Source organism: Ceratosolen solmsi, unplaced genomic scaffold (genome assembly GCF_000503995.2).
Source record: "Ceratosolen solmsi marchali unplaced genomic scaffold, CerSol_1.0 scaffold70, whole genome shotgun sequence".
NCBI classification, from domain to species: domain Eukaryota; kingdom Metazoa; phylum Arthropoda; class Insecta; order Hymenoptera; family Agaonidae; genus Ceratosolen; species Ceratosolen solmsi.
Window position 1 is genome coordinate 126,029 of NW_011948448.1, and position 72,089 is coordinate 198,117.

Below are 72,089 nucleotides of genomic sequence, written 5' to 3' on the forward strand. Positions count from 1 at the left end.
ATAATAAAATGTTCATATTTAAATTATGTTATTTAAATATTGTCAAAAACATATAGATTCTAGTATAGGAAAAGTTAACTTGTTGTATTTAATTGAAAAAAAAATATTAAGAATTTAAAAAATTGCAAATAATGAAAAATTTTTTTATCGATTTTATTTCTTGATATTATATCTAATATATTTTTAAAGTTTCAATTATAGAAATAATATCTAACATAGTTGAAATATATACAAATTAAACCGTAATTTTTGTTATTTATATGCATTTCTGTTAAGTAAATTATTTCAACATTAAATACCTTTATAATTTTAAGATATATTGTCTGGTTCATTTACATTAAAATGCATTAACTAATTTATTAAGAAATCAAAGAAAGTTAAACGATGGCGTAATAATTAATATAGTTAATTTTTTCTAAATTAATGATATAATTTATTTTTCATTAAAAATTTGAAACAATTTTTGTTATTGAAATGGTAATACAAATATATTTAAAAACAAAATATTGTAAATTCAAATAATTCGTTATAAATTAATTGATATAAATAAGGAATGGGAAATTAAAATAACAAATAATTTCAGATATGGAAACGAAAATAGATTTATTGATAGGCAGAGAAATAAAACTAATATTTTGAATGAAACTTACAATTTATTAACTACGAATTATATTAATATAATTAAAATGGTATGAATTGAAATATTGTATTATATAGAAGGAAAAATAATTATAAAGTATCATTTAAATATTATAAATTATAAAATGTTATAATGAAGAATAGAGTTACTTGTAATAAACGTGGATAGGGAAACAGATAAAAATAAACAAAAACTAATTTACACTGTATCCGTATTTTCCATTTATTGCACCTTTTGCAAATGAGTTTGACTCTAACATTGTGCAAAAGTTACTACATCTTTTTGTAAACATTTTTCACTTAAAATTAAATAATTGCTTCACAATTGAATAATGTATATACAAAATTTAAGAGCACTCAATAATCTCACTCTCACGCTCTTTGACATTTGCGAATTATTAAATGTACATATTTTTCTAATTCGTGTTTCCGATTTTCTCATTTAATGAGCTATGAATAATACAACATTATGATTAAAAATAAAAATAAAAACGAGTAAAACTTAGTTAAATAGAGGTAAATATTACTAAATCAAATTTCAAATGAATAAAAAGCTGATATTAATTACGAAAGATCAAGTGAAAAGGTAATAAACTAAATAAAATATATTGTGTTTCTTAATTTCTATTTTAAAAAAGATTTAAAGCAAATTGTAATGTTTTTTAAGCATTGATATGAAAAATGTCTTTTATCATATAAAAAAAAGAAGACAATATTTAGTGTATACCTGTATTTATAAATAGAAAGTAAAAATTTTTCGAGGCCGGCTCACTATATTATCTCTCCTCATTTAGTTTTATGTTCTTAATTAATTTAATTCAATCATGAATTGCGCATAAATTATATAAAACAAAAATAAAATACAAATGATTAATAAAATAATAATAATAATAATAATAATAATAATAATAATAATAATAATAATAATAATAATAATAATAAAATATAATAATAAAAATTAAAATATATATTTGGACGGATCATTTCATAAGGGCGGATGGTCGAATAGGCGACAACACGATTTTGTGAAAATAAATTCGTAAGACAACAACACCATTCCATGTCTTTCTGATATTTCATTCGCAAAAGATGACTTTTTAAAATAACGCTATTTATAATAATATTCATACATAATATAGTATAATATAATATAATATAATTTATTATAATATATTATAATATATATATATATATATAGTATACTGTAGTATAATAATATAGTTTTCTACATTTACATAAAATAGATCTCTGTATTCGACGTCGAATTTTATAGTTCAGATAAAAACTGCCTAAGTAGTATTGGACGGATGCGTTTCGTTCATATACAAGTTGTAAGTATTCATTTAAATTACATTATTTCTTAATAAAACACATTTAACTCTATCTCACTCGCATTTATTTAATGCTCTTAAATACGCAATTACGTTTATGAGTTACAGGCAGCGAGTTTTTTCACTGTGAAAGAAGATTTGTTTTTCCATTTCTTTATTTTATATGTAATTAATTATAAATACTTGTAGAACCTTTTATATTTTATAAATTACTTTTCAATTTATAATATTTTTCTACAATTAATATGAATATTAAAAATTGATTTAAAAAATGGCTTAACGAAACAATTATTTAAATACATTTTTACTGTAGAATTATGAGGCAAGTCAACGTTGAATTGTTGAATTTAAACTTATATTAAAATCCGAGTACTTTTATCGTAAATGAAAAATTATAAACTTTTTGTGCGATATTTGTCAATTGAAATTATAATTGAGTTATTTTGTTTTTAAATTATAAAATTAAATGATAAAATAAGAATAATTTAAGTAAGGGTCAAAATTTTGAGCTTTTCAATTTTTTAACACACAACATAAACTTCACAAATATTAACATATATTTAATAACCATTTTACAAAAAGTCTATTTTGTATATCAGTATGTGAATTTCTTACATTTCATTCTATTCAAAAAGAATGTTTGTAATATTATTAATAAGAGGAATAATGATAACTATAATTTTTATTATTATTGTAATATTACAATAAAATAATAATTTTTAAGATTTTCTATCATCGAAGAGAACTTTTTAATTGTATTAATTAACCTCAACATACATATGTATATATATATATATATATATATATATGTATATATTAAATATACATTTAATCGAAAATATAATAATAAATCGAGCAACATTTATTTATAATAATCTTTAATATAATAATTTCAAAAATATAAAAAAAATAATATAAAGTATTATCACATACATAATAATTATTTTATATTTATAGTTTGATACAAAACTGTTAGCTCGCTAAGATAGAATTTTAAACATTTTTATCTGTATAATCAAATAAACAAATTTGTATGCGTATTTTACTAATAATACACAGATATTTTTCATGGTATTAATTGATATTCTCATATTTTTTCAATTATAATAATTAATCTAAAAATACTTAATTCAACTCAAGCAAATAATTAACAGACCTTTGCTGTAAGCCGATCAACATTTAAGAATTTAAGAATTTACTAACAATGAATGATACAGTCCATATACTTGATTATATTTGAACTAAATTTTTATTTTTGTAAATTTAGTACAATTAGAAGGTATATAAAGTTACGTCATATAAAGATATCTGAAAAAAATTTTTTTTTTTTTTAATATATTAGGGTAGTCGGACAGTGTATGTATGAAAAAAATTATTCTCGCCTTTTTAGGTGAAGATCTTCTTATATTTTTCCCAATAGTTATTTAGTTAAAATGCAATTCCTGTATTATTATTAATAAGCGATAGTATCAGTGCATTTTTTTAGTTTAAAAATTTGAATAGGCGGTATTTAATTTTTAATATACGTAAAAATTATTTCGATATAGCTGAATAAATTTATAATTTATTAATAAATTATTAATTTATTATTTCTAAATTTATTATCAATGAATTGATATGTTTATTAATAATTTAATTATTAAATAATTTTTATAACAATGGTATTAAAAGAATGTAGATTAATATGGACACGTTATATTTATTACATTCGTAAAATTATTTTAATATTCGTTATCTTCTGAAAATTAATTTTTAAAATAACATAAAATATAGTAAATAAAGAAAATAAATTATTTGAAATTACTAAACATACTCATGTTGTATATATTAAATATAAAATAACTAGATATGCATTATTATTATCTATATATAATACTTTGTAATTTTGATTTTAATTTTTGTAATAATGAAATATAAGTGAAAAAAAAAGAGTTTTCCTTTTATTTGTTATAGTTTTTAATATATATTTTATAAAACTTTTATATTAGAAATTTATATGTAAAATAATTAAATTGTAAAGAATTGAATAATATATTTGTTATATTTAGTCGTGTGGGTAACATTTTTATTTGAGTGAACGGAATTTCGATTTAGTGGATTTGACATTGGTCCGATGCCTAACTACTACTATTCAATAATTAGTAATGTGAAGAATTTAAGTACTTTTAATAAAAAAAAAAAAAAAAAACTAAATTTAACGTAGATGTACGTAGAGGCTTGTCGATACAAAAATATAATTCTGTATCAAACTTTCATGTAATCAAGTTAAAGAATAATCATCAAGATAAATCAACAAGACAACGAAATGTTAAATTATAAAGTAAAAAAATATAATGAATCAACGTCAATGCATTAAATTGCAATTTAAAACAAAGCAAAAAACAAAAATGCCTGAATATTTTTTTCACCAAATTAGATAATTCTCTTTGCTGAAAATTATACACAAGAATGAGAAATTCTGATTTGTTAAGCTATATCATGAAAATATAGACTAATATACTCCTTTCGATATATTGTTCCTATCAATTTTCAATTGCTATTTCAAACGTTAAAATTGTCAATTTCATAATCGTAATGTCGATTCAGTAACTAAGAAATTTTTTTTATCTAACTCTGTGAGTCATTTAATCCTTAGCAGCCTTCTTTTTTTCTAATTCTAAAAAATAATTGTCAAAATTAATATACATTATAGTTAAGAATTTGTAAAGGATAGTACCGACCGATTACAATTTTTATTGAAAAATACAATTAAATATTGCATCTTGTTTGATAGTTTTGATAAAAACTTTCAAATTCGAGATAAGCCGTTCTTCTTATTATTTAAAATCCGAAGGAAAATCCATGATCGAGTGAATTTGTTAATAAAATTCAAAGACCCAATATCTTTTCCTACGAGAATAGGTAAACGTTCGTTAATCAAGCGATTAATCAAAAATAATTCCCCTCGGCTTCGATAAAAAATACGTCACTCCGTAAGTTCCTCTACACTTCCGACTCCAAATGTCGAGATTAGTCTCTTGTGAATCTTATGGCTTATCAATGCTTTATTCATTTCGTTCGGCAACTCACACCTCCGTTGAGTGCGTTTGTATTCGAACTTTCTTCTGCGAGCCATTGCGCTGAAGCGTAGGGCTGTGCGTGGAAAAGCCGGGATTCTGAATACCCAGAGGTTTCGGCTTTTTCAGAGAGCTGCGCAGAGGCGAGGCCGTACTCACGGCGCTTCCGGAAGTCGCGACGCTGGCCATTGAGCCGTTGCCCGCAGTTCCTCTTGCATATGGTTTGCCACTAGCGTCAGTCATCGAAATGCTGCCACCTGCAAGTAACGTAGTTAATGAGTTTAAAAGCAATCGTCGATCTAGTAAAAATTAATAAACATTAGATAAAGCAGTTAAAATGAACTGTCTTTTTCTGAAATACAAAATTTCACAGTCCCGTGCCAGTTATAAAAGATTTAGTCGAGCATATGTGTAATATGCTTACAAAGAAAATCCTTTAATTCTTATACATACTATTATTGAGAAGTATAATATTATTATAAATAAATTATTTCAGGCAATAATCTGATTATTTTTAATATAAACAGATTATCAAATCAAAATGTACATTTTGAATAAAGTACGTGTAGATTCGAGTCGCAGCACTGTTTTCTTGGAAAATGGAATTGGCAATTTCGTAATATTTGTAAATAAATTTATAATAAATTTTTATTATTTATAATAAAAAGATAATATGGAAGGAAAATGAATTGAGAAAATCGGAAAAAATATAAGGATAATCCTAGACTAGTCATTTATACGTCAAACGCATTATGATTCCCGATCGTTGAATAATATGAAAGGAAAGTATTTGGATTAGAAGATTTTATCATATATTTTTGTAAAGACTATTGAGAAATGAGTAAACGAGTGTTTTTCGTTCGCTAAACAGGTGTTTATATATATATGACACTTAATTGAAATTGAAATATATGGAATGGAAATAGCGACAGTCAATAATTAACATCAACTACGAATTATCTGAGCTGACGTAACACTAAAAGTATAATAAAACAAAACTTTAATACGAGTATGTACGTAATTAGCGTTTATACTTTCCATCTCTGTACTGCATATTAAATAAACATGGTGCTTAGATCTAGTAGTGACTGAATCATTTCTCGATTATTATAAATTATTGAAATTTACTTCCAGTCTTCAAGTGATTATCGAGCTCAAGTTAATTTTTCATATTATAATTATGATCTATTTATTTATTTATTTAATTAAATTCGTATCATTAATTAGATAAATATTTTCGCATTTTGAAATTATAATAACCTTAACTATTCGTTAAATTTTTAGATTTTTAATGTTCAAACTACTTTAGAATTTTATTTTAAAATATCAATTGTATATTTGTCAAAATTTTTAAATTAAATAATATTAATATAATCAACGGTTTATGTTCACATCAACAATGTGTTATTAAAATTTCAGTAATACTATTCATTAGTACAAAGGTTATGTATTGTAATATTCCAGGACTATGAAGACGAATTAGATACAATTATGCAAAAAGCGAAAGATTAAAATTATAATAATATTAATCTTCGTTAGAGTGCTACAGAACATTATAAAGACATATTAGTAAATAATTATTAACAATTATATAATTTCACTACATAATAATAAAGAAATGAAAAATCATTTTATGCATTTCTTTAATTTACAATTTTACTATACTACTTTTAAGATTTATTAAATTATATTGTAAATTTATTTTTGTTAAAAAGATTATTATTTTTATAACGATACATCGAATTAATTGATATCTTTACGTAAATATCAAAAATTTAATTTTACATGTATGTATAGAATATATCTTCACTAAGATTCAAGGAATTATATTTCATCACAATGCAAACATACTTTGATTACAAATTTACAGTACAATATTTTCTTTTCTTTTTTTTTTTTTCTTTTTTTTTTTCATCAAGTACATCTCATTAAGGTGTATATTAGGATATTTGATTTCAAAGTTATATTAATTTTTAAAGCAATAATTTTTACTTTTACCTCTATTATTTTCATTATTAATAATAATAAACTTGTGGTATTAAATGAGAATTTTTTTTCTTTACTTTTATTCATCATATACATGTGAACGATATTTTACTGTTAAGGGAATTAATATAGAAAATTTGAAATTTAAACAAAAATTTTTTGATTTGCAGATTGTAGTTAACTTAAAGAAGTAATATCACTGCAGTGTCTATCATAAAAAAATTTTGAGCTCCCATATAGATCTTGGCTAACTTGCAAATGGAATTTTTTTGCTTTTTATATCATTGTTAAAGGGAAAATAAAACGCGCCCTACGTACGTATGCACACGCGCGCGCTCTTAGGCACTCATAAACATACAGAGTCAGTTAATAAACATATAATCTTGAGCTTGAATTTGCGCGTAAATTTACGACTCACAAGAAGGTCTCGCATATACGGGTGACGTTTAATAATATTCGCATTCGTAAGAAGCAAAGAGAAAATTGGAACAAGACATACACTACACATTTTTAACATCCCTGTAGACGAATGTAAGTTTATGAGATTTATGCAATAAACTTTACTGAGGTCAAAAAAGAATATATAAAATACTTGTGCATAATAATAGATTTAGTGTAAGTGAATTTCCTATATTTGAAAATATATTTTTAACAAAAATATTGACAATTAAAAATTAATCTCCAATTTATTTCAGGTATATCGTATTTATATTTCATAACAATAGGTCCAATGTATTAGAAAAAAAATTCAACTACAATATATAAACTTATACTGAAAGCCATGATTATTTTACTTTTATTAACATATATCGGATTATCTATAAATTTAATTAAAAATTCGTGCCATACACAATTTAAAATCCTGTATTTACATATTTCATCATTGTTTAACAAATAATAAGATATAAAGTTTTTTTTATGAAAAATCATTAAATTTTCTATGTGCTGTATAAGCAATTAAAAGGCAAAATAATTTTATCAGAAAAATTTATAAATTTAGAAAATAATATTTCCATAAAAGAAAAGGACAACTCTAATTTTATGTATAATATTGTATTACACCATTAAATTTAGTATCTAAAGCTCAAATATTTGTACTACAAATAAATCAATTAATTTTGTATTATAATTAGTTTTACATTGATATGATGACCTTCATCGCTTCAATGTACTGCTCAATTTATTTAAATTCACAATGTAGTTTTTCATTATTTACTCGTTTTATAAGGTTCTATTATTCTATGTAATAGTGATTATTTGCCATAAAATGAAATATTTTTTATCGTAACGTAAACCTTCATTTAATATTTAATTGTCAATGAACAGACTATAATTTGTATATACTGATTAATATTATCATTTGAAATTATTTACAAATGATCGATATATGTAAAATATTTATCTCAAAACGTTGTTTGCTGTACCCTAAAATTTTAGTAAAATTATAATTACTAAGCATGATTTGTTAATTATAAATGATAATCAAGTACTGCAGTTCTATATATCTTCTCATAATAAACAATTAATTCTGACATTATTCATTAGGGATAGTAAATTTCATTTGTTCGATGATGCATACAAAATTTTGGTTAAAATTATCTACATACGTGATGTATGTCGACATGTATGGTTTCGCATATACGACAAGTTGTTAAATGCTCGCTACGAGAAAATCAACTATGACATATAAGCAATTAAATATCGAAGGCATTGGCGCACGAAAACATATTTGCTGGGGTAAGCAAGGAGTACTTAATGATATTTTAGTGCAATGTATTGCATTAGATAAACATCTCTAAACAAAATTGAAGTTTCTATAGTAAATTCAATACTACCGATTGTACATGATTCGTAATAATGGAATAGCCAATTACGTACCCTACATTTCATCATCTTTTATATATGGTGTTATTAATAAAATCTCATAAGATTAAATAAGTTGAAGATAGTTGGTGTGTTAAAAAAGAAAGTTTTTAGTAGAAAATAATATTTTTTAGAAATTTTAGAAATTACAAATTTTATGTGATTTCATAAATATTTTAAAGTTTTCTAACATAATAAATTCAAATTATCTTTAATTAAAAATAGGTATGATTTTCATGATTATATCAATTAAATATTCACCATGAACTATCATAGTTCAATTATATGAAGCTAATATTGTGTCAAATATTATTTTAATCACTAATAGAATAAACAGACTATTTTAATAATTCAATAATTATTGTAAATAATAAAATTTCAATTTTATAAACAATAGTTATTTAATAAAGAAATTCATTTAGAATATGATGATAGCATAGGCTTAGATATGAAATTGTTCACGAGCGAAACTTTAAATGTGTTAATGTATTACAAAAGCATTTCTACCGAAATACTATGTAACTTATATTAAAAGTGTTAACACTATTTTTTTCTTTATATCAATTGAGACTTTGATATTGAATATTATCATTAAAATTATTACAATAAATTACAAAATTTTTTATTAAATAGTGAAAAAATTCTTTCATAAACTTTACTGAGCCAGTGCATTAAACGAAGAATACGTATTATTATATATTCGTGTTCATTTTTCGTGTTAATTTTTAAAGTTAGCGTCATTTCGCTTAAGTCTTTAAATTTTCTTTAGTTTGTTTTATTAGTTTGGAAACGTCCTCGGTTAACATAACTTTTGCTATTGCAATTTTTTTTATTTCTTCTTCATAAAAAAAAAAAAAATTAAATAACTTAATATATATATATATATATATATTATTAATAATAAATTAATAAAATACAATAAATAATAAGTGGCAAATGATCTATTATGCAGAAAGTAAGTTTTCTTTAAAAGAAGAATTATTTAATGTAACATATATATAATATATAATATATAAAAATTTAATTTTCTATACATTTATCTAGCAATACCGATATATACGTTAATACGTTTGAAGAATAAGAAAGAATGAATTGTAATACATTTATACAACTCACTTTTTAAAATAATGAAGATTCTAACAACTAATGAGATGAATAATTATAAAAATAAAATACCATTTATACCATTTATATCAATAGTTAAACAATTAAATTACACTTTTGGCAAAATAATATCGTCATTCATCTATTATTAAGTCCTAAAGAATTTAGATAGAAAGAGAGCATAAGAGCAAGATAGATAGATAGACATAGATAAATAGTGTGATGTGTGATGTGTGATCTATGTGCGTGCGTGCGTGCGTGCGTGTGCGTGTGCGTGTGCGTGTGTGTATGTGTGTGTGTATGGGGGGGGGGGTGAACGAAAGTAAAGTAGGCGTGTTTTTTCGCGCATGCTTAAGTCAATTACCATTGGTTGGGTGCCCAGATTCCCGATATCCAGGATTGTTGATTGTCGTACCACGAGCATCGGATGTCTCTCTCAGCTTTGTTGGATCGCCACCTCGCCTTGCATAAATGCCTTCATATACCGCCGAGACGAGAACTCCAAAATTTAGCACGATCGATGCTATCTAGAATTGAGAAAAGTGAATATTGTACTTTGCCTTTCGTCTTAACTGTGCTTATCATCCCTGTGACTTAAAATATGTTGATTAAAATTTTCCATAAATTCATTGTGCTCCTTATTGTCTTATTAAAACGCATCCGAGCCTTTAAAGTAGATAAAATATAATGTGAATAAGCTCAATAGGAATTCATAACTAATCGATGTTTAGTAATGAATAATTTTGTGATAGATTTTGAGATTAGGATCGTATTTGAGAAAGCCAAAGTCTCAGCACCGAAATAAAAAAAACCATAATGGTAAAAAAATTCCTATTCTATTCCAAATCAGCTAATACTTTTTAATACTCAAGCTAATATAATTTGTTAAGTAATATTATTAAATTAACGAATAATGTTATATAAAATAATATTATTAAAACTCGCAGCCCTTTAGTTCAAAATAAAACGGAGCAAAGGGAAAGATGATTCAAGAGGTATAAAAAAAAAAAAAGATTAAGTAACGTAAAATATTGTATTTTCTTTGTTGAGGGATTCTTATAACTTGCGATAAATCGTTATTGTTTATTGTACAGATCCATGAAGAATTATGTTCTATGTCTACGTCAAAAAAAAAAAAATAATAAAACTGAACTTTTTTCGTTGCGAAATACAGGAAATATATAAAAAAACTTTTGTACAGCAGCGTCTTATGTTATTGAGTTATTTATTTATTTATTTTTATTTATCATTTTATTTAGTCCACTGTTTTGAATGAAGTTTTTGTATTCAGTTTTTAGATATTGTCATATGTATTTTTGGAGACAATCAATGTATTTGGACACTATTTATCTCTAAAATAAAACTTAACCTTGTTCAATTCATTAAGCTCTGTTAAATTTATTTATCCGCAAATTAATTTTAATGAATACGTTTAATTTTACGCTGAATATTTTTTGTACCTAACGCATTGACAAGGATTGTAAATGACTAAAAAAATACGTATCTTATTACTAATTATTATGTAAGTTAATAATTTATGAAATAAAAAAAAAAACATATATATATATATATATATTATTTGAGGAAAAACTTCTTTGTAAAATCTATTAATTAGAAAAGCTTAATTCTGAATTATTGTTAAATTGTATATTTTTATTTATTTATTTTTAACTATTTTTTTGCTTATTACTAAATATTATGCATAGAATATGCTTGAATTATTAGAAATAATTACATTCAAATATCCAAAACATTCAAGTCTCTTATTAAAGATCTACTTGAACCGTGCAAAGTGACATATTATCAAGGTTACAGAGATGCGAATTATCTACTGGAAATTGCGAATAATTATTAATAGTGCTGTGACAAGATATCGGGATATTTTAATGAAACATCAAATAAATACTAATTGGTCATATGTTTGGGAGTATGCAATGCTAAGTAAGATATTAACATTTTTAAGAAATTTCTGTTTGTCGATCGACAAGACATTCACCAAAAATTAAAGAGTCCAGATTCATAAGTAATACACGCGTATTAAAATGTGTTAATAATTTTTAAATAAATATTATGTCTCCATTCTCTTATTCAATTTGTCAGCATATAAATTGACTCTGAGAATATAATATTTTTGAATGTGTCATAGGAAAAATGAATATGCAACAGCTGTTACACTTTTTATTACACTTGTAGTATTGAGTATGGGCAAATGATAAAATTGTATGATGAAAGAATTATTCATATTGATGCACTCACATGTCTGCAATATTGCATGGAAAAAAAATTGGACGAACGATAATAAATTCTTCATTTTTATTAAGAAAAATATTTTATTACAAGCGAAATTTTCTGAAAATAATTTTCTTGAAAGCTCGGTAGAGTTGAAAAAAAAAACTTTATTTAACTAATCGCTTCTTTTCTAATAGTTCCAGTTACTATTATTACTATTAGTATACAAGCCCTATAATATTTTTCTCCGCAACTAATATAACTAATACGACTTTTAAAATGTTTAAAAGGATTCCATTTCTTACAATTTACTTGCAAAATTTAATCTAATACTAATTTCATTTTTCAATCCTTCTTGAATTTTTTTATGAGCAGTCATAGAATGTTGCCTGATCTTCAATAAATCGAAAGAAACAACAAATTAACTTTTCTATCTTGAAATAATAATGTACATTTCATTAATTCTCATATGAACAAATGAATTCATATAATATTAAACTAAATTTATTTATAATACTTAATTCGAGTAATGGATAAGGACTTCTTCGTCTATTTTATATTTGAAACAATAAAATAAGATTAATATTATGTCATAAAAAGATAAATTGAAATATTTATAAAAATGATTTCTTTACAATCATCATCGTACAAATTATCGTATAAATACGATCGTTTAATAAATTTCTTAAACATATATATTAAATACATGATTAAATAACATATTATATTATTTATTGAAATTGTGTTAAATATAAAAAAGCTTTCATGTGCTTTCTCATAACTATAAAAAAATTTCATTGCATACGTGGTTTATGAATATTTTGATTTTGATGTTTATTATATATCCGAATATAGTCTTGTTACACGACGTGATATACCTTTTAATTTAGTTTTTAATTGGAATTGTCGTACCTTAGTAGGTTTGCGTTGTTTTCGGTTTCGAGCCAATTCTATCTCATCCTTGGCACTAAGTAACGCATTTTTTTTCCCTGTGCTCATAATTACTAATCGTCCGGTAATTAAAGTTATGCAATATTTAATACTGATAATATAATGTATATGAATCATAATAACAAATAATAAATTAATGTATTTTTATCAAACAATCATTAAATAATTATAAAGAGAAAAAAAAACGAAACAGCGTGCAAATAATAGAATTGCTTTAATAAATTGTAATGAAATACTTTAATTGGTAGGATTTTTGTGACAGGCAGTATTTTAAATAATTAAATATCAGTGACAAGTATCACATCGATCGAATTAGTTTTTTTATTAATTTAATAAAGGTTTTTTCGAAAATTAAACAAGGAAATATTCCCGATTCATTGAATTAATGTGTAGGAATTACACGTATCTATATTTTGACATTGAATACAAATAAAATTTTTATGTAATAATTAAGAATTTAAGAAAAACAATTAATATACTGAATAATATTGGAAAAGAAATATAAATAAAAAAATTTTTTTTTATTATTTTTTTTTTCTTCTGACCTTGTTATATACCGCAAAAAATTTATTTCTGATTTTATGTTAAAAATGGAATATACAGTAAATATTTATCGATTATGTAATATGTATACAGAATTTTATATGGAAAAGATACATTTAAGTTTACAATATTTCTTTACAAAAAGCAAATATATTCTTTAATAATTAAACTGTAATAAAACGACATATTATTTGTCTGATTTTTCAACTTACCAACCCTCTACATTCGTATATTTTGAAAAGAAATTTTGTTTTTTTTCATATACGGTTTATTATTAAAATTTTCTGCATCAAATATAATGCTCTTTAAGTTACAAATTTTAATATAAAATCCTTAAATTGATAATGTAAGCTAAAGCTTTGACTATAAATTTTACAAAAGTAAATATTTAATTCTTAAAAATAAGCTCTACTTGATCACCAAGTTTTCACCAAAAGCCGAAAATACAATAAACTATAATGCACAAAATAAATCAATACACTATAATATTGAAAAACACATTTATCTACTAAGAAATTATTGAGAAAATTAAGAACATTATAGATGAAATGTACGCAAATCCGTGATAATCGAAATATATGCTTAGAATGTCAGAGTTGCACTATCGAGTACTCGTAAAGACACTTGTTTTTTTAAACTTTGAACATTAAATCTCGTAACTGACGAACATTGAACCAAGTACAGATGTATAATGAGGCCCCACGCAAAAAATACTCGCCCGACCTCTATTCTAGATTGGTGCATGCGAGCTTTTCCTTTTCCACTGTATTATTTACTTCCGGTGTATTCGCAAACATGTGCAATCGATCGTATAATCGAAGCGGGAAATCCAATGAGTTGATTACCTTCTCTTAGTGCAGTATTTTTTTCAACAATATATTTTTCTGGACAATAACGCTGGGATTTTTAATCTATGCGAATGATAAATTAATCATGACTTATTATTAAATAAAATTAATATATTTAATTTGAGAAACAGCTTCTCGCAAATGCTTTTTTTGCATAGACTACCGAGTAAAATTATTCAAACAGTAAAGTTAATTTGTTGTTTGGACGAAACAATGTTTTTACTAAATATAAAGAATTTAATAGCTTTAAAATCGCCTACAGTATGTCGAGAATTTCTATTAAGAATTACAGAACTAATAATACAACTTAACTATTATTTATCATTATTTTATAGATAAACAAAATATTTGTTTTCATACTTTGTAGCTAAGATTGAAAATATTTTCTTATACAATTGATATTAATAGATTGTATATTAGATAATAAAATATTATTACATAATTTGACAATAACTTGAATTATACACATTTACTTAAATCAATAAGCGTATTATTTATATTAATTTTCTGTACTAGCATAATATAATTTATTATTACCTAAAACAATATATTAATATTTTTAATTAACTGTTAAATGTCTTATAATTACTTATGAGAATCTATAGGTATTGATGAAACTATCAATGAAGACAGTAAATTGACTTACGTAAGTTACTTAAGAGACGATTAAAATACAAAAGAATGTTTTACAATCAATGATAATCATTGAATTAACATAATAGTTTCTAAGACTTAAATTTTAACCTAATTTCTTACAGCATCCAATCTTCTACTGAATGAAAAATGTTAAAAGTATCAGAATACACTATTAATAATCGTTAAGCTAACAAAACTAATGATTTATAATTTTATTAATAATAATATGTTGAATTTATTACTAATATTAAACTAATATTAACTTTATTTAACTTTGAATATAATTGCAAGAAATATCGTTAAAATCACTATAATTATTACATCGGATTTAAATGTAAATTATCAATTAATAAATTAAAATTAAAATCTATTAATAAATTCAATGCTTATTAATTCTATATGATCGAATATAGTTGCCTAAAAATGTAATAAAAATAAAATATATTTAAAGTTTAGATATAAATTTCTCCCTCACAGATATTACCTTGAATAATTCCCATATAAAACTAATACTTCAATACATCAAACAATGTATAATAAGCATACAAAATAATAAATTTTTTCGAATGTATGATTTTGATTTTTGAAATCGAACAGTTCAAAAATATATAATAATAATTAATAATATTAATGAAATTTCCGAGAAAAGAACATTATACTTTTTTTTTATTTAGAATAACGTGTAATAATACATTATAGTTATATGTTCCCGATAATATAACATTTATAAGTACCATATCATCACACGTTTTTAAAAATAAATATTTATATAAAATATTCATAATTTGCGTATCAATTTTGAAAATGTTGAAATAGTATATATATATATATATGTATGTATGTACTTAAATGTTTACACACGCACGCACACTCGGATGTTACATAAAGTTAATTTTCTCCCTAAATCTAATTTAATTATTTGCAATATAATGTAATGTTATACAAATTTTTAGATGTTTAAAATTTCCTATTTATCGAAGGTAATATTCAGGTACTCGAGTATATAAGAATTTGAAAATTTTTAATGCTCTTATTGAAATATTTACATACATTTTTAATAAATATAAAATTAATAATATATTCATACTTACTTGCATGTAAAAGCCCTCGCCTCTTGTAACGATGAAACTATTATCTCGATCGTCTGTTTGCATCGCAAAGAGACTCGCTGCCACCACAGCCAAACAAGCTAAAAACAAAAAACATTTATTCATTATTTTAAAACCATGTATCTATATATATATATATATATATATATATATACGTCATTATATAAAATATAATATTTTTAATGTGTTTAAAGAAAAAATTATAGTGCATTGCTAATACTTTTATAATATTATGTTTAACAAACATATTTGTTATTTTCAAATACAAAACTTTATTTAATTTATTAACATTCGATATCTTTATTTCGTTAATTTATTTAATGGTATAAAAATATATTATATTGATTAATACAAAAAATGTTTAAATAAACAAATCAGATAAAGCTTTTATACAGATTTAATAGATATAAGTCAAAAATTTAATTGAATGACAAATAATATCAAAGATGCTATTTTCAATTTATTAATAAATTAAATAATAGCTCACTTTCTATAATGAATTATTAAAAAGTGTAATACTTTATTGTAGATTCTATATGATAAATATAAAATAAATATAAAATAAATTGAAATATTTATTATATAATTGTAGAATGTATTTTCTGCATTATAATCTTTTCCATAAAGTTTCAATATATCAAAGCAATATTGCTACGGATTATTGAAAAACTTAATATGAAAAGTAATTGAATAAATATTTAATTTTACATTATAAAGTTATTATGCAATTAAAAACTTTGATAGACATAAACTAAATATAAAATTTGTATAAAAGAGCTTGATAAGCTTCTATTTCTAGCTATCATCGATAATATTCTTACAAGTTGAGAATATTAAGTATATACATATGCTATTAATCCAATATAGAAGTCATAAAATTAAAAAATAAGACTTTATGAGAGCAGAAATTAAAAACAGGCTTTAAATTCTTTCTTGATGATCTAAAATAATGAATATGACCTAGTAGAGTCTGGAATTACATTTAACTTAGTAGGCCCCTCATACTCATAAGCACACGTGTACAACGCGGTATTGTTACGTAGATATGAATATATACATTATTTTCTCGCTTTTTTTCCTATCTCAGTTGTAACGTGACATATACAATTCATTGACTCCTTTACAGAGAATACGTAAAGTTAATGAAACTATGCGCGCATATTGTGTTTTTGTTTTGAATTATTCTTCACTCACAGCGTACTCTTGTTGTGCAAATGATGAAAAATAAGATTATAGAAAATGCAGGTGCAAAATAAAGACTTATAATGTTTCGAAGAAAGTTTCTTTCTAAAAAAATTTCAAAAGCAAATATTAACGAAACATTATCATAACTAATATATAAGAACAATTATTATTTCCATGCTTTTGTATCTGTTTTGTTCTATATTCCGTTTACCTTATTTCATAAATGAAACAAATTTCAAATCTATTTGACAGCCATTAAAAAAAATGTATTTATCCTTTTTTGGAAAGAAACAGTATTTTTTATAGTTTCGATATCTTAATTTATTTGATATAAAAAATCTAAATTAGGTATATACATATATATATATATATATATATATATATATATATAAATAATTAAAATAACATGAAAATTTGCACATTACAATTGGCTTTGCCCAATAATTTTTCTATTTTAAAAATTACACAGCCATAAATATGTATGTTATTACCATAATGAAAATTATTAAGTATGACTTGTTATTCCTAAATAAAGATATTAGACAATAGAACCGTAATGTGATTAACAAAAACTAGAATCAGTATAGTTAGATATACATCTTCGGGAAAAATCGAGCAATTCCTATAATTCCTGCCTACTAAATAACTTAATTCGCTACTGGGGAATTTAAATAATCATCCAACTCATCGACCAAACAAATTAAAATGACCCCTGTATAATCTTGTACTAGGACAACATTACAATTGAAAATAAGTCTAATAATTATTTATATATACACATAAATTTATAATTTTCTTTTCTCTAACATTATATCGAGGTTTGTATTTCTGAACAAAATAAAAAACAAAAAAAAAAACAAAACAAATTTATTTTGAAATATTAGAGAAATTTTTAAGTAAGAATAATACTTGTATTGGAATTGTAAAATACTCCACTAAATATAATTTTAAAAACAATTCATTTTTATTAATACGATTTTAATGTTAATTTGATAAAATATTTATTTTTGAACTTGTATAAGAAATTTATTAAATATTAGACAATGAATATATGTATCCATTTGGTAAATTTTATGTAATACGAATCATATATATATAGAAATCATATATAAATATTTACTAATCATATTGTTGCATTAAGAAGGGTTCACTTTATATTATAGTTTTTATGTAAATTCTATATCAAATTAAAAATATAAATTATTAAAATACGAAAATAAGATATTGAATTTTCTTTTTACAAGCAAAAGATAGTCTCTATTTTTTACATCAAATATCAATAAATTGAAATACCTTATTCGTGTTACTTCATATACATCAGTACTGTAATTTTATAAATTCATAAATCATAGAAGATATTTTTATAGCTATTTCGATATAAATTTAGGTCAAATATGACTGTGAATAGTAATATAAGAAATACTGATTCGAACATTTGATCAGGATTGTCATTGTTTACCTGATTTCAACTCAAAAATTTTTCTTTAATACGACTAATAATGAATTTACAGTCTTATTACTTAAATTACTTCAAACTATTCTATCAGAATATAATCATAATAATCTTAAAATATAAGTTTAATAAAAGATAAATTTTAAGGGATCAAATATCTTAAATAAAAAAAATCAAAATTAATGCTTTCCGATATAATAAATATATGTTGAAAAATTTCAGTATTTGTGTGTGTGTGTGTGTGTATATATATATATATACATTACACGATATATTCAATATATTATAGATAAAGCGAGTTTTATTTACTCTTATAATAAAAATAAGCGTATTAGTAAATGTTTTCTTTTATTAATAGCAATTTGTTAAAATTTAATCTTTACACATTCAATTTATATATATATATATATATTTTTTTTTTTACTAATTACTATAAATAAAAATAAAATTTACTATAATTACAAAAGCGTTACATTGCAGACCTTTAAAAAGACAGGATACGATCGCTTCATTGAACAATATCCACAATATGGTTTCGACTATCGATGAAAATACTACTATTGTTGCCAGAAGTTAGCGATGAACACACCTTCCTCATCAAGTTTAATAAAAAGTCGCAGTTCAATGGTCGTTCCAATTCTCAAATGTATTATAATATCAAGCAAAATCAACCACCCGCATTTTATACTTCGTTTCCACCATTATACAATTTGCCATTTTCATAATATACTATCAATAAATGATTTATATGCTATTATTCAACAATGGCAAACAACGTAAAATAATAAATAACGTATGAATACCACCAGATTGTAATTATAAATTACTACTTACTGAATATTAATTTATAATATTCATGAAAATGTTCCAGTACAATATGATCTTTTTATTTGTTTAATTAAATTTGAATGTCACAGGACTACTTGTAAATATACTGCCTCGAATATATATAGATATACGAATAAAAACTTAACGAACATTAATATTTTTCTAATGATTTTAATGAAACTATATTCTAGCTATTAAAAATACATATGTCAATCGAAGAATTAATTTTTTCATTTTCAAATAGCAGACAAATCCTTATTAGTGCGTAGAATTACTAATAGAAGTAAAAGTTAAAAGATTAAATAATAATAATAATAATCTAAAAACATCGATCGAGCTTGATATTAATGATATCAAGCATTTATTCACGAATGGATTAACCAATGAAAAAACCATAATATACGGGTATATACTTACTGGTTAAGGTAGCCAATGCAACTTTCCCGATGACTGCCGTACTGTAAGAAATGACGACGCGCTTTGCCGAAGAAGCCATCGCTAATTGGAGTATGGTTAAACCAACAATTACAGCCAATAGGACGGATGCACATGCAGCAGCAACTCCTGATACCCAAACGGTCCCTAAAATCAATAGACCAAAAACATTATTTGAAATTAATAAAATAATAGCGATAGAAGAAGCGTGTATACAAATCTTGAATGAAAAGTTAAATAATCTATATTATACATATCCATGTGCAAATTACTTTATTTCATTCGTTAATCAAATATCGAATTCATGAGTGCGTCTATTGTCATTTATTCTTTATTGATAAAGTATTATTTTAAACAAAAATATTTTTAAGCCTCGTGTATACTTTAAGATATTAAATTGTATTATGCAATGATTTTCAGTGTCGAATTCAAATAAATCAGAAGGATAAATTTAAAGTCTAATATAAAAATTTATACAAAAAATTCAATTCCAATATACAATTCAATGTAATATTGAATCATCATAAATACAATGTTATTTTTTGCATTTTTTTTTTGTTTTTTTTTTGTTTTTGTTTTTTTTTTTTTTTTAGAAAATGCATAAAGTGGTTCAAAGAGCATATTATTATCACTTGAGAATAAATTGTAGTTGGAAATTTTTAAAATACGATATTATATAGAAAGTAACATAAAACTAAATGTATATTAATAACTTTTTACTTATATCAGCTTATGATATATTCAATGACTAAACAATATTGATAAATGAATATATTAATGAAGTACATATATATATATATATATATATATATATAAGAATAATATTATTAATGTAAGCAATATTAAACCATTTGAATTTTAAAATACGTCAACAAGGCTATTGTATATCGAGTACAAATGCAACAAAAAACAGGAATTATTAATTATTAATTGAATTATTCATTCCAGAATATGGCAGATGATACTTACAAATTGGTTTGAGTCTCGTTACACCTTGACCACACCTTTCTCGTCCATAGAGCAGATATTTGCATTGCCTCCATGGTCCAAAATATCCTCTTTCTGTCGTTGTACCCGCTAAAATAAATAAATTGAAAAACATTGATAAATAACATTTAATCAATTGCCAACGATCAATACTTAAGGATAATATAAATAAAAAAAAAGTTGTCACAAATAGTATATACCGTATTTAACAAAATATATAATTTTATAATTATACCATATACGCTACTACTAACACAAATAAATTTATAAATAGGCTATCGTCATTGGTAAAATTTTCAATTTTCAGGCCTCTATTACAACACTACTTTAGACAAAAGGGAATATTCTTAATAATATTCTTAAAAATTTTATGTATACCAAAAAAATTTTTTTTTATTTATGTTTCAAGTTTAATTGGATAAGTAATTGTAAAATATTAATATTTATTACATATTGGAAAATAATATAGATGAAAAAAGTTTGGTTACTTTCATGATGAATTTTATTACAGCCAACTACCTACTGGTGATTGATAAAACGAAAATATTATAAGCAATAAAAATAACTATATAATATAATTCAGAGCAACAATTTATTTTTAATAAGTCATTAAATACAATATATTGCAAATATTTAGCTTTTCATCGTGTGAGATATTGCATTTGGAATAATTATTAATGAGCTGCTGCGCTTAAATCATACCACTTTACCGCACAACAAAACGCTACTCAATATTTGGAAATAATGGATGGATGTTGACGCGCTCTTTGTAACCGGACATATAAGGAGCATCACGGGGCACCGTAATCCATGGGAGCGCAGATGAGATAAAAATAGCACAGAGTGTTATCTGAAGGGTAGGTGTACTGGGAACGCAAGAGCTTCGAAAATAAGGGGACGTTTTATCAACTAAATCGAATATGCTGATATTTAAAAAATTCAGCTCTGCCCAATCTATTTTATCGCAAAAGTGGAATGACCTAAACAGCCGTAACATCTTTATACAACGTAATAGTATGAGTTACCGATTGCTCAAGGTTGAAAGAATTATAAAAGATTGATGAAACAACGTATCTTGGGCCAAATCGAAAGCACTCGGGGCTACTTATTTACTTCCACGCAAACCTCAAGCTGCTGCCAAACTATGGATGATAAGACACGTCACAGGGATAAAGATGTTTCTAATAATACTCGATATTAATGCACTGCAAAAGTATCTGTCCCTAATAATGTTAGAGCTTATTGTTTGAAATTGTTTTAGTTAGACATAAACCTTCTATATAGGAAGTATCGCGCTGGGCCAATTATTAGTAAATTCTGAGTTAAGTAAATTTAGCATTAAAATGTTATTCTAGCTCTGCATTTAATAAAATGGACCCTCTCCTCTCATTATGTACCTTATTATTTGACATTATTCGAGTAGCCCCTTCTTCGAAAATGCCCATATAGCATAATCACGTCGTCCTATACGAGCGCTGGGCGGTTAAATAACATCGTCGCCCTCTACTTTGATGCGTGAAAAAACGCAGCAAAGATTTACTTTGTAACTCCCACTCGAGGATGCGTATACCGTTAAATTAAATCAATTCTGAATTTAAAAGTTCGTTCAGAGTTCTCTATCCAATACCGACTTTATCGAATGATAACATCAATTCTTGTTTAATTTAAAATTTATGTGATAACTATATAATCCCACCTTACTGACATAAATCCCTTTACTTATAAAAGCTTTTACTTTCAAGCTATATAATCTATTTCATTCATTTAAATAAGAAGAGTCTCTTTATAAATATTTAATAATAAAATTTGCCGTAAAAGTACTTTGTTATTTCAGATAATTAACATCAAAAATATTGTTACGAAAACGAATACATATGTGCTCCTGCGCATTTAACTTGAAAATTATTGTTGCATTAATGTCGCTTAATGGACACAAATTATCGACCTAATTAAGGGCACTTGGTTAATTTTTATAAATAACTAATGGTATTTTAAAAAATATAATTATTTAGAATAAAGTAACTCGTACTCAAAACATAACTCTCGTGAAATTCAGAATAAATAGAATTAAGATTAATTATATAAAAATTTAGGATTTGAAAGCTAAGTTTTTAATAGACGAAAGTTATTATTCTCTGATAGTTTAAGCGCGGTAGAAAGCCATTTATTAAAGACAAGAATGAGTGTCGCTGAAAAAAAATTCGACCTATCCCATGACTGTCGTTGCTATTATATAATCCGAAGCTGAATTCGTGACTGTTTTTGCATTCGTTTGAGTATCATGATACATGCAAATGTATCGTGAAAGTGTAGTGGATTGATTTTAGATAATGAAGGGTCGGGGCGAAAAATGAAATGAAATATGCTGGATGGGAATATTTGCTTGTATTACATAGAAAATCAAAGCAAACAAGTATTAACTGTAAGAACAGTTCAAAAGAAATAAATTTAAAGTAAGAACGTGTACACGTCCTTAAATTTTTTGAAATATTTTAAATAAAATTCGAGAAAAAAAAAACTATGGCCACTTATGTGCTTCTTTTCATCACTTTACATAAAAAGAGTACATTCCTTTGATGAAAACACACAAATTAATTAACTTATTTTATATGTGAACATAATTTCATTTAACATTTACAAAGCCATTATCAGTAAAGTTTAATTACACTTAGACTTTAATTTTGTTATTTTTAAAACATAAATTTAACAAATAAGAATATTTATTCAGTAATAAGGTAACATAATAATATATTTTTAATTCATGCTGAAATTTCATAAAAAAATGTAAATCTTAAAGATGTATTAAAAAAAAAGCATATTTATTTATTTTATTTACATAAATCTTAATAGATAAGTCGTATTTAAATTTATTCAAAAATTATTTCTTATTTAAAACGAAAAAGGCTAATTAACGTTTACAATAAAAAAAAAAAATTATTCCGAAGCCAGTTTTTTATGTAAATTTTACCTTAAAAGTTTTATTACAAATAATTTTAATAAAAATCTTTAGTTACAATGTAAAATTAAATGTATCAAACTATAAGAATTAATAATAGAAATTCAAAAAAAAAAAAAAAAAAAAAAAAATTGACGCGAATTAATCTTTATAAATGTATATCTTGTAAATTGATATACTTAAATATTATTAAATATTGATAACTTTTATGATTATTATAAATATTGTAACGGTGTATTTTTATTTATCAATAGCATGTGTTTATAATACAAACAAAACTATTTATTTGATGTTAGATTTCGTAATGATAATGTAGTAGTAATATCAATTAGCGCATAATTTCATAAGAAAATTCAAACTAATGTTAATTTTAAAAATATTTTCACGAATGATTTTGACATATGATAATATATATATATATATATATATATATATATATACATATACAAATAAGTACAAAACATAAAGACAATAATAAAATTTTTAAAATACGCATTGAAAAGTAAGAAGAAAAATGGGAAATAATTTAGGAAAACTCTTTATATTCTATTTAAAAATAGACAAACAGTGATTATAATGGATATTATACTTATAACTGGACATTTATGTATTTATATTCATAATTAAATAGTTTAAATAACTGAAGAAATTTACATACGCGCGTTGTCAATGACATTAGAAACTAAAGGTATTAAATGTCATCCGAATGAAATGCTTTTTCATGAGTAATTACATAAGTTTCATTGACCTTTTTTCTAGTATTTTTTTTATAACGATCCTGTTGTATGTAATAATGAAAATAGAGATATGAAGAAAAAAAAAGAAGAAAAAAACGAAAAATGAAGAGAATTAGCGTTTCATTTAAAAATACGTTTGAATGTCTAATTTTTTTGAAAAAAAAATTTAATTCACACACTATACAGATTGTATAATACTTTTATCGGGCTTAATTAAAATAGAATATTTAAAAATATCATAATATTTTAATATGTGTTGATTAAAATTAATTATTGACAAACGATTTATAGAATATAAAATTACATAATATTGAAATTGTATTATTTTCATTCTACTTAAAATTTTTCATAGATAGAGTATGAAGTAAAATAATGTAATAAGCTAAATTCTATGAATCACATACATGTAATGAATATGAAAGAAATGATTTGATTATTTTAGAAAAAAAAAACGGTAAGAATGTATGGTTATGATAGAATTAAAATAATCTCAATTTCAAACAATTATTTTTAGTAGACGAACTTAGCCACTAACTAATAAAATTAAAAAGTTTATTTAATTCCATCGTATAGAATAATGTAATTTAACTAATATTAAAGCCAACTTGCATCTCTACTCTCTTGCCGCATGCGACTGCGCTAGCCTAACATTATACATATATACAAGTCTATCACGCAATTCTATCTTTTATCTGGCATATGTGAATGCAAGCAAGTACATGTGTATGTGCCGCCCACAGAAACTGAGACACCTGTATACATAGCCGTGAGAACATTCCTCTCTTCTATAATACAGATGAGAATTCAATCATTATATGATATTCAATGATTTTTCTACGAAGAATTCGATAAATGCATAATAATATGGAATGGAGCAAATTCAAATATGCAATTCAAATATTAATGCTTAATCATATGATTTTATCGATTATAAACTTATGGATCTTAATGTAAGTGTATTAACTAAATTTTACGTGTGATAATCAATTTTTTGTTTTGTTTTGTTTTGTATTTTATTTTTCGTTTGGTTTTTGCTTTTTGAGAACTACATGTTTAGCAATATATTCTTACAATCTACATAACAAATTTTTATATTTTAAATGATGGGCTTATTATATAATTAGGCATCAAATTTCGCTTTAAGAGCCGATTTGAGAAATAGTATTCCAGAAGAGATACAATTAAAATAAGTAAGTTTCAGTTCAGGAATATGGTCTGAAGTATTAAAGTTACCGTAGGTTTTATAGTTACGAGTGCGTTTTAGTCTACTTATTATGTTCCACATAAAGAGCTTTGCTAATCTCTCATATTAAATGTAAGCATCAAATGTTGGTATTATATCAATGATAAGTGTAAGGAATAACTGAAAATCTATGTCGATATAAAATTTTAATACTTTAATGTTGCATTTATTATCCGATAAAAGTTATTGACTATTTGAATAATAAATAAATTAACAGGAAATTTTATTAAAAATACCATCTATGGCTATGGCTTAAAGCTAATGCATTTAAAGAATGCGTCTATTGTTGGACAATGAACGGAAAAAAGAATATTTCGATGTCGTATTTTACACTTTTCATCATATCTGACATTATTTAGGTATTATTATATTTTTTATTATTACAATGAATATAGCAATATTTAAATGATACTATGTATTTTCCATTAAATAATACTCATGTTAATGATATTTATTATTTTTCCAAGTAGGCTCGTTTGTTTCAAATTTTATTATCTTCGCGATTAAAAGTTATCCAAAAGGAAAAATTTTACGCTTAAACGCTATTATTTAATGATCTTTCGAACATAACGTAAAATACCTCCTAAAAAATATTATAAAACATACTATTTTTGGATATCAATAATATATATATATATATATATATATATATATATATAACTTAAAAAAATATATTCAAATTAATAAGACTTATATATTTCATTGATTAGTAATATTTAAAATCTAAATAACCAATGCTTCAATCATCATCTGATTACATTATATGATTTTGGGACGATGGCGAACATCGGTGTTTTTTTACTAAAACAAATCGTTAAAAAAATATTTTTCTTCGATCCTAAGTCATTGAAGAATAATAGTAACGCATATGAGAATAGGATAAACGCGTGGTTGGACAGCGCTTAAAATTTTTTTTATATGTAATATACATTTAAAAAATTAACAACAGACTACAAATTGATTTAACCTATCACATTAATTATAATATTAATGTGCGATTATTTATTAAATTTTTCGTTAACTCTTAATTCCATTTACATATCTGATTCTTTTGAATTTGAAAATTGTAATTTCATTTGTCTGTATTTTAATTTTTAATAAAACTCTCTAAACTATTATCTCTAGTACCTGATGATAAAATCTACCATTCAAAGTTTAATTCGTAAAAAATTAAAACTAGATTGCGCGTGTTGTCATCTAATAATGCTATTGAAAATTTTATCGTGTAACAACTCACAACTCAAATTGAAAATTCAAGGATAAAAATTTCTCTGACTTCATAAAGCATTGTAAAACCTGTATTGATAAATATATGCTTATTATCTAATTATGGAAGCATTACTTGTTTTGAAAATCATACTCTCATAATAACTTTCTCCATGACGTTTCGTGCATTTGTATTAATAAAAAGAGATAAAAATAAAACTCAAATTAAATGATCATTTACATTTGAGAAAATTACATCAGCAATAGCAGCAGGGATATTAGCTTTTATTCACGGGGAGAAAAATTTTAAATAAAAAGGCACCCTGTCATAAAAATATTGTACACGCACGCACGCACGCACGCACGCACGCACGCACGCACGCACGCACGCACGCACGCACGCACGCACGCACGCACGCACGCACGCACGCACGCACGCACGCACGCACGCACGCACGCACGCACGCACGCACGCACGCACGCACGCACGCACGCACTAGTTGAAATCAAAATTTGTACGATTCAATGTTAATAATTCCAGTACGATCGCCTACGCTCTCCTACGAAAACATTCCGAAGGGAATAAGTTCGTTTGTACACGTACAATTGGTATCGTGTATGCGCGCGCGTGACCTAGATATGCATTCACCGTGACACGCCTATTTGCTCTCTCTTTCTCTCTCTCTCTCTCTCTCTCTCTCTCACTCTCTCTCACTCTGCTCACTTATTTATTCTTTTAATTTGTCGCTCTCTCTCTCTCTCTCTCTCGCTCTTCTTTCTCTGTCACTTACAACTTTGTGCTTTTATCGTATGAAGCTTCACAGCTTGTACATTATCGTGAATACTTCTGTTACATTCAATCTTGCAACCCCTTACTTCCTTTTATCCCTTACAAAATTACTTTGTTTTATCAATTGAATTTGTTGGCTATAAAGGTTTTTATCTGAAAGTATACTGATCTTTAGTAGATATAAATTATGGACATTTTTTTAACAAGTATATGGAATTATATTATTATCATGTATTGGAAAAAGTTTCGAAATTATATTTAGAATAATCTCTGAAACAATTATGATTGTGAGATACAAAAGTTTAATTAAATCGTATTATTTGTACATTAGTAGTGAGTATATATTAATGGGACATTAATAAGAATTTTTTAGCTCATTGTTTATTACAAGACAATAATACAAAAATTTTTTCATTTTTTTTTTTTTTTCGAAATCTTTAAACAATTTTTTCTATTACCCTTTAATTTCATACTAGTAGTATACTAATACAATTATTATTATATTCATAATTATTACAATGTAATTATAAAATATATTTGCAATAAAAAGACAAATTTTTACAAAATTTTAACAATTGATATAATCTTTGATATAATAAAAAACTGTAAAAGAATACATGCTGTCTTAAAGTGCTTATTACTTTTTATTTCATTATTGAATTATAACAAAAATTCTTAAAGGTCATAATTCAGTGTCAATTCACGTCATTACTTAATCATTTACACATTTTTGTTTACGATGTTTATTCTTAATTATTCTAAACTATCGACCCTCTTATCAACAAGTATATAAATTCAGTATCTAAATTTCATAAATAATATAATAATTTTATAATTAATAAGTAGTAGAAACTCATTTGATATTTAGTCTAACAACAAATTTTATCATCGCTCTTTAGATAAATAACAAACTGATATAATTGTCTAAAAAGTCTAAAATTTATCATACTTTAATTTTAAAAATTTGTATACTAATCAATAATATTAATTATCTTAATAAATATCTAGGATTATAATAAAAATATTATAGTCTAGATTTATTAATATTTCACCACAATTGATAATCCAGCATAAGCAAAATAATAAAAAAAAAAACAAAGAAAAAACAAAAGCAAAAAACAAAACAAAAAAAATTAAACGCATTTGTCTTACTTTACTGTCAATTTACTTCGTAAGGACTGCAACGATCAATACTCACCATTTTCCCTATACTTACAAATGCACTCAATAGGAAATATAAATTAATTTTTCTTCAGTTTCATACTATTTTAGCATGAAAAATTCAAAACGTATAAAGCATGGAGGACAAGTCATTTATAAAGTTCTACAACCTTAATGTACTTTTCAAGCTCCTTTCGATCGCTAACATTTGTGACATTGAACTAGTGCAACATTACTCTTTATGTTATTTGACGATGCTAACACACCTACGCACGCACACACACACATTACGAATACGAAGAAACGCGATGTCACTGCAGGTGCGCCTATATATGAGGCACAGGCAATGTTATGTTTGTAGAATCCAGAGGAAGATAATTTTCACTTTAATTATAATGTGGAGCACAAAATTTTAGGAAAATATTTTGCGATAATATAAAATCATAATAGTTTATGCGACTTAACGTTTTTGAATTTTTTGACGGACAATAATAACATCCCGATGAATAAACTGAAATTAGGTAAAATTATTAATTTTTTCAAATACAAAATTATCTTATAAGCTCCAGCGATGTGGAATTGTATTAACAATATATTTGCCGTTAATATAGAATAGATGACGCAGATTGTTGTAGAGATATCAATGGCAGCTAAAAATATTGTTCATAGCGGTAGAACATATAATAGGAATAAATTAAAAAGCATAAACCATACATGTAAATAATAGCCGTATAACGTTGAAAGCAAACTTTTTTATTTAACATAATTTCTCATTCATATTTCTGCAAAGAGATTACTTCATAATCATAATTGATGTTGAAACATATGAAAATATTAGAATACACGAGTGGAATTAACGTGATCTAAAGTAACATTATTGTTGGAGGGTATGCAAGAGGTGAAATACATGATTACAATGTTGTTAAGGATAATATTTATAATTTACATTTATAATCCCATGATTACGTTTATTGTTTTAATCTCGATATGAATATTCATAGTAAATTTATTGTTAATATATTACTATAGTTAATTGACGTGTATTACGGATATAAATACTGCAATCAATTATTCTTATTCGCAAATTATTGTATATTTTTTAATTAAAATTCTTACTATGACTATCTCATTAAATAGATAGCATAAATAACAATTGATGTGAGAATCATTTTGAAAATAATATCAATGTAATGGAAAAAAAATGATTTCCATCGCCTACGCTTTTGTATTATATAATTCTACTTTAATTATACGTGTATAAAATAAATTAATCAGAATTTTAACATTTTTTGTTTTAAACTTCAAACATTAAAGTTACACTTTAAATACTAAAACCAAGTCACTAAAATTCTTATGAATTCGATAATACATCCTCTTATATACTCTTACCAATAATAGTTTATATACATTTTATATTTTGTTAAATTATATATATATATATATATATATATATATATATTAATATCTTTTGTTAACTATCGTTGAAATTTAATTTAAATTTTCTTTATTCTTTTACTCTGATGGTGTACAAAAGTGAATACTTTCTTCAATCACAACGGTTTCAGCAATTAATACTTAACATCGAACATTACGGCCGTATTTCTTTTAATTAAAACTTAATATTGTGGTTAAAAACTTTCTGATTTATTGTAACTAAAATTAAATTTAATGGTAGTTTAAATTTATATATATTTTATGTGTATCGGAATTATAAATGCATATGTGAAATACAGGGCGTTATTGAAAAAAAAAAAAAAAAAAATTTGTTAACTTGCAGAAACATTCTTATTAACACTTTCGATCAATAAAAGTATTTATACTATTCGGTCATAAACTATAGTTTTAAATAAAAACTAAGAAAACTAAAATTTTTAATAAAATTATTGCACTTTTTCAAATTTCTCCTTAATTCATTTGACTTTTACAATAATGCATATTAACGAATTTAAAGCTTCGTATTATTATTTCACAACACCATCATTTTCTAAATCATAAAAAGTTTTAAATACTTAGTTATAAAATTTTCATTTTATAGTTTATTCTGAACAATAAACTTTTTTATTTCATCGTGAATACAGAAAATAATTAAAATATCTTGATAACATTTTCTCACTTAGGAATGAGGCATTTCTTGGCAGATGATATTTAAATTATGATTCTCATAATTTATATTTTAATATTATATATATATATATATATATATATATGTGCGTGTGTGTGTTTGCGTGTGTGTGTGTGTGTGTGCGCGCGCGCGCGCTTTGTAAATTTAATAAAGCAGCAATTATAAGTATTAGTAAATATCTTAAAAATTTATCTAAATTTATTAAAAAAAATTTATCTCCAAAAATAATTATTATATTAGGAGAAATTTAGAAAAAAATTACTATAAATCTAATTATAAAAAATTACTACAAATAATACATTCTATTAAAATTCATCAAAATACTTCTAATGCAAGACTGTAGTCTATTTTATAATTTCCTTCACAAGATAAATAAGAAATTTATTATTATTTCCATATTAAGATATTCTTTTAAAAACCGATAAAATTTAGCATACTTTCATTATAGAAATGCAAGCCTTTTTCATTTTTTCTTACTCATCTGTATGTATTCATATCCATAATAAATATGTATTGAATATCTTTCATACTAAACAAATACATTTACTATCCAGAATTGAATAATAAATAGCTCATTAGCTTAGACAATCGTGAATAGATGAAACGAGAATTGCAAGTATCGAGTATTTTAAGGTATGTATACGTGTATATATGTCCTGTATATACGTGCTTGGCGACTCCCTTATTTATGCAACACATGCATGCTCACACGTATGATTGTAAATTGTTTGTAATATCTCACGACATACAGTTCCAATTTTTATTTGAATACTTTTGCCAAAATGAGGTTTACAGTTAGATGTTGTTTTATAAATTTTTGAAATTCTACAGTTGAATATATTCCCAATTTTCATTGGATATTAGTGTCAGTGTCTTATTACAAGTAAATTATGCACTGTATGTAAAAATATTGAGAATGCATTTCTGTAAAATTAATAGTTTCTCTCTCTCTCTCTCTCTCTCTCTCTCTCTCTCCGTGTGTGTAAAGGTGGGTGGGGTGGGTGTAAAGATTTTCAATAACATTTTTATGAATATTCATGATTAATTATTTGTTATTGTATAATTGTATATAAATGATTTTTAATAATCTTAGATATTTTTAAAAGTAATTATTATGAATCTTAGAATCTAATCACTATAGAACCTTAAAGAGTAAGTAATTGCTTTAAATAGTAAAAGCATTGTCTTATTGTAATATAATTTTCATTAGTATTTTATCTATTGAAACGATTTATATTGTGTTGATTGTTAATTCAAACTTTATCTAAGCTACTACGAAAATAATTTAAAATATTTTTAAAATTTCGTATATATTTTATTAATATATCTACCATTATAAATTAAAGAGGATTAAGAGGAACAGTATTCGTAGATTCGTATTTCTTCATAATGAATAACAATTTATATTCTGTTCTTTGAAGATTATATTTTTATATGTATAATTATTATAAATCTCAATGTTATTTTTATAAGTACTATTTTTAAATGATCAATAAAATATCATATATACATATATAATTTGTATAAAACATTAAAAATAATCTTAAATAATATTTCACTGAATAATATGAAAACTATTATAAACATTTTGCATACTTTAATTTTTTCATGTCTACAAATGTCTTTTCTTTGCAGCAACTGATTATAACTAACAAATAATATATACAAAATCATACACCATAAATCACATATAATAAATATTATTTTTTTTTTTTTACATAATAATTGTCAATTCTTAATATACTTTTAGTTTTAAAAAATACTAAAAAAAAATCTTATATTTATATAGTGAGAAGAAACATTCACAACTTGACATTAAGTCCTTGAAATTAATTTGAATGGAAATATTCTCAACGAGGACCGGTGTAGGAGCATGCAATCCCAAGCGATGATAGTTCTTTCTATTACTTGTATACACTCTTCATAATAAACGAATTGCTTCGAGTTTCCCGCTTTCTCTTTGTGATTCATTCTATTTATCTTGTATATACAAAATCCATGTTAGAATTGAAAATTTCATTGAATTAAAAATTAGAAATATGATAATAATTATTATAATCAATGAATGCTCACATAATACATGTGCGTTCTACGTAAAATAAGACAATATAAATTAAAAATTTTATAATAAATAAAATGTATTAAACAATAGCTCAAAAAAATTAATATGAATATTTATTAAGCATCGAATTTTTATTTTTGACCGTGTAAATTATTAATAAATTTCTTCAATTATTTAATAAAGTGAATAGTCTGTTCGACTAAATATTATAAAACTTATACCTCATAATACATTGTTTTAAATATTTGAATTATCCGAATATTCAAAATAATCCATGGTTTTTCTAGAATGATTTGATTTTTTTACTTTAGTAGTTTCCTTGTATTAAAAATATTCAACTTCTAAAATTGATAAAAATCAAATTTATAAAATATAGAATTTTCTATTTTTCAAATTGCTTTTATAAGTTTGATTTTTGACACATAGAAATTCAATTTCATCAATGAAATAATTTCTGTTTCCTTTGGTGTGTCTACTTTGATATTTATGGTGCAAATAAAATATCGAATATAATTTATGCGATTATTGCAGCTTTATGCAACTCTATCTAAAATATTTTACTTCTAAAAAAACTAATTTTTTATACAAGTTTTCAAATGTAATTGAAAATAAGACTATTATGATTATCTTGATTAAGTAATGAGCTTCTATAGTCGGATTGTTTCAATAAAATAAAATACTTATAATAATATATGAATAATGCATTTAAGCATCGCTACTGAATTTCTATACATTTAATGTTTGTTATTTGTATTTCATATTCATGGAGAATTTTTAATATTTTAATTTTTAACATCGATGATTTTTGATTTTGCCATAAATATTGAACACATTAACAAAGAAATTGATAAAATAAGTAGACTATTCTAATTTATAGTTCTTTATTATTTCATTCTCCATACAGCATATTATACGTTGTTCACAGATTCTTATTGCCTTTCATTATATTTTCATATTTAATTTTAATCTCTAATGTGTATTCTATAGCTATCTATTTTTATAGAATCCTTCGAATTTTGCAAATAAGTAATAAGAAATTGATTGAACAACGATGCTTAAATAACAAAGTTATTCGAATCTACCACGCATAACATGGATACATAACGATTTCCTTATGCCTATAACCTCTTTCCTTTCGCTCTTATTCTCTTTCTTCGGCTTAGGTTTCTTTTTATGGCTTTCTTATCGTGCTATATACCTATGGACATTTTTCATGGGTAGTAACAAACTCATTCTAGACATACTTTTCCGTCTACCTCTTCTGTTCTTTTCAAATGTCTCGTGAATACAAATACAACGTGTTTCTTATCAATGAATTCCCACGTGCGATAAAAATTTATGAATTAATTTTACTAAGGCAGACTTATTTTATTGCATGAAATATCATAAAAATTTAATACTATTCTTAAATTAAAATAATACTATTGACAAAACTATCTGGATTTAATTTTTTTACACAAAGTGTATACGTGAGAAGTACTTTATTATATTGCCAGTAAAACTCAAATTTTATCACCTTTTTTTATATATTCAAATGAATTATATACACTTATCATACAAATGTTATAATTATTCATCATTCGCCTTCTAATTATTAACTATATTAAATTTCGATTTAATAAGCAATGTTTTTAAAATAATGATAATTGTTTCTGTTAACAGATAAAGCATAAATCATGTATAAAGTATTTAATATATTATTAGCTACATAATTTAATTTAACATTTAAATTTTCATCAATTCATAAGTAATTTTATATTTTATTATTATTTAAAATGCTCTTTTTTATCGTTCTGGATATTTATTCATGTAATCATAGAAACCGATCGGTGTTATTTAATATTTGATTAATACTACTTAATAACATATTATAAATAAAGTAATATTTGTAAATAGAAAGTCATTAATTATAAAAATTAACGTAAATTATTATTATCCTTCATCGTATTAGCTTCTGTAAAAGAAACATATAATTTTTTTGAAAGATATTATAGCACAAGCAATTTGTAACATAAAGCATACGTAGCATATATTATAACTTATTCACTCACGTTGCTCTTACTAAATTCCTTTAATTAAAATCTCTTTAATTACTCATAATACACATATATGAGTCATTACAATTTATTCAACAATATTCACTTGTTTGATAATTCGTATTATACGTGTGCATAGTTACTAAATCTTTAAGATTATAATTACGATGATCACAAATAATTTATGAAATAAGTATATATGTATCTAAGAATGCTTCATAATAAAAAAAAATTAATAAAAGAATAGGACATAGAAGACGAGTCACCTCCGTACATGACAAAAAAAATGAGGACAAATAAAAAATTCGGATAAGAAAGCGTATATGTTGGAGTATTAGCTGGATCATAGGTTGGTTAGTACATGAATTTATGATAAATGAAAGTGACGTGTGCACATTCCTAAGCCAAGATCATAATATAAAATAATAAAAATAATTACGTATTAGATTGATTGATTAGCTTCTTTACAAATGATAAAATTAATTTCGATATTAAATAATAATATACAATGTAAATATGCGTACAAACTAATAATTTGTAATTTTTTCAAACTGATTTATGTAGTATTGAAAACTGCATCATTTTAAAATAAATTTCTTTTTTCTACATTTTTATTTCTTAATATAAATCGAATTCTTAGAAAAATAATATATTAGCTCAAGGATTAGAATATTAAGATGTATTTTTAGTATTCATAATCATCACAATTCTTTCAAACATTTATTAAAAATCAATTCAAATTTGATATGAAATATGTCATATTTTATTACTATTTTTAACAAAATTAATAAAAATTAAAATGAAAGTATTAAATATTCAATTTATGTTTTGAGGATGAAAAATATAAATTTTCAAAATACATACAATTATAACAAATGAAATAATATATATGTGGATTTCGAATTCTTAAAATATAACTCGCAGATAAAATGAAATAGTTTTTACTATTACAGGATACATCTATTTCTATTTATTTGTGATATTTTATCCCGAGCACTAATTAATATACTCAATTTATAATGAAAATGTTTTTAATATAACTGACATTATTCAATAACATCGGACTTCTTAAATTTTAAGCAAGTATTAACTCATAATTTTTCAAATATTTAATATTTTTGTTGTTTCAATATAAACTTGAATCAGGACTTTTTAAGTATTTATTATCCTATAATATACATTTATAAAAAATAAGACAATAAGATCACTATAACAAAAATATTCTAAGCTTTTATACAAATTCAATAAAAAAAAAAAAAAAAAGAATAAATAATTCGTCTGATACAAAAAGTTCGTTAAGCTTAGATGTATTACAAATTAAAGGTACTCAAGAAACGTTTAATAGTACATTCGAGGTCATCAAGGGATGAAATAGAAAAATATAGTCTACGTCACATAGAACATAAGTCTATGTAATAATAGATATACAATTAAGCAAAAATAATATAATTGATAAATAGATTTGTCAATATAACAATGAACTTTGAAGCAGAATTATATCAAATATACTGTCTTGCGTATTTAAATAATAAAAAAAAGTTTTATGTTATTCTTAAAATATTTTATAAAATTTTATGCTAATGAAATTATAGATTTTATATGCACTATAATAAGATTAAATAAATAAATGCTATATGTAATGAAATTACACTTGCAAACAATAATATTATTGATTTCATGTATTTTCATGTTGGAATATACACTTCGATTAAATTATAAAAATATCAATATGTAAATTTGGATAAAAAATTTGAATTTTATATAATCAAAAGCCTTTTCAATTTCATTACTCGATAAGATGAAAATTATGCAATAATATGCAGATAAAATCATTCCATTCCGTTTCATACAAATTATAATTTTTAATAGTCTTTACTTTTTTTCTTAATAAAGAACAATAAATTTAAAACATTTTATGTTCCGAAATCCACATAGAATTGTAATATAAATAATTAAAATTAATGGCAGATCAAATTTTATGTTAATTTATAAGGCACAAGTTCATATATATATATATATATCTTGTAATATTTGAATTTTCAAGTCATTTATGGTAGATTATAAGCGAATAAATTAATTTTAATCTATTATAGAACGTAATTATTAACTGTTTTTTAAATGAAGACATATCAACTTTTCAAGTATTACATATAATACGTCTGCTAAAACAAAGTACTTTTAATGTATTCTTAAATTACGGTTATTACCGCAAGTGCTTTGTAATTGAGTATTCAAGTATTTTACTCACAGAAAATTTTCTTGTATTCCCTTTATTTATAAATGTTCGAATAAATGTTAAAATATATTAATCTATCTTAATTATTTATTCTTAAATTATATTGTTCATCTTTATTTTATGTATATTTTCATTTGACGTATAACGTTTAATTATCGATAATAATTATAATACAATATTTAAAAATTATTTGCATTCAAATTTTATTATATTAGTAATGAATATTAAATATAACAATATATTATTAAATATTAGGATATTAAACAAAATGAAAAATATGAAATATTAAAAATATATTTTTTCTTACTTATCTTATAGTTCACATTATGAATGAAAAAATAATTTTTTATAGAGCAAAATAATATGATTAACATTCCATTATACATCTTAATATAATTTTATTAATATACAGAGGCAGACTCTATTTTATAAAAGTAACTTGTATGAATAATAACGCATATATTATCTTTAATACAACAAACACTCGGGCTCTTTTCTATTCATATTTTCACCTCACTATAGTACTTTAAATAAACTTTTTAATGGAGAAAGTGTGGAACTGCAATAACAAGATAACCATCTTAAGCTATAAATTAATTAATAACCACGTAAATGTTCTTACGTATTAAAAAAATGTAGAATATATTATGCATCTTAATTATTAATGATTTTGATTATTGATATAACTTTTAATTTTCTATATATAAAGATATTTTATTTCTATTTTTTTCTATATTTGATTTTTTTTACATTACGTAAAAAATATTTAGTAATATTATTATTCCATTAACTCACCAACAATATAATAATATTTAAAATCGTTACAATTAAATGAAATATAATTAGAATACACTACATTATCACATAAATATTTGTACAATTATATGATCATAAGAATATAAATATTGGGGGGGGAGGGTTGAATATATTTAGGTAATTTTGATGAATTATGTTTTAGAATTGGCCATTAGTGCTGTTTTTATTGTGAATTTTAAATAGTTTAATTTAGAATAGGAGTGCTCGTTTCAATCTTATCAGATACAAAAATTAAGAATATAAAGATTTTTAATTTTAATAACTGCTTATCAAGAATTGCATTAAAGTTCTAAGCAGCTTTCTCTTATTCAATTTTTAGACATGAATTTAATTAAATAAATGCCTTTGTGACGGCAAATTTCTATGTTAGTAATATTTCTGTGTATGAATAATTGAATAATGTGAAGATTACTATGATTGATATTTATAGGAAACTCGGAATATAAATTACATTAATACGTGTTTAATTCCTCACTTAAATTGTAAAATTAATTATCGAACTTATTTTTAATAGTACAAAACGCTTAGATATAGTCATTATAGAACAGTAGCCTATAAATAATTTGGATAAAAGTTATTACATTTTTATCCTACAATTACCTCTAGATTTCATTATCAATTATCGTAGTTTTTAAACATTAAAATTTTGTCATTTTCATAAATTATTTACAAAATTTTGCGAAAAAGGTGGAAAAAGTAAAAATTAGACTTTAGGTATATGTCAATATATTCCGTATAATGCAGTTTACACATATATATTATGAGTATATATGTTTTCGGGATAAAGATATTTATAATTACTAAATGTTTACAATTAAACAAAACAATTCATCAATTAGAATTTAAAACAACATTATTAAAAATAACCGATACAGAGAAGTAGCCTTTCATTATTATAAAAAATGCTTTATTTACGTTATTCGTAGTATTAATTTTTATAATTTTCAAATAACAAAATCTCCAGTTTCTAAATAAAATTGTTCACCGTTCATCCAAATAAAATATAATCCGGCAAAATCCCATAAGAAGACAAAAGATCGTTCACACAAAATTGTAAGCGTGCGAGAATAAAGACGAAAACACAATAAACAGAAGAGGAAGCAACAAAGTTGGGCAGGTAAAAATACTAGACGAAGTAAATAATAGAAGGTACATAATAGAATAAAACGAAGTAGAATAAAACGAGAGAGATGTGCAATAGATGTGGAGAGACTCGTGGGACATTATACTTAAGGCAGAACCTTGCTTTGCTGCTGCCACTAACACACCAAATGTTAGGGTTTAGAGTCATTACCTCGTCTCCCTAGTACATTTGTAATTCCTGATCGCATGTAAGCCAAAGGAAAAGGTTAAAAACTTTAAAACTTATACTGTAATTGCACGACACGAATGCACTGGAAGCAGAGGGTCAAAGGTCGTTGTGTTTATATCAATATTCATGAACTCGTGAGATGAAAGTTCAAAGGCATAATCATGTAACTAGTACACGTCGAAAACTTAATAATTCACTTATATCGTATAACTAGATAGTCTGCAGTCAATCTTCTCACGAATCTCTAAATTATACTAGATCGTTTTCAAGATTATTAATGAGGATTTTTAAATTCCAATATTTATACATTCGCAATCCTTTTATAAGTAAAAGTTGAAATAAAAAAATATAAATAACTAAATAATAATATAGGAATAAAGAAAATATTTATGTATATATAGAAAAATTACTCATGTATTGCACTAAAATATTACATATCTGCAATCAATTTTTGGCTTCGGGTTCAATCGTTTACGTAATTTAATTTTCTTTTTTTAATTCTTGAATTTATCTACAAATATAAAATGTTAATTAAAAGTAATAAGAACTACATTTCCTAATATAATCTAGAATTCGAATGTTATCTATAATAATATTAACAATAATAATAATAATAATAATAATAATAATAATAATAATAATAATAATAATAATATTGGAAGTTTAAAAACTCCAAATAATATTATTCAATTATAAATTTAATTTATAATTTGCAAAAATTAATTTCAATTCAGCAGGTAAAAACATTATATTAGTATTATTATAATTGTTACGAAACTAATACAAGCATCACAATACATGATCAATAGCATTAATAAATCTTTTAATATTACTGTCAAAGAATACGTTCGCTGTATATTTAATATGAAAGTATCACGTATAGATTTATATCATTTATATATTTCTATATCATTTATAGCAAGTATCACACGGAGATTATATGTATAATTAAGTGCCTTATTTTACAGTTCATAATGTAAGAACTTTTCTTGAATACGAAGATTATTATATCTTATTGCAAGATTAATAAAACAATAATACAGAATTCAAATAGAAAATAAAATTTTCGCAATATGATAAAAAATTATTTTTTAATTAAAAGTCGGCTTACGAATCTTAAATTATGTATTGATGGCGTGTTCATTCTCTTAGGCATTTGATTAGAATGTGAATGATGATTTTAATTTAATTTAATGATTTTAGTGTTCCTTCGCATTATTATACATATCAAATGAATTATATAATATCACAATACGCTTTTCCAATAACAATTATTATGAAGTGTCGAGTTTCCGATCTATGTAAATAATAATCAAACATTAGTACAGTGAAATTTTATAAATGTTTAAAGATATATAAATTAACCAATAGAGAATATTAATTCCTTCCTAGATATTAAAACGTTTAATTTTTTAATTATATTTAGCTCAATAATTACTACAACACAATAACAAAATAATGATCTAATTAACGTTACTTAAAGAGTTACATTCTTATTTAGAAATAGTGAGAGCAACGGAATTTTATAACAGTACTTGCTCATGTAATACAAATTAATAGAACTTATAACAGTATTCGAGAAATTATTTTATAACATTTATGTATACTGTTTGTATATTATCATAATGTTCATATTCACTCATTATTCAATACTTTACTCTACTGAATTGATTATTTAATTAAAATTTAAGCAAATGAGTTAGCACTCATTGTAAAGTCATGTTTTTAATATTAAAAAAAAAAAATAATAAAAATAAAAAAAACTGTTACTGTATAAATATTGAAAAAAAAAAAAAAATATATATATATATATAATGATTTCTATGCTTTTACATATTTTAATCGTCGATTAAACTGATAATAAGTTCAATTAATCATTAAAATCGAGACTTACTCATAATAATATGTCTTGATAATATTTCTAAAAATTAGCCATTCTTACCAAATAGAAAGAAAAATAAATCATTTCTTATTGTCGAAGGATGTTGTTTTGTTAAAAAAAAATTTAGGGAATATAAAGCCAAGGATTCGATATTTCGATCAAGCTAGTGGGTATAAAAGTGGAAGATCAAGTGGTGGTAGTATACTTGAAGAAAATAAAATGCGAGAGGTAGAGAGAGGGGCGGGAAAGAGACGGGCAGATAAAGACAGCAATTGAAACAAAGAAAGTGAGAGAAAAAGAGCGGAGACGGTCGAAAGTTTAAAGGACTTAGAAGTGGGAGGGGGAGCGGGAGGAAAGATGGCAAGAAGAACTTGCTGATCGCGACTGAGCTCGGGCTATTCGTTCAGGTATATAGAGGTCGTTGCACTCGCACGAAGCCGCGTGGAAGCCAATAGCGACGACGAGGCTGCTGTTCCTATAACTTCCCAAGTCCCCGGTGCATAGCGGTACTTACAACGTTATTTATACAGGGTGTCCTCTAAATAAATAATTTCACGAATTTTTAAGCAGCCAGGAACTATTGACGCAAGATTTTATTTTTTTTTCGTTTTAGCAAAATTGAGCGTTAATTCGATAAATAAATTGAAATGTGGTGGGATGCGAGTTGTCGAGTACAATCGATGAAAAATTTGAAGCTGAAAGGTTGGTGAAAGAAAAAATCTGGAGCTTATCTTTATGTCCAAACGTCACGTCACATCTCTCTTTTCATTATTGCTTTAAATTCTTCGCGTAATTTGATTTTTCTCTTTAATTCTTTTTTTTTTTTTTTTTTTTTTTTTTTTTTTTTTTCTAGATGTAAATGGATAATCAAAAGCAACTTTATGTACTGTTGTATTTTTATGAATAAAGATGAAAAACTAGTTAACCGTTAACAAATATTATTTAAAAACTATTAATAAGTATTTAAAAACTTTGGAAAGAAGAATGTATACGGACTCGTACAAGTTGAAATTTGCTTTTTTATTTACATAATTGTAATTGATAAAATATATAGTAGGACGCTTAAAAAACAAGTTTTATTTCTATTAATAATTTTATAACACTTGACAGCCTCGGATATTCAATATAACAAGCTACATACTATTCTTTCTATATGGACGTTATAATAAGTTTTTGTTGCAGGCCAGTTAAATCTAATCATGGACAATTTCATTTAAAATCGTAATTTATAAATTTTACAATTTTACTTTTATAGAGTCAGTTAAATTTTATTTACATTACACAATTCTAGTTGAATCTTAAGACAAACGTAAGTAAAACGTTGTTTATAAATTGACAATAATAATGTTTTATGAATGTAACACAACATGAAAATTAAGATTTAAGATAATTAATATTCTAATTATATTATTATTATTATTATTATTATTATTATTACATCAAAATCCATAATAATTAGTTTGATTTTAAATTCACTTCAATTTGTTTAGAGTAAGGAACAGATTTCCATCTTTTCAAGCACACTTCTATTAGTCAATTACAAAGCTACAAAAAAAAAAAAAAAAAAAAAAAAAAAAAAAAAAAAAAAAAAAAAAAGAATAAAATAATTAAAAAAAAAATGCATATAATTACTACATAGTATTATCATATAAAACCGTTTTGTCAAGATTAGTATTAAATGTAAAACAATTTAAGTACAAATGACTGGAACGAGGCTATATAATAGTCGATTACTCTTAATTAATTCCGGTAAATTCAATAATAAATTGATGTTCAACGATTCAGATGAAAGAAAATTATAAAAATTTCCTTTTTGGGCATAAATATAATTTCTAGTTAATAAAATTCTCTCCGACACATTTTACTTTATGCTCGATATTATTATAGAGTTTTATCGTCCGATAATAGGATTGCAGACAGAAGCCTTCGTACACATATGAATTATATTAGTCTGAGCGTCGAAATTACGAAAGGCGCGCGTTGCCGCGTTGCAAAACGTTTGCAGTATAGAGCGTTAAACTCGCTTTCTTATTATCTCAACAGGTGCTTTGTCCTCGTTTTCATGCCTCGGGCTGCACTGTGGAATTACTCTTTCTCTTCGTTACGATTATCGATTATTAATCTAATTGTAATTATGCTTTCAATTATGTAGTCAGTCATAACAAGAATATCCAGCCATTGTGTTGCGGATTTTAGGGACTGAATATTAAATTAATACAAATTTCCTTTGCGAATTCATATATAGATGAGATGGAAATTTTACAGAACATTCTACACATTAAGTGCTAATTATAAAGATTTTGAAGCATCCATTACATTATTTGAAAATAGACACAACGTTTTCTAAGCGATAATAATTGGTTTAAATTCTTTATTCCATTGAAACATAATTTTATACTTAATATGCTTATTACATGCTTATTATTAACTTCACTTAACATTCTCTAATTATTATTAATTTATATCAATTATTATTGTTTTATTAATTATATAATTATTAATTTTCATTATCATTTAAACATCTTAATATAAAATAATAGACATCTTGCACAAAATAAGAATAATAATAATAAAGAAAAAAAAACATTTGTTTTAGTAAAGCAATTATTATAAATAAATATATATTTAAATAATTGTAAAACGTGTTCGAATAAAAGGTTAGAAAGTTGAGATAAGAAAATTGATAATCGAAAAGATAAAATTATGAATTATATTGTATCGGAAAACGCTGAAAAAAAATAAACACGAAGGCGTTAAAGAAAAAAAAAATAATTCCCTTTGTCTATGTCAATACTTTAGCAACATCTGCAATATCAATATAAAATATACATTACATTCACTGCTCGCTATAATTATTTTACTTTATATTTGTTATGTAAATTAATCGGCAGCGAAATACTTTAATATTAATCTTAAAATGGCAATTTGCATAAATAAACATCTGTAGGTGGTATAAAATGATAATTAAACTTATCTAATATCAACAGCTACCAAGAAATTTTCTCTTATACAAATAACCTAATTTTTAGAGAACAACTAATCCATTATATTAATTGAACTCGGCAAAATATTTATTAAATGAAATAAAGAGATGAAATATTGTATAACATGCGTCCATTGCGCTAAGGAAGAATTTCATTAATAATATAATATTTTAATAGTTTTCACACAAAAAGAAAAGAATAATACAATTAGAAATTACAAATGCCCGGGATGAAAAAAGCACGACAAGCCGGCTATACCACTCGAGCATATAGTATCTTTGCAAATAGCTGCTGTCAAATACTTTGAATGAAATTCTTTTTCTCATTCTTTTCTCTTCAGACGAGCCTCACTTCCTCACCCACCGCCTTTATTACGGCGGATCTTAACAAGTCGCTTCCTCTCCCTCGAAAGGCGGGAAAACGATTGCCGCAGGTACGCGAGTGTACTGTTAGTCGAAGCGCGTAACGGACTTCTGTTGGGCTAACATTGAAAAAAAAAAAGAAAAAAACGTCTAACGACGTGTGCCCGACGAAAAGCGAGAAGGCACGAAACCATAGACGATCACTGTCGGTTTGACTATCTTTTTTGACTTTTCACCAATGCTTTCATAGTTGCGTGCCACAGGATTTGATATGCATGTAAGCACAATACTATGATTTAAAAGTATTACATATAATTATTCCCATCCTTAAATGGAATTGAGTATTGATTGCAAATTGAGAAGTACAACATATTGACAATATGTAGTACATAACAAAAATGAACTCGAGTATACAGATTTTGATCCCTCGATTATATCATCTACTGCAATATTCAATCTAATTAAATTTTTCTAAACTTGAATTTTTCAAATTTTATACTAAAAATTTCATTATGGAAATTGCAAACGTTAATTATCCAATAGAATAAACATAGTCGACTTTCTAATATGAGAGTTTATTATGTTATTTTTAATTTGCATATTTGAAAATTAATCTAAAATTATATTCCAAAATATTTTGGAATTAGTTCGAAAGTGTAATTATATATATATATATATATATATATTATTTATTTGAACATTTGCACATATTTATTAATTGTTTTAATAATTATTATATGCATATGAATTAGTCTATATATTAGGTTGTTTCTGGATATTCAACATTTCTCTCTCTCTCTCTCTCTCTCTCTCTCTATCTCTATCTCTCTCTCTATACATATATATATATATATATATATATATATATTTATATATATAACACATTTCAATTTAATTAATGAATGAAAATAACGAAATGGGAGTCGATTTAATTTTTAGAATGTTTTCCACAAGTTTATGGGTTGAGATATATTCATATACATATATATACGAGTAGATAATATAAAAGATAATATAAAAGATAAATAAAAATATATAAAAGACATACTCATCTATATATATATATATATACATATATATATATATATATATATATATATGAGCTATCACGTTTTTAACTAGAGTTTACTATATATTTTAAATACATAATATTACTTGAAAGTGACGTAGATATTATACAATTTACTTTATTTAATTTATTTTATATATAATTTATTTCTATTTATATATTATTATTTCTATATATAGCATACATTTTAATAATTATTTATATTGTTGATGAAAATATAATTATAATTTCTAAACTGTTTAATTGCATTGAATATAGTAAATCCAGTCATTGTGAATGATAATTTCAATGAAAATATCTCAAACAAAGACATTGTTATATTGATTTTCTGATTTATTTGATATTAAATTTCTTGTTAGCAATAATCATTGACAAAAAATTCAACATTTCTGTACATTTCATAGGTGCAAACGACTAACTCATCTTTATAGATTAAATAGATAGTATATATAACACAATTCATATACAAGTTATTTTGAACTTAAGAGTAGAATTATTAAAAGAAAAATCTAATTCATTCTTTTCATCTAAAAAATGGAATAAAAAGAAATAATAAATTTATTTGTTCATTTGAGTACAAAATAATATGAGTGAAAAGAAAGTTCGTGTAATTAAATTATTTTTACTTAATTCATATTATGGAAGTATTAATAACTTCCACATAATATATTATAAATTGTTGTATCTTTTTTAAACTCCCAATTAAATATATTAAGATAATAATAATATTATATGTAAAGTTTCTTTTTGTATATATTGTGTCAAACAGATGTAGAAATTTTAATTTACTTAATTATTTTAGTTTGCATTAGAAGATGTGATAGCTGTTGTCACCATAAAGTTCCTTCATTTTAATTTTAATTATTTAAATGTTTGTAACTTGTTAGAATATTGTACTTCATATACCAGGATCCAATTAGATAATGAGGTAACAAACACTTTTGTATAATTTTCTAAGTCATTATTATATTCAATATTTTATTTATAAATTAAAAAACGAAAATTATATATTGAATCATAATATATCTATGGACTTAATTTTTAAAAGAAAAACTTATTTAAAATAATCAATAATAAATCATTATTCTATTATTATTACATTACGTCATATTTTATAACCAACAAAATTGTATTTAATTGATTTTTAATTATAAAACTTCATACTCTAATTTGTACATTCTTTGCTAAAATCATTAACTAAAATCTATTAATTAGTCATATTTTCTAATTTTTTATTTACTTATTGAATCACATTTAATTGAAGTGCATAAATATTGATGTATAAAACTCGCTGCTTCAACAAAGCGTATCTCAAGAATAATGTGTGCTTAATTTGAAAACATTATCTATAAGTCTAACATTAACATAATTTATTGTTCTAAATATGTTAAATACATAAATGAATTTATATTGAATAAATTATGGAAATAGCAAATGAACTCAGATTTTAGATGTTGAAATAAAAATTACACGAATCGTTAGCGCATGACGAATGATGAACAAATGGCGACAGTGAAACGGATGCAAATGCGGTTTCTTCATATTTTCTTGAGAATTACGTTTTAAAAAATACGTAATTTATATATATATATATATATGTTTATGCTATATCTCTTATAATAAATTATAATAAATAATGAAATAATGTTAGATTTAATAGATATATTTGTACATTAAACGAATACTTTTGAAAAAGTCTGAACAATACAGTTATGTGATTTAATTTCTTCGATAATTAAATTATAATAATTTTTTTATTATTTTACAGTATTTTATTAAATATTCAAGTAAATATTGCTAATAAATAATTAATTATTCTCTGAAATTATTTATTTGGAAAAAAAATATTGTTTATAATTAATGAACAATTGGTAACATATATAATATTTTCATTTCGATCACAATTTTATAAATTACAAGGAAATTTTGTAAAATCTCTATTGGGAAATCACTATATAGGATGGTATAATAGCCATAAGAATTATTTGTGTTCGCGATAATTTTAAGTAACGATTAAGTTAACCTTGTAACAATCGACGTGAATATTTAGTTCAACAACCCCATTACTTAGCAATTTAACTTAATTTAAAATATATTTTAAGATACTTAAAAAATTAAGCATGAGAATAAATATCACATTTAGAGTTAGAATTAGATTTAGAAAAATCGCACAGAAATATCTTGAAAAGTCATAAGATTTTATGAAATATTTTAAAATTCATCTTGTATTACTTCACATTATTCATTTACCAAAACAGAAATTTAATTACTATGAAAATATACAATATTGAAAATGAGAGTAGTTTAATAAAAAAGTGATATGGTAAAAAATAATACATGAATTAAAATAACTATTCCTTGCACGTTCGACCTGATAGAGAAAGCTGACTATAATAATAAAATTATAGTTGCCACGGCTTTAACAGAGTTTCAGAAAGGCAACATATATGTCCAAAGAATATAAATTATTTTATAACTCCTGAAAAATGTATAATTAAATAAGATAACTGTTGAATCTATAAAAATCTGAGTGAAATTCTTTCTATAATTTTGCTTAAAATAGAGTTTTATTTTAAATAGCGGACTTAATAGACGTAAATACTTAAAAAAAAAAAAAAAAATCTCAAAATAGTTAAGATAAATGCTTCAGAGTAAGTATATAATAAAATTATTAAGATTCAACACATAAATTGAGATGAAATCCCAAACTTACATTCTTCGGAGTGTAAAATGATATTCCTGCACGTAATACGTTTACAATAGTGATTAATAATATTAAATGAATGCTTATTTCTGGCTTTATTAAATTAAATGCACATATAATATTATTCATGAATATTAATTTAATATTTAATTAAGATATTAATCAGCCACTAAGTGATTACAGAAAACTGCATAACAGGGCATATAAATAGAAATGTAGCATATTCAAAGGCCGCAGGAACATGACCACATATCATGGCAAACTAATGCATCTAGAAGATATTTATACTGATAAAAAACTTTTATTGTTATATGAAATTTTTAACACAATCATTTAGTCAATTATACATATAAATACTCTGATGAATTGAATGTTTCCTTTTTTTTTAAACGTCAGATTAATTTAAATTAACCCTTTAATATTAAAGTATACTATAATTAAACTGAACCTAACACATTGATACAATAAATATTTTATAATATTATATGTTTTTTAATTCTTTTAAATTGATTAATTTAAATAACTAATAATTCAATATCACGAGCCATACAAAAAATAATTTAAGACAAATTGAGTAATAATGTAAGAATCGACATTCTGTGACGATTTTTCCAAAATCATTAATAATTAATAATTGTAATATAATATTACTTCGAAAATTCTAATACATTATAAAAAATATTTTTCTTTGTAATAAAATGATTTATCGAACATTAAAAAAAATGAAACTTAATAAAACTTGTTTGAATTTCTATTTATATATATATATATATATATATATATATATATATGGGGGAGGGGTACATGATTTAATGTTATTATGATTTAATTTATAAAATTTACTTCCACAGTTAAACTTCTAAATGTAAATATAACTCAACAGTTATAAATTACAAAAGTTTGTAAGAAATTTATAAACCTAAACAACAATTATATAATATTTTTATTTTTTAGAAAATAAAAAAAATTATTAAAAACACTACATTATTATCTATATCATTGTATATTATACCTTAAAATAAGAAAATTATATAAAATAATATCGTAATAATTTTAAAACTTTTAAAAATAAATTTGACAAACTTAAAATCTTACTATTAGCATCTATGAAAAATCAACCATAAAAATATTTTATTTATATTTTATTTCAAAAGTTATTATAGAAATACCAATTATTTTTAAATATTATAATTTCAACAAATTAATGGCGGGATTACTGAAAAATGCTGAAAAATCATGAGTTTAATTTTTCGATAATAATATACCAATCTTATCAATATAATGAATTTGAATAAGATTATTTGTTATTGTATAGTCTGGTGAAAAATGGTCAAGAAACATTGAATTTATAATTTTGAAGATTAATACATTTTACATGACAAGTCTTTTCCAAATACAAGAGTTTATATAAAAGTAAAAAGTAACCATTCAAACTGACACATACAATCGAGAATGAAAACTTTAATTCAAGAAAGAATAATAATTTAGGTAAATAATCCTTCACCAATTTCTACTTTAAATATAGTATTTACATGCTAAAAATTTTTTTATTCTTATTGATTGTTCCAAGTATTACTAAAGTATAATATTTATCTATAAGACTTTCATAGTACATCATGTAGTAAAAAATGATATTTGTTAATTTGTAATTACCAATTTTTTCTTTAATAGGTATGTAATTTATATAAATAATATACTCATTAATTTCAGTTTAAATTAAAAAGTATAATAACATGAAGAAAAGAATTTATACAAAATTATTATCAAAATTTTCGTACGTATATGCAATACTCTCGATGGTTATATATTATTATTATAAAAATTCTCAATATCTCATAAATCGTAAAATTTTTATAATATTCTTCATATATATATATCATTTGTTTGTCCGCTGAAATGTTTATGTTAAGTGTCAATATTTACAATTCATAATATATTGTATGAAATATATTATATATTGTATAAGATGTTGTGTGTGTGCGCGCCCGCGCGTGCGTGTACACATAATTTTAAACACAATTCTTCAAAATACAATATCCTATCGCTTCAAAATTTGTATTAACGTGTCGAATGGAAATTAAACTTCATACGCTCTCGATTGTTAATTGAAATTAAAAATTTAGAAAAAATAATAAATGAAGTTTTTTCATTACAATTCCTTTCATCCTCCTGTTAAATACTTTTCAATTTAAGCTAAAATTCACTCAATGTTTATTAAACTACTTTTTATGAATACTACTTTTTTCAATTTAATAATATTTTTAATAAAATTGTTGTTCTTCACTGAAATGAGTGCGAATAAAATATAATGAGGAATAAGTTATTTCCGTAGTAATTTAATTCCATACATATAGATACGGTAATCTTCAGGTAGATATTAGAACGCTCTGGGTTCTTTAAACGGAAAATTCTTAAATTATATTAAATTATAAAATACTTCCCATCTGCTTTTAATGTTGTTTCTTTTCATAAATAAAAGTACAATTATTAGTTAACGTAGACAAGTAAGCAATGCATTGTTCGTATAAATATCTTTTATTGAGATTCATATAAATGTGCATTGTTTCCAACGGATATTTCAATGTAAGATTTATATATATATATTTTTTTTTTTTCTCAAAGAACTAAGATATACGAAGTCTGTAATGAATTATAAAAATTCCGATCGACACTTGTAAGCAATTTATTCTCCGTGAGAAATTGTAAGAGATCACTCGGATTAAACAACAAGGATGGATTAAGTGCTTTGCTATAGAATAAAATCGATTGTAAATAAAATGTCTATAAATTTATGATCTGGCAATGCTCGTCATCATTTCCTTATTAAGTACGCGCAACCAAAAAGAATGAAATAATGATGCTTCGCAGCCGCTCCTTACGGTTAAAATATAATCCCGAAGCTCATCGGTGTAGGCAGTGCTACACCCTGAGACGAGGCTAGACGATACGAGCCAGCTGCATATTAAAATAAAGTTAGTAAATCCGACGTCTTGACGGGTGGTTAAGCATGGTTGCGCAGGTATTGTAATTGGCAGAAAGAGGAGAAATGATAGGACGAAACGAAGATGCTCGTCCACAGTGGTATTAGGGCCGAAGAGGTGTCCTCCGCTGGGAAATGAGTGCGGGGAATGATGAGGGTCGCAAGGGCGAGGGTGGTAGTGGTGGCAGTGAAAATGATGATGATGATGATGATGATGATGATGATGATGATGATGATGATGATGATGATGATGATGATGATGATGATGATGATGATGATGATGATGATGATGATGATGATGATGATGATGATGATGATGATGATGATGATGATGATGATGATGATGATGATGATGATGATGATGATGATGATGATGATGATGATGATGATGATGATGATGATGATGATGATGATGATGATGATGATGATGATGATGATGATGATGATGATGATGATGATGATGATGATGATGATGATGATGATGATGATGATGATGATGATGATGATGATGATGATGATGATGATGATGATGATGATGATGATGATGATGATGATGATGATGATGATGATGATGATGATGATGATGATGATGATGATGATGATGATGATGATGATGATGATGATGATGATGATGATGATGATGATGATGATGATGATGATGATGATGATGATGATGATGATGATGATGATGATGATGATGATGATGATGATGATGATGATGATGATGATGATGATGATGATGATGGTGGTGGTGGTGGTGGTGGTGATGATGATGGTAATGGTGATTGGTGATTGGTGATTGGTGATTGGTGATTGGTGATTGGTGATTGGTGATGGCGATGGTGATGGTGATGGTGATGGTGGTGGTGACGGTGATGGTGGCGGGGGTGGTGGGGATGGTGGTGGTGGTGGCCCAGCGATGACGAATGAGAAAAGCCAGGAGGATGAGACAGTTAAGCGAGGCTCCTAGTCAAAAGTTCACTCACCGTCGGGATTGTGAAAGTAGGCCCAGGTGGGGGTCCCCGTAGCCGCGGACTGGAGGACGCAGGCCAGCACTCCGAGGCAGAGGGCCCACATAGCGCAGCGAGCCGCGAGAGCGCGCCTCTCGCCGCGACCGGGATCGACATCGACGAAGCCGACGACCCCGCGGACGCTTTGTGAACGGCCGCCCGTGTCGGCCATCCTTCATGCCCGCGCGCTTCCGCTCGGGGACTCGCGTCCTTGGGCCCTCCCTTTCCTTCCTTCCTCTGCTCTCGGCTTCGCGGGCCCTCCGCGGTCTTTCATAGATGCGCCGCTACGCTCGCGGGCAGCTCCGCGCCGCCGCTCGGACGATGCATCTCCGATAAGTCGACTCTCCTCGGGTAGTGCGCGCTCGCGGCCCCATGTCACGTGACCGGGCCTCCGGCGCCTCGTCGGCACGGCGATGCCTCCCCCAACCGACGAGGGCAGCTTCGACTCCGGGGACCTTTCCGACTTCGGCGCGACCGGCCCACAGTTTCGCTAATGACCGCTTTATAATGTTACATCGACAGCGATCCCTTAAAAAGCTCCAGCAAAACCTAGAGATAGAAAATAAAGGGCGTGATTTAGATGTTCATTGATGATGTTTCGCGAAACTCTATCGGCCAATCTATCACTCGAGCACGTACACTCGACACATAAATTCCCCCTTTCGTTCCCCATGTATCCCCATTCCGCCCGCCCGCCCGCCCGCGCTTGAGCTCGCTCAATCTCTCTCTCTCTCTCTCTCTCTCTCTCTCTCGCTCTCTCTCTCTCTCTCCCTAACGCGCGCCCGCGCCCGCGCACCCACAAACACGAGCGAACTTCTCCTTTCTCTCTTTCTCTCGCGCGTAGTATCGTAGTAGTTTAATGTATAGAAAAAAAAAGAGAGAAGAATATATGTTGGTCAGCAAAACCGGTTCTTACGATACGAAGAGACACACTGCTAAAAATACATGAAGAGAACTAGCTTCGCAGTCTTCCTTTCTTATTTTTCTTCTCGGTCACGATACTCTGTATGTATATCTGTTCCTCTATCTTCTTTGTTTTACTTCACGTCACTATAACTTTTTCTTTTTCATTTCTTTAGCCATTATACATTACCATTACCTCAATGTACACTTTATGATACTTGACGTTTTCATGTCTCCCTAAACTCTGAAAATTAAATTGTCGCCATTCGTACACGAATCCTTTTTAGTAAACAAAATAAAAATCCTATACGAGCAAATAAATCTGCGTACGCTAAAAGTAAAATCTAATAACAATTAATTGAAATTTTTGTGTATTTTTAATAATAATAAATCGTAACAAAAAGCAATAAAATTTACTGAAACAAGCTTCTTTCTTTCTTTTTATTTTTTTTTCTTTTTATTTTCTTTTTCTTTTTTTTTTTAATGACGCATTTTATAATAACAACAACACAAAAATTGAAGACCGAAAAGTGCTTATTCAACCATTTTTGTCTTACCTTAAAAATTATGCAATATTTTTCTACATAAATATCAAAGTGTGATGAAATATTTTACGCATTGATGGCTATCAAATAATGATGTATATTTTCATTTTTATTTTAAGTACAAAAACGGTTATAACTAATAAATAAAATCCACGATACTTTATATACTAACCATTGTTATACTTTTAGAAAGTATTCTCTAATTTTTAATTAAGAGCGCATTTTCAACAGCACGTATATTTGAGTAAAAAATTGGCATTATACCGAAATTATCTCACTTCCTGTAAATAAGATTCAAGGTTCCATTAATAACACTATTTACTAATTTGAAAGCTTAAACTGGGTAACCGAGTACATTTCAAAATGAATAAAATCAATCTATTACGAAATTATATAGTGTCCTTTACTTTTCTAATTATTGGCATTAAGATATTTTATTACATCTCGTATTAAAATAAGCATACAAATGTCTTGGAATATAAAGTAGATTTCTTAATATCATTAATTCCCTCAGGTATTATGATTCATGTACCCATTTTACGTCTATTTTGGAAAGAATTTTCAGTTATTTATACTTATACGAAAAAAGGCAATGTAGAAATACTACAAGCAACCTTGACCAGCCTATTCTACTCACAGATAGTAATAAATTATATGCATTATATTAGTTTGTCCATTAGGGAGGGGGGGGGGGACAAAAACAAAAAACAAAAAAAAACAATAAACTATATATTTAAGTCAATTGAAGTGTATTTATCATAACCTTCATAATAACAATCAATTAATGTAAGGCTTTTTACGGTACAAACTATGTACAAACACGATTACGGTAATATATTTATGTAATATGTATTATTACGTAAGTAGCTAATTATAAACGTCATTGAGAATTCATAAAAAAAAAAAAAGAAAGAAAGAAAAAAGAAATCATTGGCACTCGAGTATTTATAAAATTTCTATGCGTACCGCCAATTTCAGGAAAGCTTTGATTTTGTAATTACGAATTAAAAAGCATACGAATGTTAAAAAATAAATGTTTAATGTTTGCATATTTCACAAACATTATCAGCAGTTAGTTGCTAATGTAATTGTGTCGTTTTTCATAACACAAGTACGTGTTATATTTTAAAAATAAAACCCCTTTTACATCTTCGTTAAGTAGTTTAAGAAATAACTGTAACAATAAGATATTATAAGCCTTTTGCGTATATTAAAGTTATATAATACAAACGATTATATTGATAGAGTCAAATTTTGTAAACTGTCACCTCTAATTAATAAGACAATTATTTGATAATAATATACATTGAAAAGAAAAAAACTAATACAAATACACGAAGCAAATGTATCATTCTCGAATAAAAAGATTTTTTTATTAATTTTATAATTAAATAATACAAGCAGTCGTCCATCTGCAATGCAGTCACACGACAGCTGAATAACAAAAGAAAAAGAGAAGTAGAAAAACGTCTTTCTCCATTACAGTGTAGGTTAATCTACATAAAACACGTTCGTCTCTTTTTTTGCACGAAGGCTAAAGAGGAGCGGAGCTCAGGTAGTCGGTCGCCTCGCTCTCGGTACCGATTCCGGAAGTCAAAAGTCATCGCCCTGGTCGCAAAGCATCCTGCAACCGTCCCTCCCTCCTCCCTCCTCCCGCCATCGCGCCTCACCCCATTGTTATCGATTCTCACTCTACCACCTGAGCGACTAACCGCGTAAACTGCACCTCGATAAACGTGTATACTCGAGTATCGATCGAGCGGCTTCCTAACCTCAACAGCCTCCCACAGCCAACGCGGCGCTTGCTTGGCTTAGCAAGAAAAGAAAAATGTGGCATTTCGTAATAACGACTGAAATCGCGTATTATACCTGCGTCGTTTTACCTAGCGGACATTTGTACGCTTACGTACGTGCGTACGCAATCGTAACTGCTCGACACATATAATGCACAGCTGCGCGCGTGAGCGAGCGAGCGCGCGCGAGTATGAGTGCATCCTACTTGTGCGCATGGAAACGCGTGCGTTTCTATGTGTCCAGGTTGTATGGAGCGAGAAACACATATCGCGCGATACCAGTCGGTTGCACCTCCATTTTCTGGCGCAACCACTGCCTGACTCTCCTGGTTCCTCTTTGCCGCTTATCAGCTGCTGCCGCAACTTTTCCAAATACAACTACTCTCTCTCTCTCTCTCTCTCTCTCTCTCTCTCTCTCTCTCTCTCTCTCTCTCTATCTATCTATCTATCTATCTATCTCTCTGTCTCCCTCACCCTCCCCCTCGACCCCTTGATCGGGTTCCCGCAAACCGCGCACCATTCTCCTCCCTTTCTTTTTCACCTTCGTTTTCTTCGCATCCGAAGAGCGCCGAGCTCGCGCGTACCTACATAGGACTGATATATCGATTACGTTCTGGCGAAGGTAGTAGCGGTAACCACGACACTTTCGAAACTCGCGCTCACTTTCGAAAATTCCTGGGCTCTCGAACGAGGCGAGGATAGGCTGCGCTTCCCCAGGAGCGGATCGACGACGGGTGAAGACCGGCGGAGTCGGGAGGAGTCGCGGGGTGACGGGAGCCGGGAAGCGGGACCGGGTACACTCGCGAGTTGTTTGTACCTGCGTAGACGGGGTGGCGCGAGGAAGAAGTCGCGGTCGCTCCTCAACGAAGGTGAGAGATGCGCGTGGCCGTCTCAACGAGCCTGCGCGTTGCGTTGCACTGAGGAGCGTCTCTCGCGGAGTCGCGGCCCTCGGCTTCGCGGTATCCCGGCCGCTCGCGCATGTGTGTGAATGTGTGCCGGCCTGAGGAGAGCGCGAAGGAGGGAGAGCGAAGGAAGTAGGAGAGAACGGCGCCGCTTCGTTTCGCTTACCACACTAGCCCCAACGTGCCTTTCAATCTCCTCTCTCCCCACCCCGGTCCGTCGCCAACAACCACCACCACCACCACCCCCCCCTCCCCCCCCACCGTCCCACCGTCCCACCGTCCCACCGTGCCGTCCACTACCGCGTCAACACACTCGCCCGTACTCATCTATACCGCTACTCTTTACCACTACCTCCACATTTACCTATACCACCACCTCTGCCGCCTCTTATGCTCCTCACTACCATCTCACGCCAAAAGACCAATCACTTGACTGCTTAAATCGATTATTAACAAGTTGAATACCCTACTATTTTCATAAATCAATTGCTCCTTCGCATGAAATTTTCTCAACAATATTTATCATCTTGGCAATTTTTTTTTTCTTCCATTTTTTCATTAGAACGACAATATCGGACAATCTTTAACAAGATATCTGTCTCGTGTCAAACGTCATTTTATCATTCCAATAGTAGGTAATACAATATTACTCTGCTTACTCAAGCAAATTAATACCAAAACCAATAATTACAATTGCATTCATAAATACAGCAGTGAATAATTTAAATGTGCGCAATTTGAAAATGAAACGTCTCACATATTTCTTTAATACGCCTCTGACAATTAAACGAACTTAAATAGAAATTTATTCGGAATGAATTTTATAATATCAAAAAACAAAATTAAAAAAAAATTAAGACGCTTATCGTTCATTATAAATAAAAAATATTGTATTAAGTGAATCTGTATTTCAATCAAGACTGTTAAATCATTGCTTAATTATTAAATTAATTGTTAAAGATTGCTGAAAACATATTTGCCATGCGAATGTATAAAAAAGCACTTGAAATACAAATGGTTTCAAAATATTAATATATTATTACATTGCAATAAGAAAAATTACTACTTAAACCGTTTCCGCATATATATATATATATATATATATATATATATATATATATTAAAATTTTTAAAAAAAATTATATTTTAAATTAACCATTAAAATATTGAAATTGAAATCGTAATTCCCGTATAGATTAACATTAATTTAAAATCGAAACAATTATTAATATTCATTCCATTTATGCGACCGACTAACTTCATATATTCCACGTGATATAGTAATTCTCCATCAAATTCTCACTAATGATATCTCATTAAATATATTACTTGTATATAAAATGATTCAGAAATATTTTATTTTTCCTTACTTTTACCTCAACTCTTTCGACTTCTCCTTTCGTATACATAACTATCCTTATTACCATGACTGCATCCCCCTCTCTCTTTCTCTCGTTCTCTCTCTCTCTCTCTCTCTCTCTCTCTCTCTCTCTCCCTCTCTCTCTCTCTCTCACACACACACACACACACACACTCAGTCGCTATCTCTCTCAATCGCTATCTTTCTCGAATTTCTTTAGGATGCTTTACTTGATCTTTCGAAAATACGAAAGAATGGTTGAGAGAAGGGTCGGGGGAGGAGAGAGAGAGAGAGACGGAAGGAAAAAATGTAAAAAAATACATGTGATTTTTGTAGAAATTTTTCAAATTTACATCATGTATTAAATAACATAAATTTGAAAAAGATAACTTTTAAGTATTTGAATATGCAAATTTTATAGTAGCTTTCACTTGAAGAAATTTTGATAACTAACAAATTTAATAATCTGTTATAACATTTCCGTATTCCTTAAAGAAAAGTAGTTTGTTTTATAAAATACACAATAATTTATATATTTAATATAATAAAAGAATTTATTTTTACATATATATATATATATATATATATATATATATATAATGAAAATTATCATTAATCTTTTATGTTTTCAGATGTTTATGTTTATCCTACCAAAATTAGTTAATATTATCGCTATTGGTAATTAGTGATTGTTATTTAATCTATAATTTTTTTGTAGTGCATAGTCACAAATGAGCGTTATTACGTTGTTATTAAGTTTTTTTAATACTTCTTTAATGTAGATCGATCGATTATGATATATCTAGCATGAATTTATTTTCATATCCAATCCATAATTATATATTTTATACAATATACAATATAATAATAAATTAGAAAATATATTATTATCTAAACTGCAAATCAAATCTTTTACCGCACGATTTATAACAAGTAGCAGTATATAGTTTTTTATTTTATTTTTTTTTTTTTTGTTGGCCTTTATTTTGTTTAGTAATATTTCGATTTGCATTTTAAAAGAATAATTGTAATTATTAATTTCTCTTTTTTCATGTTTCACATGTGCATTGATGTGTATATTATCTTTTCCGAGTAAGTTGCTCGCAATGATATAAATCGATATTAAAGCATGTGGTAAAAATTGAGAAAACTCTTTTCGCAGAATTCCTATTTTTACATAACATGATTTTCAATCTGAGAATAACAGAGTAGAAAAAAGAGAAGATGTCGCCGCCTCTTTCATGCAACCATGTATTCAAATACTTTATTATTCCAAGCACAAACCTTTTTTTCCAAGGTTGCAATTCTGTTTAGTCACTCAGCTGCTGCGCAACAAACCGTAATTCTTACGATATTCGTATAAAAATGTTTGCAATTTAAGTAGATTAAATAAACAACTAATAATAACAATGAGGAAAAAGGCGGATATATTATCTGTTAAATTTATACAAATTTCTTATTGAAATCAATACATAGACTTTACATTTGATACTTAATAAATCTTATTAATCTACTGGGGTCCAGAAAAAAAACAAAAAAAAAAACAAAAAAAAAACAAAAAAAAAATGAGTATATACTAATATATAATTTTACTAATATTTTCATTATTATTTTATGTTTATTTATAATATGAAATATCCACATTAAGCGTATCAATTGCATAACATTTTTGTATTACAAGAAATGTATGCATGAAATAGCTATTGAAACTGTAATTAAGTAGCTGATTAAAAATGTGATAATAATTAATAGTATAAATTCTTAGCCTTCAAATTATTGAACACAATTAAATAAATATATAAAATATATAATAGAGAAAAAATAATCTGTATAATTTGTAACAAAAATATTGAATTATTATTACAAAACTTTGATGATAAAAATATTCTATATCAATCTGAAATAATAAACGAAAAACATTTATAGTAAAAAAAAAAATGTCGAATCATAATTAAATTACATTAATTGTATAAAACGCGTAATTTAATTTAAAATAAGAAGACATTTACACAAGTAGTTAAAGTTTTAATGAAAAACTTAAGAACTGATAATGAATTTTTAAATATGCTCAACAAAAACTTTCACGTTATGACAATGAGGATGTTCTTATAATATTAGAATTATAGCCTTGAACTTATCTAATGGACTTTCTTAACATTATTGTATGATAGCGATTGTGTGTGCGTGAGCGCGCGCTTTAAATATGTGGAAAATAAATTTCCTGTTAAATTATATTCGAAATTTTATAAATTTAAAAAACTTGAAATAAATGTAAGATATTCGAAATATTATGTAAACTTTTCGATAATTATTATGCAATATATATATATATATATATTATTGCCTTTTTTTTTTTTTTTTTTTTTTTTTTAATATAATCGGAAATTAAATATATAATTTTTCTGTTAGGATTCATCACACTAATCTTTCTGGTATATTCTTATTTGACGTAAACGATTTCATAATCTTTAATCACCGATCTTTAATCATCTTTTTCATTCAAAAATTTTAATTATGCATTTAAGAACTTTAGATGCCATTACGATTTCATGCTATATCCATTATTTATTTTATCTTATATTTATTAGTAAAGTTAAAGTCTTATCTTTCTGAATAATAATATTTTTCGTTACAATTATAAATTTAATGATATTTTTAGTAAATATTTTGCTTATATTATCACATTACAAGTAAATTAAACACTTACTTTTTTACGATTATAGTCAATCCGTAATATAATAATATTATCTGAATCCCCTAGTTAGTTCATTGAAAATGATATACTATGAATTAATTATTCCTAATAATCAAATGATTTGCATATTGGTAAACCTGATTTTTTTTTCAAGTATACATAGAAAAAGTTTCTAAAATAGGAAATATGGAGTAATTATTCATATGGAAAGCATTTTAAGCATCGCAAAAACCGTTGAAGACATAATTTAATTCATTATGTATTCTGAAGTTTTGATAGGCAAACAATTTTTTTCGGTAATTCTGTTATATTATATATTTTAATAATAAATTCATTTTCTACAAATTTCATTAAAAAACGTTATATGATAAAGTCAGATTGTCAATGATGGATAAACAAGAAAAATAGAGAATTTAAAAAAAGTCGAAAAATTAATGTAATGTTATTTGTATAATATTGATATATATATATATATATATATAGATAAATATAATATAGATAATATATATATATATAATATTATTTGTATAATATTGATTATAATAAGGATCGAAATGTGAAAAATTAAATCAAGCGAGTTATAAATTATGTATTCTTCGGAGATGTTGGAAAAGGTTTTCCTTGTCATCTAGACTTACGCAGTCGAGTAATCTAATAAGGAAATTAATATTGAGTATTGATTGTTTCTCTTTTTATACTCTCATATTACCTTTATGATCTCTTACATTTACAGTAAATTCTTGTCCAGTTTTTAAAATACAGTTAGAATTTCATTGATCCAACAAATATAAAACTAAATGACGTACACCACACACACGCACACGCGCGCGCGCGCACACACACACACTACTACTGGATTCCACTTTAATTTTGAAAGACATAATATTTTCCCGGTAAAACCGATAAAAGTAATTCCTCGCAACTTTCAATGCATAATCAACATTTCTCTATATACTTTCCCAAATGTGTTCTTGATAATCTCGTCTCAATTTTATTATCATTCTATAATCTAATACAATATGATCATCTATAATGTATGCTTGTATTGCATAATTAATAAATAAACAACGCTCTGAGCCATTATTTGTAAATCTGATTTATATATAATTTATATAACTGTAAAAAATTTTAATTTACTTATATAAAATTACGAAAAATATTATACGAAATTCTTATTTCATACAACTAACAATTGGATATCATAGTATAACAATATAAATTTAGACTGAACAATTAACAATATATAAAATAATAATTTATTCTGTTAAAAAATATTATAAACATAAAAGAATAAACGTAAAATTGATAAAATAAATTATTCATAAAAAAAAAAAATTCATAATATATATATATATATATATATATACATATGTTTGTTTTTTTCTTACAAAAAATTACATTTTGATATTCTAAAAAATTAATTTCTTACATTGAAGTCTTATTATGCTATTAATAATTTGTAATAAATTAGAATTTATACTCTGAAATATATACATTTAGAGTATAAAAATGTCTTCAACTAACTTCCATATATATCTTCTAATGTTTGTAGAAGGGATAATTTATCCATACAAATTATATATCCTAGAGTAATGTTTAGTTTATGAACTTCATTCTATAATCGTTAGTTATTTTATGTTTTTCGAAATTTATCTGTACATTAATTTTGTGATCGCATTCAAGAAAAATGCAATGAAATAACATTACAAGTATGCATACGTGATATGAAATCTTTTCAAAATAATGTACGGAAAATTAAAATTTCATTTCATTTGTCACTCTTGTATGCCATGTGGTGATAAACTCCAACCGAAATTGCGTTCAAATTCAGTATTTCATAAAAGATTTTATTCAAATTATGTCGTGTAAGTTTTATGATGTATAGCCATGATATGAAAAAAAAATTATAAGTTCATTAATCTATTGTACCACTGGAGCATTAAATTGATATGAATAGAATCAAATCACGTTTTACTTTAGTCAGTATTCCAATCAAGTTAATTTAAATCACAGATTTTGCGGTATAAATTCATTAACATTATACTACTTTTTATGATAATATTTATTATATGTATATTTGAATGAACTTATTTATATTCATAATCAGTTTAATAATTTGATGCACAATGAAAAACTTTTATTTTATATAATAATTTTAAACATAAAAATAATATTATATCGATTAATTGTTGTTGTTGTTGTTATTATTATTATTATTATTATTATTATTTTAATTTCTTATTATTAATTTCAATAGATATACTAGAATAAATTTCATTCATTAATTCATACAAACTGTATAAATTTCGTAGATTATCTTTGAGTATACATAAATCTATATTTATGGAGATAAAAATATCCGTACAAAGAATTACCGAATCGTAGTATTAAAAAATTATTATTAGATATATAGGTGGAAATTTTGTTTATATAAATTCATTGAAAATAAGTTTTTCTTCAGTACTACATGTACTAGATTTTTATCGCGACAGTTTAAAATTACAAAAAAATTGTAATATATCTTATTTTGCATTTCTATTCGTAGAATGGAATATTAAGTAGGAAAGCGTATATTTGCGTATTTAATATGAATTTTTAATATAATAATTTACCAGCAATATAGTTGAATGATTTTTAAATATTTATCATTTGTAATTGAAAGAGAAAATATTATGCTGATATATATATTTTATAAGAAATAGAATAAAAAATAAATACATTATTTTATTTTTATTTTCAAATTAGCTAAAAGTTACAAAAGTAATTACTAATAATTAATATTTGTTTAACTTAAAATACAAATGAAATATTTGAATCATTGTTTATTATAATAATAGAATGGAACGATTATATTTTAATGCAAACGGTTCGATATTACAAATAAAGAAATATGAGTGCATAATCATGAATGTGTAAACACAGTAATGCACACAGGCATGGGTAAATACAGAGATAAACACGTGCATTTATAGACATATAAATATGTACTTATGATTAGGACAATAATGAAAAGAAGCATTAAATATCATTGTATAAATACTTATTTAATTCTCTCCTCCAATTTCGATTAAGACAGTGCTTATTCTTCCACATACGTCAGTATTGACTTTCTACATAAAATTCCAAGTCATTGTGAGTTTTATCTATAGATCGTAATGTCGTAAACCGCATTCTCGATATCTTCAGTCTAACAGGTTTATTGCTTTAATTACATTATTAATGATATATAAATTCATTTCAAAATCAAATTTAAACAATTATGATCATTTATTTTAGGAAAATATAAAATATGCCACAAAAATATTCAATCTTGTGCACAATTATTTAAAATTCTACCTACATATAATCTAATTCAATCTAAATATCACTGATATATCCGTAATATATCTTATGTATAAATTATGTTTTCATGCAATCAAATATACTATTTGAGAAATAATTTCTTCAATCACTTAATTCAAAAATAGTTACAGATGTTTTTTCATTTAAGTAAGCCTTAAAAAACATACGTAAAACATCAAACGTAATTATTTTATTAAAATCTATATAAACTCTATTTATTATACATTAATGTTTCATAATTAATAAGCCATGAGAAAATTTTATATTATTCATTTCATAATAAAATCGAAAAGCGCTTTTCGTTAACAATAAAATATTCTAGAAAGTCTATAATTTTTTACTCATTGGTGAAAGAAAATATTGTACGTGCTAACATAAAATTAAAATATATATTATTTTATATAAAATCGAGAGATACATTTTTTTTTTTCATTTAAAAATTTTTTAACTAGGCGTTAGTAAAGTTTTATGAATGAATTAATATTTATTAATATGATTTATAAAAGTTGGAATCTAAAAAATTCTATTTAATTTACAATATCATCCTTTTTATTGAACAATTCTGAATTTATACTATTGAATAAAAAATTTATTTATTTCTATTATAACATAAAATTCATTGAATTTTTATAAAACTTATATAATGTATAAAAGTCTCACATTTAACGTACATTTTATTGAGTTAAACACAATCTTAATTCATTATTTAATTAAATAATTTCTGATCAAAGTGATAAGTAATTTTTAATTACTCAATAATTAAATATGAAAATGATTTTAATTTCTACAAGTTTAATGATATTTTAAACAAATCAGTGACAACAATAATTAAATTAATTTAAACGATCTGCAATTTTAAACAATTTATTATCTTTCAATTTTCAACCTCAAAATTGATATATTTTTATGTAACAATGCTTTATAAAGATTTTCCCTTTCCTTTGAGACTATTCGAAAGTATGTTATTTATTTAATAGGTGTTAATTCCTTTTCAAAACTACTCTTATTACTAACGCGACCTGAAAAAACAATTATTTCATCAGAGGTGTGATCTCACATTAAATGAAATAGTACTATTCGTCTAAATATCTGAATCATCTAATTACATGTCTGTATTTTTGCTATTAATATGAGAGTTTATTCAGAATTTCTTTTTTAATCTAACATCTATACTATTAGAAATTATAATATATAACAAATAAAATTTAGTTAATATGCATATCAATTAAATATTCTCTTTTTGTAAAAAATGTAATATTTGACTTATGAATATGACAAAAATCTTATTTATATTTTATAAGTAAAATATTTTTTTATTCGTGATTGACAATCACTATAATTATATATATTACGGCTAATATACCAGAAACTATCCATTGTGCATGTATTCATATCTAGATTTCTAATTATAAATGTGAAGAGATGTTATAAAAACAACAACAACAAATTCAATATGAGTATATATAGACGATCGTCCGAATAAAAGAATAACTTTAATTGTATATTTGATATGAATTTTAAATCTCATAAATTAAATTAACACATATATGCATATAAGAAATTAAGAAGTATATCATTTTTATTATATCCTTAATGTAATAATAATCTTTTGATAAAAGAAATTCGAGAATTCGGCTGTTAAGCAATATGAAAATTTTTAATGTATATTATTAACTCACTACGCAAAATATAAGAAACAACGACTTGTCAAATTGAAAAGAATATTTCCATTTCGATAAATATTAATTGCGTGCTTTTCGAACTTTTTTTTTTTTTTTTTTTTTTTTTTTTTTTTTTAACATAATAAAAACTTCTATAGTATATTATTTAATGCACTCACAATTTTATTTACTTTGAAAAATGTTGCTACACATGCTTTATTGATGACAGTGTTGCCTAATAATCGTCGAAAATAATACACGTTTAATTGTAAAATGTCTTAATATTCAATTTTCATTCAATTTATCAATTTATTGCTGTTAAATATCATAATGCATCTAACAGAACGTCTATTATAGATTTAAATCGTATATAAAATACTAATAACTGCTTAAAAAAGAAATAATTGCCGATGAATATGCAGATTATAACAAAAATAAGCTTTTTAGAATAAACATAACGTATAATAATGTAACAAGGAAAGGTGTAATAATGTATTCGATCGCACTAGAATAATGCAGGATATAATTGGAAGGCATATGGAATATTCAAAATAATAAACACTATTCTATAACGACGCATTGTTAAATATTGATGACACAACGTCGCATATCTACAGCAACTGTCAAATACATTCACAGAAATTCCAACTCTCCGAAACTGTCAGTCATGGCGTGCAGATTCCTATTTCGGTATGCCTGCAATCATTTACATGCTTAAAGAAATAAAGTATTGTCCTCGATCGAAGCAAAAGAAGACGTGACGAAGATGCAAAAACAATCGTTCCGCATACGAGTGACAGAGTTTCAACGATCTGAGTCAGTCCGAGTATCCGGGCAACCGAGGCAAATCGTAATGACGCAAGATTCGCCGAGTGACGCTTCCAAAATTACAACAGCAAGGTCGACGACGACGGCTCACCCAAATTCAGATACTTAAGTAGTTCAACTTAATTGGGCGTTAATTGATTTTGGTTAAGGTGCTTTAAATAAACGGGGATGTTCGATAGCTTTATGCCTTCCTGGCTGTTTATTATATAGTTCGAATGTGTTTGAAAAATACATTCAAAGTTTATAAAGAGAATTTTTTTAGATTTAATTTCATATAAAATATAACATGTTATACGTATATTAATACGTTTATTTAAAACATATGTATATATTCATAGTAAACAGATATTGATTTAAAAAGGAATTGTAATTAATTCATCACTTTATTTATTGTACGCTATAGATCTAAAAATTAACTCCCGTGAGTTTTCAAAGTATAATGTAATTACTGTAAAACAAATATTCAAATAAGTCATTTTTTCAATATTTTTATTGGCTGTTATTTGCAACTGTTACGTCTGATGAATTAAATAAGATTCGCAAAATTAATGTCATAATTTTCTTTTAAATTATATGAATGCATTATATTGTAATAAAGACTTATTTGCTTATCATTAGGATTTTTTAAATAAACATAGAATTTAAAAATATGTAAAGCTATGTTCATTGATGAGCAGAAAAATATATTAACCACTTGTAAATAAACAATAAATTGTAATTTTTATTTAAATTATTAATAAATTTAAATTTTTGATAAATTACTTATACAATTATAATCTAAGTAATCTGAGTGCAAAATTGTAAATGAGCGAGCTTCATCGTAGATATGATGTCCAGCAGTAAATTTCAGAAAAACAATTTGTCACAAATAAACTAAAATATTTGATATTCTTATACATGTTATTCAAGAATGACTTAAATAATCAATATTAATGATAAAATTATTCTTAATTAAAAAATTCCTGAATGAAAAATTAATTTTAGAGAAAATAAATGTTTAAAATTTCATATTGATATTGAGCAATTTTATCATTATTTAAACTACATTTTTATTCGTATTTAATTTTTCTAAATCTTGTTTTACAAGTGCTGTTTTTAAAAGTTGTACTGTTACATAACCGTATCATTATTCAATTATTAGTAAAATTAAGTGACCTAGTGTAAATTATAAATTGTTAATAATAAATAAAATGATTATTTAATTTTAATTATTTGATTTTAGCATTTAGTTCTTTTTAACAAAAATTATTAAAAAAAATATATATATTATTAAAATTTATATACATTATTTAAAACATTTTTCTTATCATTTATCATCATAATATATAAGGAATAAATCCTCTTCGGTTTAATCTTCCGATTTTTATTTTCTATATAACATAAAAACCAGTATTGTGAATACTATAACTCTTGATTTAATTAAATATTTAAATTTTGTTCTATGAAAAGTTTGTTTAATTTTAAGTCCAATTAGATATTGAAATTTCTTATAAATGAGGTAAAATCTTCAACGCATTAATTTGTTGAATTAAATTTTTCAATAAAATGTTTAATATCATCGTGATTTTTTTTTATTATTCGAATTAATTTGCACATGTGCCAATTATATTATGTTGTATAATATAATCCTATGGACATATAATATACAGATATGTAAAATAATTATAATACATCATATAAACACAAATATCAATTATATGTGTGTGCAATGAGTTCAAAAGACTTGAAACTTATTTATTTAACACAAAAACCCTTTTATGTTGCTCTATTTTCATATTATACTTAACATTTTAAATATTTAAGTATTCACAAAAATGCTTTTAAATAAATAATGTTGCATATTTGAAAATTATGTACAGTATTCAAAAGTATCAATTTAAAATGAAATTTCTTGTAGAAATTATATACGAATTTTCTTTTGAACCATCTATAAAATAAATAAAACATATATTCAACAAAATAGCTGGCTAGATTTTGTTTTAATATAATTATTCTTATAAAGATTACAAAAACTATAGAATTAATTGTTGTACATTTATACAATTCTATATTCTCAAACAGTTATTTTTATTTTATTGTTTATATTGAATTTAGAAATGTATAAACTTCGTAACTAGACATAAAAAAATCGCTGATCATATTGCTTTAGAATTTGTACATTTTGTTTCTACATTTGCATCCGGAATTATTCGAATAATTTAGTTCAATTCGGAAAGCAATATTAATATCTAAAATACTTAATTGTGCTTCAGATTATGTCATTTTTAAGAAATTATAATATGCTTTACAATATTTGCAAAAATCAATTTAACGTTTGAGGAAGGTAAGTGTTGTATAGGTAAATGTTTATAAATTTGTAATATCAGCGCTTCGTCTATTGTAACAAGGTGATATTTTTGTTACAATTAATGCGTGACAGACTAATTAAAATGGTGTTAACACTTGTAATGGTATTTTCCAATCGATAATTCGTTGTCATTGTTTACTGTTACTAAGCATTATTGGTTTCTTATTAAATATACGAATAAGAACAATTACGCGATGACTCGCGTTTATTTACAATATTTACAAGTTATTTAAAAACCATTTCAAATTTGCGATTTAATTTTCTTTGTTTATTACTGTTAAAAAAAGCATTTAATGTTACTAGCAGTTCGTTATTGCTTATAATAATATATTGGTCATTTTTAGACCTCTCAAACGATAAAATGCTCAATTCATGGGTATAGATAATCGAGATGTTTAAGATTTTAAATTACATTGTTGTATCTAACAGATCTAGCATTCCAAAATTGCATTTCGAAAAAATATTAACATCCCTTTATTCATATTGAGTGCATTGTTAATGAATTGTTTATATTATTTGTAGGTTTTCAAGATATGACGATTTTGACAATTCCAAAATTTAAATAAATTCGTTTAATTTACGAAAATAATATCACATTATAGTGTCAAATATACGTGATATTCATTTTACCCAACAATGCACGAAATCACGTATATAAAAATAATTTCAGTTATTTTATATTTCATTTATGAATTAATTCTCGATAAACTTTATTACCGAGTTATTAAAACTATATTCATGATTAATTAAATATGAAAAATAATTATTATGGCACTGCATTTTCTATATATTCATAAGTTATGCAAAAGTAAATCAATTTTTTATATTTTATTTATGAAACATAAATTTATTCATTTTTTCATTCGATGTGCAAGTATTCAATTGTCATTTGGTAACTGTAAATTTAACGTCATAAAATATACGAAATTCTTTCTATTCTATTTTCAAATTATGTTACTATTAAAGAATCTCATAATGTAAGGTTAAAATTAAAAAAAAAAAAACTATTTTTATAATTCATTAAAGATTTAAAAAGAACAAAGAAAGAAACGATTGCCATTGTTAAATCATTTGGTCATAACTTAATCACATTTCTGCATTTGAATTCTTATTCTATCCTATATCGACTGGCTTGTCCACCACCGCATTAAACAATTCACTTTATCTTAATCACTATTAAACTAAATATACCACTATTAAATATAAATTAAAAATAACACTATTAAATCATTACATTTGACTGCACATCATTCCATGCACTGCGCTGTACATTAGGCCCTGAAGTTTCAATGTTGTATGAGTATTTTTTCTACTATTATCTCTTATTTTTTACTGCTTCATATTAATATATTTTGTAGCTGCTTTAGAAAATATCGGATAATGATTACAAGTTTAATATCCACTGTTTATTCGACTTTGCTTTGTTCTACAACAATTAATGAATGACGTAGCTGTTGCCTCTCTTCTATACTCATTTACTTTAACTTCATTGCTCTGACGTATTTTAGCGCAATAATAAAATGAGTCTTTCATTTGAGAATTCGACAATAGCTTGTAACAAAAGTTTACTAGAAAATATTATCAAGTTTGAATACAAACATCGCATTAGATATTAATAAAAGTCATTTTATAAGGAAACAATGTTTTGAGAAATTCGTTCATTTATTTTATAAACTATACGAGTTTATAATAGAAATTTTAAATATAAATGCATATTCTACGTAACTGAGAATACTAAATTCAATTATATAAAAGAAAATGTAGAAATAATGCATCTATGCACCACCATTTAGTTATTTACAAACTTAAAATTTTGATACTTACTCAAATTTTTTAAATTGTCAATAATAGTTGGTGTCAAATTATTATGATAAATGGTATATAAAGCCACAAGTATTTAGTTCTATCTTCATTAAGATAAAATTGGTTTAAAGTAAAATTATACAATTTAATATATAGTTTCACTTAAATTTAAGCATAAACTCCCTCTTCACACTTTAATTCTAATAAATGAGATTACATTTTGCAATTATAGTATTTAAATATCGTTCTGCGACAAAAATATACAAAAAAGTATTGAATTTTATTCAAATTAAAAATTAATTTTATAAGTAAAATAAAAATATTCAATATTACGTAAATGATATATAAAAATAATAAGGTTTTATACTTGTATGGAAGCTAACCGAGGTTAACACTATTTTTTAATAATGTTTGGTTTCATAATCGTTTTCAATTTTTCTTGATATCTCAATAAAAAGTAAGTACTGTTAAGTATATAATTCTTTCTTATTTGCACTTTGTAATGAATAATGAAGAATAGTATAAAATTTTTTACTTACTTCGAAAATTATTTGAATATATAATAGTAAATATTCCAAATTCGAGTTTTGTACTCTGCGAAATGTGTATGTAGTTCCGTTCATATATATATATATATATATATATATATATATATATATGCCATTTGCGTAAGTATGTATGCGTGGATGTATATGTATACACAGGAGTGAGCACATATGTGTAAGAGTGCTTATGCGAGAGCACCTTTGCATTAGTGTGTACGTATGTTTGTTTATGAACCTTTGTATGGGAGTGTGTAAATGTGTATGTGTACTTCATTAGACTGATAAAAGTATGAAGATATGTTTCTATGTTTAGACATATTTTTTTTATATTTCCTAATATAATTTGTATAAAGATATATATATATATATATATATATTATAGAAAATTGTGAATCTCATTGTTTTCATATCATATGCATAATGGAAAAAATCTTTTTTACTATTTGTTATAAGCCGCATGAAAAAAATTTGAGTAAGTAGACATAGTTGAAGAATATATTGTAAATATCTATTG

The 72,089-nt window shown here is 25.2% G+C and overlaps 1 protein-coding gene across 1 annotated transcript; it reads right to left on the reverse strand.

Moving 5' to 3' along the window:
* Positions 1 to 4,846: 4,846 nt before the first annotated feature.
* LOC105366328 (uncharacterized) lies at positions 4,847 to 54,027 on the reverse strand. Its single transcript, XM_011504733.1, has 7 exons — positions 53,768 to 54,027; positions 52,828 to 53,400; positions 21,166 to 21,273; positions 20,179 to 20,343; positions 16,278 to 16,375; positions 10,344 to 10,506; positions 4,847 to 5,283 (listed from the first exon to the last, which is right to left on the reverse strand). The coding sequence occupies exons 2-7, from the start codon at positions 53,021 to 53,023 to the stop codon at positions 5,036 to 5,038; spliced, it is 978 nt and encodes a 325-aa protein (XP_011503035.1). The 5' UTR covers positions 53,024 to 53,400; positions 53,768 to 54,027; the 3' UTR covers positions 4,847 to 5,035.
* Between the last annotated feature and the right edge of the window lie 18,062 nt (positions 54,028 to 72,089).

Coding starts and splice junctions, on each gene's coding strand:
- LOC105366328 (XM_011504733.1), bottom strand. CDS start 53,023: ATGGCCGACACGGGCGGCCGTTCACAAAGCGTCCGCGGGGTCGTCGGC. Junction 21,274..52,827: donor CTACTTTCACAATCCCGACG/GTGAGTGAACTT, acceptor TATTTATTTTAG/CGGGTACAACGACAGAAAGA. Junction 20,344..21,165: donor AACGAGACTCAAACCAATTT/GTAAGTATCATC, acceptor TATTGATTTTAG/GGACCGTTTGGGTATCAGGA.